The 72,089-nt window shown below is 37.7% G+C and overlaps 1 pseudogene across 1 annotated transcript; it reads right to left on the bottom strand.

The window, feature by feature from the left end:
• Positions 1-36,347: 36,347 nt before the first annotated feature.
• LOC308659140 lies at positions 36,348-37,088 on the bottom strand (annotated as a pseudogene). The gene has a single exon. The product of its transcript is annotated as an uncharacterized misc_RNA (transcript).
• Positions 37,089-72,089: the final 35,001 nt, after the last annotated feature.

The raw sequence follows: 72,089 nt of genomic DNA, 5'->3' as shown, positions 1-72,089 counted from the left end.
GCTAAACTATATAGACAATGAATGACATTGCCAAAGAAGATAGCTTGGTGAAGAACATTTTTCCACATACCCCTACAAATTATCCTTTTGAACTGTTCTTAGAGAAAGGCAAACAGATGCATGAAAGGATGCACAGGCCAATGAGCACAGGCAGGGAGATGATATAAGTGGATGGATCTGGATTTCCCTTACTATTTAAGGGATTAGGAGAGAGGGGACTAGAATCTTGAAGTCCTTCAAATCTATAGGAACTAAATGTGGGCTGCAATCAGAGTTGCAATATTTCAGAAGTTTACTTTCTTGCAAAAATGGCTTTTTACCTTAGCATGTTTAGAATTTCTTTCAAATTTCTTTTGTATTTTTTGATCTTATTTTATAGTAAGAGATGCTGCTGCTACTTCAAGTGCTGTTTTCATCCCCTACTTATTTTTTTTGGTAAACTTGAAGACTCTCTGAATAACCAGAATCTCAATATGAAAAAAAAAATCTCATTAAACGAGAATTGGGAGAATATTTGCAGGATATATGTTTCTGCAGTGAAGTAGTTTAAACATTAACCATTAAAACGGAATCCATAGACTAATATATGGAAGATCTTCTCCCACCTTCTGCAGGAGTTTTAAACCTTGGGAAGAACATTCATTGATAGAAGTCACAAACACTGAAGAACTGGCTGGTTTTGATTTGAGCCTTTGATTAAATGGCTCTTTGTTGTGATTATATAGAGGGAAAGGGTGTCTTCCCTCTTTGGCACTGCCACTTTGAAATAGCCATTTCACTGGACTTCATTAGTCTCCTGCATTTGCTTATACTGAGAAGACATTTCCAACAAAACACAGTTGCTAGCTGAGCCCACTTTGCCATTTTGATTGGCGGTGTTGAATAGGAATGCTTTATATATGTCTCATGTCAGATAAAGGTTTCCATGCCACCCGTGTCTGATTCTAGGGCATGGTACTCATCTCTGTTTCTTGATGGAGGGAGCCAGCATTGTCTGAAGACAATTTCCATCCAAAGACAATTTCTGTGGTCATGTAGCCAACATGGTTATATGCCAAAGGTGCACAGGATGCTTTTACCTTTTCACCAAAGTGGTACCTATTAATCTAATTGCATTTGTATGCTTTTGAACTATTAGGGGGAAAGGAGCTCAGGCAAGTAATGGGAGCTCACACTGTTGCATAGAGCTTGGGTCTGTCAGCTCTCCAGCTGACAAGCACAATGTCTTTAACTGCTGAGTCATCATGCTCCCCCACACACATATCCTTGCATACCTGTTATTTTGGAGAAGTAGATATTTTGCTAATGAGTTTGAATTGTTAACATGTTAAAGCAGGCATGTCAAACTCGCAACGTCACGTGACATCGCGCGACGTATCGGAACTTTTTCCCATTGTCGAAAATGGGATGGGCATAGTTTCTCCGTGACGCTCCGGCCCGTGGGCCGGCAGTTTGACATCCCTGTGTTAAAGCAATATATTGGTCAGAGTTTACTTCTTAGTGTAATTTATCTCACTGAGTTGTTAAGAAAAAAAATAGATGTGAGAAGGAACTTATAAAATCCCTGTTGAATTCCTTGAAAGGAATAAATATTAATGACGTGTGTAATAAATATAAGAAAATTAAATACAGCAGCTATGTTTGCTACTTCATAAATAAGTTTAGAGACACTCCTCCTTATATTTTATACTGTATTTTTTTTTTCAAATCAAAAACTATGCTGGGTTGACACTGTGGAGTTTGAAATTCAGCACATCAAAGATCATTAAGTCAGGACAATATACTTGAACACACACATACATAAACTAGGAATTAAAACAAAAGACATATCCAAAGACAATTAATGATAATGGCAATGATATTTCAGTGACTAGAAATGAGAAAGTTTGGGTGCATATAGTATGGATCAGCTAGCCATTCCAACAAAGCACATCAAATAATTCCCCAGTTTCTTGATTTATATTAATGTTTGATTTGTTCATTCTCTCCACAATTCATTAGATCCCATGTTTAGGCTCAAGTGTTTCTTCCTAGATTTTCCTTTCACCTTGTTGATGCCAAGCAATAAACAGCCGTGATTTTCTCCTCCTGAGAGTTTTGTGAACTTAAAAGCTTTCCTTCCTTTCCCTCCTTGTTAACATGGCACAATATCCTGTTAAAGAGTCCTGAAGGTGTCAATATGAGGGTGTTAGCGGTGTGGACTTAAATATTATCCTGTTCAGTCTGGGGCTTTTCTTAAGAACATTATGTGATCAGAAAAGACTGCCAATGTTTTTAAAACTTGAGTGTTGTGTAATCAAGGAATTAAACAGCCAGTGGCAGGCAAAAATCCCGCGAAAGGGCTTGTAACCTAAGCAACGACTTATCCACAAATCATTTGTGAGCCTGACTGGGGGCCACTTGTTGCCTAAAATGAAATCAATTGTGAAGAGGATTTTAGTGGGTGGATGAGGTGAGAATTAAGGCTTACTTGGCGCACAATCAAGGTTAATGCACAAAGCAGATCTGTTCTGTTGTCAAAAAAGTCTGTCTGTTGCTCTTTCTGTTACCCACAAGTAATGTGAAAAGAGAGGCAGAGCAGAATGGCATTGCCTGGTGGGTTCTGTTTTCATTCTGAGGGCTTTTAGCCTCCAGGGCTTTGGCATGGAGAAGGTTAGAAACCAGATTTTTATGTAGTTGGGATAACGGTTAAATGTTTTTCTATGGGTAGAGAATAAAATGGCACATAGTGTGATAAACAGAATCCATTGATATCACATTGATAAATGTATGGTTAAAATATTGTGCCTACCGGGATTCTGCCATACTGGTAGAAGGAGGGGGGGATTGTTTATTCAGTCTATCTGTAGCTGCTTTCAAAGAACCTTTGATCTGGGGGAACAAAGGGGGGGAAGTGATCTGTCTGTTGGGGCTGTAGGAAGAAGGCAATCAACAAAGGAATGCACAAGTTCCTTTCTTCCCACAGAAGGACCTGACAACCAAATTGATGGGATCCTAACCAAATGGAGTTTTGAGGGGAGTGGGTTGAACTGGGAATGCTTATATAGATTTGAAATGTGACTCAAGACCAGATCCTGTCTCATATCTCCACAACCAATCTTATTCTTAGTAAAAAATTTCCTTTTGGACAACTCGGCTCCAAGAGTCCTTATTTCCTAAGATGTGAATTGGGGTGGGTCCTGACAATCTGGAGGCAATCCTTACAGGAACTGTTGGCAAAAACAAAGAGATCAAACACCCTTACTTTTCAGTTACCAACTCCTGCATTGCCATTAAGTAGTACTATAATATTTCCCTTGAAACTCATAACGTGCAAATTGACCCTGGGCTTCTGTAGCAATAATTCATAAGAATTACAAAGCTGGAAACAACCAGAAGATCATAAGGTCTACCTATTGAAGATAATCTTCAATACATAAAGCTAACTGTTGCATCTAAAGAATTAATCCTTTTCCAGTCCTGTGCCTGATATATGATGGGCTGCATTTGCTATAATCTCCAGCCACCATGCTTTCTGGGAAAATGTCTGGCAGTATACCTGAAGAACATCATGCTGCAGATGCCTACAATTCTATTGTGCCAAGAGTTTAAAAATTGTGAGTGGCTACAAGATAAAGAAGTAAGGTAAAAAAATCAAGGCCAAGAGTAATTTTCACTTATTAATACAGTACAGGGTCTCTTTTAGCTAAAGAAAAATGTGGTAGCCCTTAACAAAGTGAGAAATTTAATTTTACTGATACACTGATAAAGAGTCAATTGGGCAGAGTTATCTTGTGGCTAGAGGGCATGGTTCTCTCATGAGCAAAAACCTCTCATTAGATAGCAAAAGGTTATTCTTCTCCAGCTTAGATTTCATTGTTAGATAGAAAAATGAAGTTTCCTTTAAGTACATGATTCCTGTTCATCTGCATCATTTAAACCTTTTTTTCTATTTCTGTTTTTGAAAGCTCTTCCTAATGAGTGGAGCTGGACAAAACAAAGTCGGGCTTCAAAGTGTGTTATAGAGCAGGTGTATTATTTGGAAGATTCAGCACCATGGCTGTGAGGGGTGCTCCGTCACTCCCTATTTGCACATCACTGTGCATACCTGGTCACTTAACTTACACTGTGCCATGTTTTCCCCCACCCCCCAGTGGCTTGCAGTCTTCTTGGCAAAGTGCCAAGCACAAATAGGTAAGGGTAGGCAGTTTTAATCAATGGGACACCTGTCTTCCCCAAAGCCTTAAAGAAAGGGCTGCAAAATCTCGACAACTGCTAGATAGCAGCAAGGCTGGGTTTTTGTAATTTAGATATGGTAGTCAGACAGGCATCTATCTCCCAGTCCTAAACTTTTGAGCAGTTGGGGAAAACACAAATGATCTGACTACTCAGTAGAGATACCATAATGGAATGACAGGGGAATGGTACTTTTGTGGTATGTACTTAATTCCAACAGAGGATATGATGAAGAGACATCCATGGAACTTTTTCAGACCAGGAAGTAAAGCAGGCAGGGAAGCTACAAAGTGATAGAGAGATGTGTAATAGAAAAACCACTATCAGCATCTTCTGTCATTTCATAACAAACAATAGATATGGGAACATTGCTATCATGTTAATCTAATCCTTCTTTTTATCTCACTAGACATACCCAATACCTGCAGCCGTTCTTTGTATGTGTTAGCCTCCAGTCCCCTAATCATCTTTGTTGCTCTTCTCTGCACTCTTTTTTATATTGCAGTGAGATGCATGGAAAAAACACATAATAGTATGATACACATAAGATGAAGACATGTGGTCAATTTTGTAAGGTATAAGAGATTCAAGAAGTTATATATTATATATATATATATTATATTGTTGCAAATTACATTTTTAAATACATTGGTTCATAAAAATGAAAGTTTTGTATATGTTAATATCTAGGCCATTTATCCAATTAAGTGCATGGTTTGTTAATTGGAGGAAGTCTGCTTTTCCTCCTTTGTAACATCTCAGATGACAGCTAGTCACTGTATGATCCGGGGTTTTACCCCACTGCCATACTACGCTGCAGATTCAGATTGAGTTGCCATTTTGCTATAATGATTGAAGCACGAGTTCCCAAATGAGGCTTAATCTCACTGCTAGGGATGTGCAAAAAAGTCTGTTGATTTGGAAACAGATCATTCCAGGATTGTTATGTGTCTGAGATATCATAAACTACTTGCAATTCAGAGGATTTACTTCTACTGAACCACTGGATTGTCTCAGGAATGGCATAGTGGGGAGGGGAACCAAATCTTCACAACCTCTGGAACCTTCTGTGTATAACTACTCAATGAGGATCTTTGGGCCAGCCTAATCCTTACCTCTTTTCTTTGGTTGATTTTTTTTAGATGAATTGATTTTATAGGTTGTTAGTAACATTCAGTGGATGTGATGACCGTTGTCTCCATTGCCATGCAATATAAATTAGCAACTATCTGCCTAGACATTAAGCTTAGTAGGAGAGGCCTCCTTAAACTTACCCTTAATTTTTGTTGGGCAACTGGAACAACGTATTTTCTGGTATGCCTCTCAACTTTGAAATTTATTTCCTTGGAAGGTGACTATGACCCCAGTCTTCCTGTTTTTAGGAAATGAGTCAAGAGTTTCTTCCTAGTTAAGGTTTTCTAAGCAAGGTGAATTGCGATTTAAAGGTCTTTATGAATTTTTGGCTGTGTCTGTGTATATTGCTTTTTTATTGTTAGCTGTCTTTGGTATTCTCTTAGCAGTAAGGTGGGCTTTGGTATTCTCTTAGCAGTAAAATATGCAGGAATGAAAAAAAAATCCTTAGGAGAATTATCACTGGGCAGTGGCTTCACAGCCAATTAATATTTCCCAAAACATACAAGATATTATTTTATGCTTGAACTCTTAAGCCTTTATTTAGCAAATTCCATTTTGTTAATGTTTCCCATCTCTGTCAATTTACAGGTTTCATATTAATCTCAAGCCTCAAACTGAATACCTTTCCATCTATATTCAAACCATGCCCTGGGAATCATAGCTAGTTAATCATGTTGATTCAATACTTAATAAAACCAAAATGACAAACTCTGCATTTTGGAAAGGAAGGCTGTGTTATAAGGTTAATTTAATCTGCTGTTGTCTACTTCTTTTGTCCTTCTTCCTGATTCATGCTGCCAAAAATGCATCTGTGTGCAAAAAGGGAGCTAATTGACAAACCTAGAGAATCTGGAGATACGATGATATGACCTGGAATGAGGGCTGCTCATATAATGAGAGGCAGCTGGAAAATTATGCACATCAACTCACAGATAGTCTCTGCTCTTTTTCATAAACCAGCAGATGGTAGCAGAGTCTGTGGATATCAGGGAAGGCAACTGTCCATTAAATGTTGTAACTGCCCTTATTCCTTCCTCATCCATCTACTCTTGTCAGCCTCCTCGTAAGTGCTTTCCATAGTGCTGGCCCCCAAATTTTGTCATTTAATCTGTAATCACATATTTGTCAAAATTCTTTTGTTTTGTCGCTTTGCCACTGCATACATTTCCATGCATTTCAAGGTCCCCCAACTTGTTTTAGGAAACTCTTTGTGGGAAAGAGATATTAAAAGTAGACACCCACAGAAAGGGAAGCGGTTCTCATAGCTGAGGTAAAATAAGATATCTTAAAGGAAGAGTACATGATATTCCCTGTAAACCGCCCTGAGTCCTCAGGGAATAGGGCGGTATATAAATATAACTAAATAAATAAATAAAAATAAATAAATAAAGGGAAGGAAGAAGAGCAAAACTCTTCATGTTCTTTCATGTTCACCCCTCCTTTGCTCTGACCTGTTGTGTTTTGAATTCTAAAAGGCTCATTAGGCTACTGTTATTTGTAAGAGATGCCTGTAAGTGTTGTACCTAGAAAATGCAAGAGGAAAGGATCCTCATAGAGAGGCTTGGCATCTCAGGTAAAACACCACCCACTGGACATGTTTATCCAATGGGGAGGGTGGCAAAAATGAACCAAAGAATAAAACATGGATTTAAATGCAGTTTAGGATTTATTGGAATGAAAACATAAGCAATAACATATAGTTTTCCTGGGAAAGGATGAGAAAAAAAGAGTCAAAATTATTTGTAGGGCTAAATAGTATAGCACAGGGGTGTCAAACTGCCGGCCCACGGGCCGTATGCATCACATGGAAGCCACGCCCACCCCATTGCTGGCAATGGCAAAACCGTCCCGATACATTGCACGACGTCATGTGACATTGTGAGTTTGACATGTTTGGTATAGCATCATTAGCAGGGTAGGAATGCCAAGCTGTACATGGGAATCACATACCATAAATTAACACATGTTAATTTAAGGCAGCATGGAATCTTTTCTGAAATTCTGACTGGTGGATAATCGGAAAATAAACGTTCAGTCAGGAATTGACCTATTGGAATGACTTTTCTGAGTTATTGAGCTTCAGGAAATCCTAGGTGGTCCAAAATAACACCAAGGATCTGACAACACACGACCACTTTGTCTAGTAATAAAGGCTATATTCTTTGGCATTTGTATTAGGAGCAGAAGAATGAACAAATAAGAGTTACTTACACCTTGTGCTCCATATATTTTCCTTTGTTATTATGTTGTAGTTGTTGTGGAGTGACAGTACTGATTAATACAAATGTTGCCATTAAATCACATTAATTAAAATTCCTGTGAAGCCTACTTAATGTGAATATTAGCTTATGGTTTTTCTCCATCCTATTCTTTAAATTCAACAATTATAGTGTCCGTGAAACGCTAGTGTTTTATATTATCTTTAGGTTATGTAGGTATATTGACATAATATGCAATTTTAGTTGACTTGTAAAGTTCAAAATTGCTACATATCATATGGAGAGCAATACAAAATTTATATTGGTATTGAACCTGTATTACCTGGATCCTTTTTAGTTTGTCTTTTCTTAAAATCTGCTAATATTAATAATAACATTGCTATTACTTAAGAATACTAACTACTTCTTCTAAGAGCATGCAGTGGTTAAAGAGAACATTTCTCTAAAGTACTGTCTAATTTATCAGTTGTGGCCTATAATAGCAATATAAGCTGGAGAAGAAAGAATGAAAAAGCTGCAGAAGTAAACCTAAACTTAGCAAAAGCATTCATAGTTTGTGGATGAGTTGAATAAAATAAGTGGCAATAAAATTGTCAGACACTGGAGTTTGGAATAATGTCAACTTCTGAATTTCATCTTGTAAGTTCTCTGTTGTTTTCATTTATTCCTTCTTAGTCTAGATATTCCTGATATTTTGGCAAAACAATATTACCATACCTATGTGGCATCGCTGATTTTTTTGGCATTAGGCATTTTAATCTATTATAGTAACTATAAAATCTGCCTAAGTTTGCCTATAAAAAAACTTATATTGGCTACTTCTGCGCAATGTCATAGTTGTCTTGCTCTCTAAATATTGAGTACAGTTGAAGGTCACATGGAGTTTTAAATAAGCAAATAGAACCATTTCTAGAATGGATTATGCATATAATTGATCTGAAACAGTATTTGTACTTGCTGTGAAAAAATAGAGTTGACATTTGTATTGTACAATTTGAGGGAGAGATAATTGGAGAAATAACTAAAATTATGGCAGGAAAAAAATCCATTCATGTTATTGCAAGCAACTTTTGGCTAGCTGAGAAGCCCCCCCCTCCTCAAATCACCAAAATTTCTTGAAAACAATGAACAGAAATGTGCCTGCTGATCCAGAATGTCATCAGCAAATGTCTCTCATTAATCTATCAGAATCACTCATTCAAAATGCATGCATTATGTTAGGGAGCAGTATACAGATTAATTCAAATCAACACAGACTATTGAAATGGAATGGGAAAATGTTGTTTTTCTCCCTGTGAACTAACTCTTTAAAAGATTCTAGTTTTATGTCATCATTCCTTCTATTCTCTAGATGGTGGTATGGAGCTGCTCTGTATGGTTGTGTTGGTCTGTGTGGCTTAAAGCCTAGGTAGCACATAGTGACATAATAAAATCAACAGAAAATTTATTTTCGAAAGTAAAGACTATAGATTTTATTTTTCAGATCCCATGTTTATTTTATTTCATATTTTATTTAATGTTATTTGGACTGCGTACTTTATAATACGAACATAATGGGATCACATTTGAAGACTGTGGAAGACATGGGCTTTCAGACAAAGATGAAACAACAAGGATTCCTGAGGCATTTTTTTTAATATGACATGCACTCTGCATCATCTACATACAGTATGAGATCATAGATTGTGAAAATGATGCGAATACACAAGAAAAGAAATTTGTTCATAAAGTAAAAGTAAGAGAACAGGTTACTACTGAAGAAGTTGTTTCTAATTTCCATCCATCAATCAATCAGAATAGAGTTGGAAGGGACCTTGGAGGTCTTCTAGTCCAATGGTATAGGAGACCCTATACCATTTCAAACAGGTGGCTGTCCAGTCTTTTCTTAAAAACCTCCAGTGATGAAGCACCACAAGTTCTGAAGGCAAGCTGTTCTACTGGTTAATTGTCCTCATCATTAGGAAGTGTCTCCTTAATTCCAGGTTGCTTCTCTCCTTGATTAGTTTCCACCCATTGTTTCTTGTCCTGCCTTCTGGTACTTTGGAAAATAAGTTGTCCCCCTCTTCTTTCCCCTCAAATACTGGAATACTGCTATCATTTTTAAATTTAATATGGATATAGCTGCATTTTGTGTTACTGAATATGAGGCAAGCTTTATTAAAATTCTAATACTTAAATTAGGTTCTTGATGTCATTAGATATTAGTAAGTTAATAAATGCTAAAAAAAAATCACAGACTATTGTTGAGGGAAGAGAAACAAAACTTAGAATTTCAGTCTAAGAAGAAAGAATGAAGATCACAGGGCATGAATCTTAAGAGTCAGAAGGGACCTCTAAGGCCATCAGGTTCAACCACTGAATACTGCAGAATTCCCACATGGTACTACACCATCCCCAATGGATGACTACCCAATCTGTGTTTAAAAACCTCCAGTGAAGGAGAAGAAAACACTCCATGTGGGTGATTTGACAGCTTTTACTCTTAATAGGTTCTTCCTAATATCTAGTCTATATTTATATTTTTGAAGTTTCTAGTCTTTCTGTCTGGAGAAACTAAATATGAGCCCTCTACAAGGTACACGCCTTCAAATATTTGAAGGCAGCTATATTCTCAACTTCTCTTCCGCAAGCTAAACATATCTAGGTCTTTTAATTGCTCCTTGTAGGACTTGGTTTCCAGTCCTTTTCGTCATCTTGGTTGCCTTTCTCAGGATTTGCTCCAGTTATCAATGCCTTTTTTAAACATTAGTCCAAGTGAAGAACTTAGTCAAATGAAGACGTTCATATTTTTAAAAGAATAATATGAAAGAACATGTTAATTTGTGTTCAAAATCACCCTCACCATTAAAACTAGTGCTTGTTGCAACTGAAACCAGTGTTTATGAAATTATAAACATTTGCAAGTTAAATCCATATTTGTTGGATACAATCCAAAAAAAGGCTCAGCCACTTAAATCTCCATCTTTCTCTTAACCAATTCTCCCTTGCAAATCAAACATAAAATGTCCAACCCTCCACTCATATTTTGGTGACCATGTATCTATGGTAGTAGCAACTCTAATTATATGTATGCCAGCAAATTCCTAACTCCTTCACACAGCAATAAAATAAAGCACTCATACATTCTTTCAGAAAGTACAGCTAGGATATTCCACTTCTGTCTCTTCTTGAATGCAGCAAGTGGTTTTATCCCCCCCCCCCAAAAAAAAAAAGTCTTGTATTGTTGTTATTATGGGATATTTTGGATGAAGCATTTCTAGGACAAAAAATATTTATGGAAACTTATTTCTCTGTGTTGCATGGATTTGATAAAATTTGTTGGCTCAAACTCGGCTTTGAGTGAATAGCGAATTGCTCATCCAGCTCCTTTTCTACATACACTGAACATGTAGCTTGAGAAATTTGTGCCAGTTCTCTTTGCAATTGAAATTTATAGTTTCAAAATGAAGGATTCTTTGAACCTATCTACAAAGTTAAGTCAAAATATGATATCTGAGACAGTAGATCTGTCTGGATCTGTGATGCTGTGTGTATGTGAAGAAAAATGCATGAAACAGAATAATAATAGTAATATGAACGAAGAGTCTTGAAAGAAACAAAAACACACCACATCAAACTTCTTTGGTTTTAACTCAGGTAATACATTTGCTAAGGAAGCAGAGGAACCAAAACAAGATGAAAGTAATTTCTGTATAGAGACTCAGTGTGGCAACTAACAATGAAGAAAAGCTATGAGGTATATTGTGAGACCACAAGTAGACAGATAATATCTTTGTAAGCCTTCAGCCAATTCAAAAGGAGTCCAAAAATCAGGAGTTATGCTACAGTGATTAATTTTCTCTCTCTCCTGGTTCAGACCTATGATCTGAAAACATGATAGGTCATGATTTTATGATGAAAAATAGTCTGAAAAATAGAGTATCCAGTAAAATGTTTGCAGCTATATTGATGTATTAGCATAAAAAAGTAATCAAGATACTGGCAGACTATTACTTTTAACACAAAAATGTATTTACAAGGATCAGCCTAAAAGTTACAGAATAATCAAATAATGTTGCGGGACCTTGTTGAGACTGGAAGTTAACCTAAATAAATGTGTAAAAGGAGATCAATGTACCTTTATACCGAGAGAAAATATTTCACCATGTACAGATTTCACAGGGTGAGTAGAGCATGGGTAGAAGGGCAACTGTATGAGCGTCCTTAGGAGGGTGAACATTGGGACCAATAATGATACACTTCATAATACCATCAGGAAAATGATGCAATGTATATACTGATTTCATTACATAATATACCCCTATTCACCCCTATATCATTATGTAATTTTACCACTTGCCTGATGGTAGGATACGTGTGCCCACATTTTGATGTTATCAGGGCTTGCTATGGATGTTGGGTCCAAAGCATTGAACCTGGAGACTTATTGCTGCTGGTCATAGAAAAATATTGTTGGCTGGATGATCCAATTGAAGTTCATGAAATAAGGACAGTTACATATTTCAAACTGGAACAAAAATAAATCCAAGACACTTAAAGCTATCTATTTCTATGTGCATATAATCATGCATTTTTTAAAAACAAATGTCAGCTCTTCAAAGGTTCATAAAGAGTAGTCCAGTGGATCTTTTTTTCTTCCAATACTTGTAGTGTTTACAGTGTTGAATTCTCTCCCTCTCTCCCTCCTTCTCTCTCTCTCTTTCTTTCTGTCTCCCACTTCCTCTCCCTCTATACCAAACCTGGCGCAATACTCTCTTAACTTTTCCAGATATTTGGTGGCTTTAAAGGAGAGATGAGTTTTACAAATTAAGGAGGGAAAAGAGAGCCATCTTTCTATATGTTGCAAACTTTTCTTTGGTTTTTGCTGTAACTAACATAGATGCTCCTCTGAAAACTCTCAGGATAATCACCAGGGATATTAGGAATGAGGAAAAACCTCTTGCCTGTTATTATTAAGTATTAAAAAATTTCTCATTACTCCATCTGACATTTGCTTTGTTAAAAAAAAAGAGAAGTGAAAAGCAGTTGCCATCTTGCTGTCTAAACAATTAAATGCAAATATAATGAAGGCAACATCCGATCATGGTGTTAGTCTTCCTCCATGTTTTTCCACTTCATAGCTTCAGCAAGGAGCTTAATTAAGTTAATGAGCCTTCAACCACAAATATCCATAACCTTTGCCACCCTAAGTTAAACTAAATTGTCTAAACAATTTAGACAAAAGAATTAGACAGAATGAGGAGGTACTTATTCAACGACCTGTTCATCATATCGGCAATAGTAATTTTATTTACTTAGTCATTTTAGTTATATCGTGGCTTTATTTTTACAAACATTATACTGTTTGCGAAATGTATTCTGGAGTCCTTCCACATCTGGCAATGCGAGTATGCACCAGGACTTCCTGATGGGTCCTAGGAAGTATGCCTTCTCTGTCATTGTTTCTGTCTTATCAAACAGCCTCCTTCCAGAGGTACAGTGGCTCTGTTGACCTTCTGAAATGTAGCAAAGATGTGGCTTAGGAAGTAGGTCAGGAGAGTTAATGGAACTCTGGCATTTGTGCATGTGACTTGTTGGCAATGAGATTCTTTATAGTATTTGCATTGATTTGGATTACATATTGAGATTTTATGTTTGTGATCCAGAATTTCACTAATTAGAAGGATGGTCATATAAATTTGAGAAAGAGATAAACATTCTTATTTTACCTGGGGGAAAATTGAAATGGAATGATTTCTTCCCAAAATGAGGCTCCTGTGGCACGTTTTGAACCTAGAGCCCAAACCCCTACATTACTGTTTGAAAGAGTCCAGTTGTAAGATTCCTGCAAACTAGTATAATAAGATGAAGACTTCTTAAAGATTTGAACACAGTTAACTAGGAAGTAAATCTTTATTACAATGTTCAAGTAGATCCATTACAGATAGTTGACACTACTCACAGAAAGGGTGGGAGGCTGATAAAGAATTTACATTCACTCCTACTTCAAATCTAGCACATTCTTTTCTCATGCTTCACCCTATATGAAGAGCAATTACCTGCATTCTTTCTCTAGTAATTGCTTGCCAATAATGGAATTCCAGTAGATGTTATAGGAGTTCTAAAAGGCATAGCCACAATACATCTCTAAAAATAGAACAGTTACCAGTTGGAAGCATCTGTATTGGTTCAAATTAGGCTTCTGCAAATTTCCTAATTTTTCTCATTAGGTAACACCGTAACTGCCTGAAACATGGTCTCTGGGGATCAGCTGTGAAATACATTCACTTTCTTTATATCTGAGGAAAAACAAAGCAAACTATACTTGGTATTTGCACACACATACACAGAAACTGTACTGACATACCACTGCATAAATCATGGATAAATTTAAGCCTAATTCTGGTTTCTGAGATTCTACTTTCCTGCTGTTTTTTTTTTAGTATTCTTTTGTTGACGTTCATAGCTAGAAATCTGTTGTAAAAATCTTTTATGTCACTAATACCAAAGAACCTGTAATATACCATTTCTTAGATAATTCATATCACTACCACGTTTTGATTACCACAATGTAAAAAAGATGAAGCTCTAGAAAGAGTGCTAAAACATATAAAGAAAGGTTGCTGGAATTGGGTATGTCTAGTTTAATGAAGAGAAGGACAAGGGGTGACATGATAGCAGTGTTTCAATATCTTAGGGGTTACCACAAAGAAGAGGCAGTCAAGCTATTTTCCAAAGCACCTGAAGACAAGACAAGAAGCATCAGATGGAAACTAACCAAAGAGAGAAGCAACTTAGAACTAAAGAGAAATTTCCTGACAGTTAGAACAATTAATCAGTGGAACAACCTGCCTCCAGAAGTTGTGAATGCTCAACACTGGAAGTTTTTAAGGAGAGATTGGACAACCATTTGTCTGCAATGGTATAGGGTTTTCTGCCTGAGCAGGGGTGGGGGTTGGACTAGTAGATCTCTGTTATTCTATTATAATTTCAGAATGACTATATCACTAGTTCCCAAAGAAAAATCTGTAGGCCCCTTGGAGCTAAGCACAAGACAGTTTTTAATTGGACTGTTGCTGATTCCTTTTCTGGAGAGAATTAACTGGTCAAATACGAAGAAGTCCTATTACATTACATTACATTACACTACGTTAAAAAGAGTGGGTAAGGAGAAAAATAACAGTGAGTAAGTTGTTGCAGGTGAAGAAGGAGAGTGCAAAACTTGGGTTGAAACTTAACATTAAGAAAACCAAGATCATGGCATCTGGCCCTCTCAATTCCTGGCAAATAGATGGGGAAGAAATGGAGGTAGTGACAGATTTTATTTTCCTGGGCTCCAAGATCACTGCAGATGGGGACTGTAGCCAAGAAATTAAAAGACGCTTGCTCCTGGGGAGGAAAGCCATGGCAAATCTAGACAGCACACTAAAAAGCAGAGACATCACCCTGTCAACAAAAGTGCGTATAGTCAAGGCTATGGTCTTCCCAGTTGCAATGTATGGCAGTGAAAGTTGGACCATAAGAAAGGCTGAGCGCCAAAGAATTGAGGCCTTTGAACTGTGGTGCTGGAGAAGACTCCTGCGAGTCCCTTGGACTGCAAGGCGATCAAACCGGTCAGTCCTAGAGGAGATCAATCCTGACTGCTCTTTAGAAGGCCAGATCCTGAAGCTAAAACTCAAATACTTTGGCCACCTAATGAGAAGGAAGGACTCACTGGAGAAGAGCCTAATGCTGGGAAAGATCGAGGGCAATAGAAGAAGGGGACGACAGAGAATGAGGTGGCTGGATGGAGTCACTGAAGCAGTAGGCGTGAGCTTAAATGGACTCCAGAAGATGGTAGAGGACAGGAAGGCCTGGAGGAATGTTGTCCATAGGGTCGCGATGGGTCGGACATGACTTCGCAGCTAACAACAACAACAAAGTGCCAAAATGATGTCTAAGAACCTGCAGAAAACAAATAAAACTTGTTATTTGGTGTTTGCCTTAAGAGGGAGCATTATCTGGCAAACTTGCCAAGGTCAAGACTTGAATCAAAAACCAGTTGGGAATATAAGAGTTGTAGGCTGGATTGGGAGGTTGAAAAAGGTTCTTGAAAGAGGCAATGACAAGCTACTTCCATATGGATGTGCCTGTGTATTCACTAGGAGTTGACCTCTATTTGAAGGGGAATTGACTCACTTTTTATTCATCACATCACATAAAACAAGCACAAATGAAAAGGCTGACCTTTTCATTGGCACTTGCGAAGCTCTGACAGTAGTCAATAGTTAACTCATTGTGGTGCCATTTAAAGTCTGTCTAAGGATGAGATAGACAACAAGAGATTTAGAGGGTCTCTGTGAGAGATCCTTTATCCTTATAGTCAGTGATGCTGTTCTACAAGATAAAGAATGGCATGAAAATAAAATCATTAGCATTATCACTTCTGTCACCACTGTGCAGAAACAATTCACCCTTCCCTTAATTTTCTTTATCCACCACTATTGAGGGAGTCAAATGAGTTGATTTTGGGGGGTGGGTGTACTGTGGGACTCTTGATGTCTTTCTACGTGAGGAGAAAACCTCTCACATCTAACAGCCTGACTTATCAATTGTCTTTACTATATTTTTTTTCAGCAGCATATATTGATATTTTACATTAAAGTACGTAACATATTTATTGAAACAAGATTTTAAGTGGGGCAAAATGCCCTCAAATATTTCATTTTTAATGTCTTTGTATAACATTTATTTAGTATATGGCATATCATAAATGGACTAATAATATATATTAACATTTCAGCTAGGTTAGGAGAATCCAATTAAATATAAATGTTAAAAATATCTATGTTCAAATAACAATGTCTAGACCATCTAACTATTGAAACGCAGCATCGTTTATATTTAAAAAAACTGATATTGGACCTCAGCTTTCTATAATATTTGATCATACAATTAAGAATATGCAGTTGGTGTTTAGAAGGTGTACAGAAAAATGCTTTTAAAATTACCTGAGACTCACTGTACTGAAATTTTTAGAGCTAACCAGCAATGGGCAGAAATGACAACAAAAAGTATAAAAGCCTAGCAGGAAATAGCAATAGCACTTAGACCTCATAGTGCTTTTACAACTCTCTCTAAAGGAGGAGGGAGGGAGGGAGGGAGGGAGGAAGGAAGGAAGGAAGGACATTAAAATGATTGCAGTATTCAGTTAGCTTCAGACAGGAAGTATATGCATTCATTTTTGCTCAGGAAATTTAACAGGTAAAGTCTTTCAATATACAGGTCTTACTGATGGATATGTTTACTACAATCTCAGTTTTTCCTGAGGCCAGGGAAGTATATGTTTCTTGAAATCCAGTTTATTTTACTGTTACAGTATATTTGTAATACAATATTTAATACAATTTTGTTCATTCCCTAATGAGAAATGTTTTTGGAACTTAATAAATGCACCCTTGTTTTAGCAATTTCCTCAAAAAAACCTCTTTCTTTAACACAAATTTCTGCTCTATCTTTTTAATGTACATTTTCCTGTGGCAGTTTTTCCCCCCCCCCAAAAGCATATGTTTTTGTTCCATAAATGTTTTCTTTTTGTATGGAGCTTTCAGAAATATATACACTGTTTTGGGTGCATCTTTCATGCACAAATATCTTTTATGTGAGAATATTTCACTAGAGAAAGATATGCATTGCATTTAGTTGTGCCATCTGTTCTACCTTAAAGTCTGTTTTTACATTTTTCCCATTTCAGCTTCAGTACAAACCCATGGTAGATTCATTTCCTTTTGTAGGAGAGAATGCACTTCATACATACCAAGGGAATATTTGTTATCCTGTTAAATGCAAACCAAATTTTGCTTCAAATAATGACAAGTTTATCATTAATTTAGGAGACTATACAATATATATTAATACATAATGGATACATTGGGTAAATTAATCCAATGAAGCTTGGCCCAGCAGTGTCATGTCATGATAAATGTTGTGATTATTTGTGGTCTACTTATCTTTGAAATGGATATGGAAAAGGAGAAGCAAAGGCTGGAAATTTGCAGTTAAAGAAAGAATGAAAAAGAAATGTATACTAGCTATCTCATTGAGGTGGTGGTATGCACTCAAAATATAAGTAATATGAGACTGAACAACAACACACAAAGCATCTATTCACAGAGTTTTGAAAAACAAAACAAAACAGGTAAATGGGGATTTTCATGATGCTGTATTATATGATATCAAATGGGAGAAAGTGGATTTTTTTTCCTCCCTTCTCCAATTATTGCAACTCAAAAGAAGTTGAATTTTGGGAAAGTCACTTTACTGTTCAAAGTGTTGGATTTGGAGCAAGAAGTCCTAGCTTTTAATCCATCTTCTACTATGGAAGCTGATTGGATGACTATGGAAAATTGGAACTGTTTCTCTGTCTAAATCCAATTGACATCACAAAGTTTCAAGAAGGAGGGCTATGAATGCCATTTTGAATTCCTCAAATGAAATGCAGGTTATAAATAAAAGAATGTGTGCCTCATGTGGCAAAGAATTTGTTCTTTGGAAAACAAATGACAAAACAAAAAGAATGACCTACAAATGTTTTCTTATTGCATGAACAAAAGAGGCTTGTTAAAGCCTTGAAGAAATCTGTGTGATGGAATAAATTAGAATTGAAGAGAAATCAAATTATACAATAATATTTCATTGGATTAAAGATCAAGTCTGTTAGAAGTAGAAGAAAGGAATATAAAGATAATTTATTTGATCAAGGTTAAAATAATACTTTCTTGCAAAGTTCTGCAAGTATTATGGACTTTTTGCTGATGCTAGGATTGAAAAAAATATGTTTTATGGATTTGTTTATAGAGAAGGGATGCGGTATGGGATGAACAGTTTGTCAAATTAGAGGAGTTGAAGACTTATTAAATTTATTTATATTGCTTAATGAAGGTTGGAAATTGCTACTTTATATATTTATTTCGTTTTTTTTTCATTTACCTCTTTCTTTTTCCTGCACATTTCTTTTTTTCTATGACCTTTCTCTATTTTATCTGTATTAGCTTTTACTGTTGTAATCAAAATTCTTAAGTAAAATTATATTTTAAAAATAACTTATTCTTATTGTTTACATTATTTAGCTGTTGAATTCAGTGCTTCTCTGAATGTCCATATTTGATACATTCAGAGATCAGAAGAAAAATGATCTACGTGCTCTGTTTCCTTTTGACATTTTTTAATGTTATATTATTTTAAAAAAACTGGTTTTACTCTAAATATTTTACTTTTGCTATCCTTATTTTTAAAAGTGTATACTACTTTAATGAAAATATGAAGAGAACTTGCATAACTGCCTATAGTACTGGATTTTTTAAGATGTTGGGATTAAAAAAATATATAATAATCAATATTCCTTCCAGTTTTGGGATGAAGATAGAATTAGATGGTGGTGTACAGTTCTATTCAGCATCCTTTAAATCCTTAAGCAGTCAAAGACTAGGTAGGTGACAAATACTAAATGCTCCATATAATAATTGCTCTATGTCTAATTTACGTCAATCAAAATAAGTATCCTTCTCTAAGACCCCGTGGGGTTGAAGCTTCCTGCATTCAGAGGATGAGTTGACAAGGCCCTGAAAATTACACATTTGCTAATTGCAGAGTGGCTTGCTGTACTCCCTCCACCATAAATGCAAATAGCAAAGATGGCAATAGATTGGCAACTTGTGATTGTTTATTGTTCCCCCAGAATTTGAACTGTGTAAAACTGTCCTTAAATGACTAGAATTAATGCAGGCAGTAATACAAAAATGAGAAAAGAAAAAAGCTACAAAAAGCCAACTTTCCGGTAGCCACCAGTATGAAAAAGCTGTGATGTCATCTGTGCCTTGCATTTCACTTGCTTTAAATGCTTCAGGGTTACAAAGAACACAGGACTAATCTTTTGGGTGATGTTATGATATTAGTGTGGTTTATAAAAGAAAAGAAACAAGAAAGAATTTTTAAATGCCTCATGTAGTGCTGATGTAACTAGATTTCTAACTCCTGGCAGATGGAGGGACAATACCTAGGGAAGCATAAAAAAAAACAAATTTCATAAAACATTTTTCCTCCCTTAAACCTTCTTTTGATTATTGTTTTTCTTAATGAGCACCTAGACATAATTATACCAGTTTTTTCCACAGCCTTGTTTCTTTTAAAAGCCCAAGTGCAAAGTGCCCATCATTTCCCCTGTAGGTAGAAGCTGATCATCGCTAATTCAGGACCTGAACATCTGGTGCCTCATAAAGGGATGTGCCAGAACCATCCAAGATGTTTAAAACAGTGTTTAGACCAAATACCCACAATTAATTCAGGTGTTGAAAGAGAGAGGACCCAATTAAAATTAACAGTGGGGTCAAATTCCAGCAGATGTTCAATTGCCAATCTTGCCTGCATGGATGTAGTCAGAGGGCTTGTTCCAGTTTTAGATACATGCAAAGTTCGGCTGGAAATGTTTAGTCTATAGCTCCCAGATCTTGGCTGCAAGATGCCTTACGACCATGAACTTTCTGTATCTGCACACTGCCCTCTACTGATGATCTGGTTTTTTGACAGATGCAGCTTTGAGCACAGCCAAGAAAGCTGCATTGGAATACTTTCTTCTAACAGGAAAATTATGCTTATGCACATTGTACTGCTTTGGTTACCCATCCCTATTCTGTCTCAGTAATTAGACCAGGGATTGGTGGATCCCCTGGCCTTTTTTCTCCTCCTATTATGTATGTTCTCCTATTGGGGAACATCTCCCCCTTCACTTTTTAAAAACAGGTATTGCTTTCTTTCAAACAGCACTAAATCTGCACACGTGAAGAATGTTTACAAGGTTTGACAAGCACTTTTCATAACTATGTGCCTTTTTTCCAAAGGAAACCAAGCCAGGATGCCCATGATTGACTTAGATACTGTAAATCTTTCAAAAGCATTTTTTTTAAAAAGAAATTATAGTATCTAATACTCCTACCAAAAGCTAAATTCATTCCAATTGACTAAAATAATAAAAGGTTTTATGAATGTTATATCCTGTTAAGCTGACTGTGTAATCACAAAATTAATATGCTTCTACTTACAGGCTTGTAAATTAATTGCTTTACAAGATCCATCAGAACTACATGGAAGCAGGAAGGAACTAAGACATCCATTTAGGATAACTGAAGTGCCTTCAGCGTGTAGTTCCTCTTTTATACCTTCCTAAACAAATGTATACTTAATAGGTTATAGCTTGAATTTGACAAATATTCATAGACAGAAATCTAAGGTAACACCATTCGTTTTTCCCAAATCATATTTATTTTTATATCAAATATCTTTATCAACTCCTACTGTAAATAAAATTCAATAACTGGAATATCTATGCAGTAACTTCTTTAACATTTTCGCTTTCCAAAGGTTTACCTATCTAACAGTCTTACAAGGAATTTAAGGAGTGAATACTCCACTAACATGAATTTGCAGTTTTATATTTTTCTAAGATACAGAGTCAGTTTGGGTAGGGAATGTAGGTTGCTTTCTATCCTTTTATCTTGTCATTCTCCACTCACTCCTAAATCCCTACCCTGAATCCTTTGGCCAGAAATTTTTCCTTGGAGATTTCCTACAGTATATTTAATTTACCAATACTCAAATTTGAATTAAACTCTGCAGGTAGCACTTTCTCTGCCAAACATGGTTTGATTCAAGGGTATTCAGACTCATCCACTAGGATTGTGCTTACTTAGCAAATAAAGGTAATGTTGCTGTGTATACCTTTAAATCAAATATTCATACTGCATTGCATTGAATTACGTCAGGTGCCTTCAAACTGATTGGGCAATTCAGCCAACTTTTGCATACACTGTGTGCCCAGACCTAGACTTAGTCATATTGAATTTTTGAATCAAAACAAAAGTTTGAATACAAGATGTAACAGGCTTGACCCTTTGAACTGAACTGACTTTTCAAATCAGACCAAAAATTCAAATTGTGACCTGGCTCACTCCCAATGTGGAAACTTAACTATAGTTTACCCATCTCACCTTGGATTATCAATTAATGCAAAGGTTATGTTTGTTTAATATGCTAGGACAAAATGTGATTGGGTGGGCAATAGTTCAGTAAGTCGTGTGAATATAGTTTGTGTTTATATAATATATTCTGGAGCTTGGCTACCCTGAATTCAGCAAATAGTTGGTTATTGGTAAATATTTAATTAGCTATAAATATAAGAATATTTAAATCAATGTCTGCTGTCTTTCCTAGTTACTCCTAGGGAGATGTGAAGCTATAGAAAAAGATAAATACTATCTAAAAACACTTAGGCATTAGATGTAAAGGGGTTCATTGATTTTAAGTTGAGCTGTAATGTGGAATCTGTCTAACTTATTTCCGTTTCTTAGTACGGTATTAACATTCTTTTAATACAATTTGAGAAAGTGAAAAGTTTGCAGTGAGAAATGTTCTGAGTGACCTCTAGCACTTTGACAGTTGTGGTTAATGTTGATTCTTCAGTACATTATTTTTACACAAAATTTCTATAATTCTTGGCAAAATGTACCTCTACTTAGCATCGATTGTTTGTTGTGCCATTCTTTATCTAGAACAACTTTTCAGTGCTCAAAAACTGTAGAACAACTTTTCAGTGCTCAAAAACTGTGACTCCTGCCATCACATACTATAGCACTTAATCTTTAACTTCATCAAGTCAAAGTCAAAACTTTAGTTGTATATTTTGCCCTTCTAGAATACTTTTAAAAGAGAATAAAGACTTTTCTCTTTTTTGTTTACAGTTGCAGTTGATATGTAAACCATATTGTTCATAAAAGTGAAGCTGGAAGTGTGACAAAAACTCTAGGTAGCAATAATGCTTCTTTTTATTTATGTGATTGAACAGGAAATGTATAACATTTGCTTAGTTAACAAATTCTTTCTCATATAGTGCTGACTATAAATATTAAATGAGAGTCACCTTAATAATAATAATAAAGTTGGAAGGGACCTTGGAGGTCATCTAGTCCAACCCCCTGCTCAGGCAGGAAACCCTATACCATTTCGGATAAATGGCTGTCCAGTCTCTTCTTAAAAACGTCCAGTGTTGGAGCATTCACAGCTTCTGGAGGCAGGTTGTTCCACTGATTAATTGTTCTCCTTAGTTCTAGGTTGCTTCTCTCCTTGATTAATTTCCATCCATTGCCTCTTGTCCTGCCTTTGGGTGCTTTGGAGAATAGCTTGAGTCCCTCCTCTTTGTGGCAGCCCCTGAGATATTGGAACACTGCTATCATGTCACCCCTAGTTCTTCTCTTCATTAAACTAGACATACCCAATTCCAGCAGCCTTTCCTTATATGTTTTAGTCTCCAGTCCCCCAATCATCTTTGTTGCCCTTCTCTGTACCCTTTCTAGAGTCTCAACATCTTTTTTACATCGTGGTGACCAAAACTGGATGCAGTATTCCAAGTGTGGCCTTACCAAGACATTGTAAAGTGGTATTAATACTTCATGTGATCTTGATTCTATTCCTCTGTTAATGCAGCCTAGCACTGTGTTGGGTTTTTTGGCAGCTGCAGCACACTGCTGGCTCATATTTAAGTGATTGTCCACTAGGACTCCAAGATCCCTCTCACTGTTACTACTATTGAGCAAGGTACCCTCTATACTATACCTGTACATTTGGTTTTTCTTGCCTAAATGTAGAACCTTACTTTTTTCACCATTGAATTTCATTTTGTTAGATAGCGCCCAGTGTTCAAGTCTGTCCAGATCCTCCTGTATCTTAAGCCTGTCTTCTGGAGTGTTGGCTATTCCTGCCAGCTTGGTGTAGTCTGCAAATTTGATGAGTTACCCATTTATCCCTTCGTCCAAATCGTTGACGAAGATGTTGAAGAGCACTGGGCCCAGAACAGAACCCTGGGGCACCCCACTACATACTTCCCTCCATGTAGATGCAGTTCCTTTGAGGACCACATGCTGAGTACAGCCAGTCAGCCAGCTATGAATCCATCTTGTGGTGATTCTGTCTAACCCGCATTTTTCTATCTTATGAAGTAGAAGGTTGTGATCTACTTTATCAAATGCCTTACTGAAGTCCAAGGAAATTATATCCACAGCATTCCTCTGATCCACTAATTTTGTCACTTGGTCAAAGAATGCAATAAGATTTGTCTGGCATGACCTGTTTTTGACAAACCCATGTTGGCTTTTAGTAATGACTGTTTGCCTCTAGGTGCTCGCTGATTCGTTGTTTGATTATCTTTTCCAGAATCTTCCCAGGTATTGAGGTCAGGCTGATAGGTCTGTAATTTCCTGGATCCATTTTTTCCCCTTTTTTGAAGATGGGAACTAGATCAGCTCTTTTCCAGTCTTCTGGTAATTCCCCAGTGCTCCAGGATCTTTGAAAAATATAGTTCAGTGGTTCTGAGATCACATCTGCCAGTTCCTTGAGAACCTTGGGGTGTAATCCATCTGGTCCTGGTTATTTGAACTCGTCTAGACTAGACAGGTGCTCACTTACTATTTTCTTGCCTATCTTAACGTGTTTCTATTCTGTTTTTTATGGTACTGTTTTTGATAGGTTGGTCTGTTTTTTCCCTTTGTGTAAAGACAGATGCAAAAAATGAGTTAAATAGTTCCACTTTCTCCCTGTTGCTTGTCACCTTCTTGCCACTTTCACCCACTAATGGACCAATCATTTCCTTTACTTTTTCCTTGTTTTTTACATGTTGAAAGAAGCTTTTTTTGTTATTTTTGACTTTGGTCGCAAGCCTTAGTTCATTTTGAGCCTTAGCTTTCCTCACTTCATCTTTGCAGGCATGGGCTATTTGCTGATATTCTGACTTAGTTATGTGCCCCTCTTTCCACTTTCTATACTTGTCCTTTTTAACTTTCAATTTGTCAGAGAGTTCTTTATGCAGCCATGCTGGTTTCTTTTGAGAGCTGTTATTTTTCCTCTTTATTGGTATTGTGCTATACTGGGCTTTTATTATCTCATTTTTTTAAAAATTTCCCAAGCTTCTTGAGTTGTTTTCCCCTTGAGGATTCTCATCCATGGAATCCTTCCCAAGCCCTCTTTACGTTTATTGAAATTATCTCTCTTAAAGTCCAAGACTCTAGTTTGACTGTATTCTATTGCTTGTGCTTCCATAATGTTGAATTCCAATATTGCATGATCATTTCCTCCCAAGGTTTCTGTGGCTTCAACACCTTCTATCATTTCATCTCTGTTAGTGAGAATTAGATCCAAAATGACTAATCCCCTAGTTCCCTTCTCTACTTTTGGGGTAACAAAGTTGTCTGCTAGGTTTGTCAGGAATCTGTTTGATCTTCCACTTGGTGCAGAGTTTGTCTCCCAGTTTATGTCAGGGTAGTTAAAGTCCCCCATTACTATTGTGATGTGCTTCCTACATACCTTAGTTAGCTGACTAGCAAAAAGTTCATCTATTTTGTCTGTTTGGTTGGGTGGCCTATGGCAATGTCATTCCCCCCCCCTTTTATATTGACCCAAATGTATTCAAGTTTACAGTTTTCATTATTGTTGTGCTCTATTTCTGTAGAGATGTAGTTATTCCTTATATAGAGGGCAACTCCACCTCCTCTTTTATTTGGCCTGTTTCTTAAAAATAATTTAAATCCCTCTAGCTGTGTGTTCCATTTGTGGGTTTCATTCCACCATGTTTCCATAATGGCAACAATATCATATCTGCCCTCATTAACCTGAATTTCTAGTTCACCCTGTTTGCTGTTCATACTCTGTGCACTGGTGTATAGACATTTGAGTCCTTTATGTCTGACCCTGTGTTTACTTTCTACATAACCTGTGTGGTGCCTGAGTTCCCCTATTGTCTTACCACCTATTTGGCTAGTGCACTTTGTGTGGCACTCGCTATTAAAAGCTTGATTTTGCTTGACAGCAAGGTTGATATTCTTGTCCACACACACATCTATGTTACATGCATTGATAGCCCTATAATTTTTAGATTGGTGGGGACAGGGATGTTCTATATCAAGTAACTCACTGTCCCCACTGTTTAGTTTAAATATTCCTCCTGAAAATCTATGAATTTATAGCCGAGTAACTCAGTCCCTTTCTTTGAAGGATGCAAACCATCTCTTTTGTACATTTTTTCATTGGACCAGCTACAGACATCGTGACTAATATACCCAAAGCCTTCCCCTTTACACCACTCCTTTAGCCACATATTGAATTGTGCTATACGCTGGCCTTTTCCATTTTGCTCCTTATACACTGGGAAAACCTCTGAAAAAGTAAGCCTACAGTCTATTCTGCTAAGTTCCTGCCCCAAGCTCTGGAAATCATTCTACACAGAGAGTACATCTTTTTGGGACAGATCGTTAGTGCCAAGATGTACAATAGCCTCCACATCACAGTCGTTGCTGGCATTCTTGATTATTTTAGAAATATGCTTCTTGTCCCTACTGGCAGTAGCACCTGGAAGACACCTGACCTCTTTCAAAACCTCTGTGTTCTTTCCTAAATTTACATCCCTTATAATTGAATCACCAACCAGAAGGTGGCTTCTCTTTTTGGATGCCTTTCTGTTCTTGCATGACTGGTGTGTAATACCAGATTCGCACTTCTCCCTGTCTAAAACAAGTTTTTCATCTTGGACCATGATCCCCTGCTTATTGAGTTATTATCACAGATACCTTTACCTGTCTCCTTAATGTCCCTATTAAGGTCAGAAAGGGCACTGTATCGGTTGTGCAGGGACACAGCAAAAGATTTGTGTTTATGGTTCACAGATCTCACCCTGCCAGATCCCACAGTTGTTCACACTGCCCTTCTCCTGCAGGATCTTTGTGGTAGAGGGGGCTGATAGTACGGAGGCTCAATAGAGTAGAAGGGCTGAACTGGACACCTAATTTCTACCTGAAGAGCACAGATTACAGACCCTAGATAAATAATCTGTCCTTGTAGATTAGTAATTTGTTTATAGATAGGACATTTTCCAAGTTTGTTGGAACCCAGATTGTTGGGGGCAATAAGCTGACTTTGTAATAATGCTGCTTGGGGGAGTGGGGTGAAAGCCCTAATAAGCAGGCATATACATAGAATGAAGGCTATTGCTAAGCACATTGGTTTGTGCTTAAAATTGTAAGCCGCCCTGAGTCTTCGGAGAAGGGCGGGATATAAATGGGATTAAAAAAATGTTTGAAAAGGGTACTGCGAAAGACAGCTGCAAAACAAGTGTTGCACTGAACTAAGCCAGACATTCTTAGATACAAGGAATCTCAGATGCACTTGCCCTGAATGTACCACTGCTGCTTTCGATTTTTAGTTATATAATTTGCACGCCTATTGGCATGTGGGCCGCTACTGTTCTGGTGCAGCCTTCCCAAAACTTACAGAATGTAGCACTTCCCAGCAGCTCTGAGCAGTTGAAATGCTGCTCAAAGGTGATGCAGATCCAATCAGGACCCCAAATGCAGTTCAAATACAATGCAATCCAATCAGGGCCCTAGCTACTTTCCTGGTGCAGCCTTCCCAACACTTACAGAATGTAGCACTTTCCAGCAGCTCTGAGCAGTTGAAATACTGCTCAAAGGCAGTGCAGATCCAGTCAGGGCCCCAAATGCAGTTCAAATACAATGCAATCCAATCAGGGCCCTAGCTACTTTTCTGGTGCAGCCTTCCCAAAACTTACAGAATGTAGCTACACTGGGGTGTTTTTTTTTAATATTTGTTTTTTTAATATTTTAATATTTTCATCTACCGTATATAACATCAGACTATAGACCATTTGCTGTGGTAGTGGCAGTGGCTGTGGCTGTTATTTTTGCCTCCCTCTCTTCCATTATTTGTTTTAGAAAAAAAATATATATATTTTATTCATGGTGTTCAATAGACTCTCTCTCTCTCTCTCTCTCTCTTCCTCTCCCTCTCTCTCTCACTCTGTCACACACACACACACACACACACACACACACACACACACACACACCATCTATCTATCCATACATACATAGGTTCAAATTTTCTGAAATGTGATAATCAAAAGTACCATCACTACTTTTTAGAACAGTTTTAGTTAAGAGGCACTACCAAGTCCAACCCTGGATAAAAAGAAACTGTATATAGAGTTAAAACTACTAGTAATGGGCTGCAAACATCTCTGTGACCACTAGCTCTCAGCTAGGAAACATGTTGGGCTCATGTGGATTTTTAAAAATAAGGCTGTTTCATGGATTAATTAGCTGTTAGAAATATTCTTGAGTTGACATCCTGACAGCTTTGCCTCCAACAAAATCTTCTGATAAGGAGGTAGATGCCTCTTTAGGACCAGAACCCATGGGAGATGAGAATCACTGGGTATCTGCTAGAGGAGAGCTGGAGGCAAGTGTCTAGAACAAAAACTGCTGGGGGAAAAAGAGTTGTCAGAATCCTTGCCTCCAACCCAGCTTCTCAACAGGGCATACAACTGAAGCTGAAGGCATTTAAGTGCAGTGAGCAGTTTACAGCTGGCAGAAGCAGAACTTCTATAGCTGTTTAGTCAAACGGTAAAAGGCTACCCAGCATGGTGAATGTAAGGAAACACTCATCAATAGTGATTCCCAGTGTAGCAAGCCTTGTTTGACCACACCAGAAACTCCTGATAACACTCCTCAGCTCTAGAACAGGGGTGTCAAACTGCTGACCCACGGGCCAGAGCATCACGGAGAAACCGCGCCCATCCCACTTTCAGCAATGGGAAAAAGTTCCGATACGTTGCGCGACATCACGTGACGTCGCGAGTTTGACATGCCTGCTCTAGAAGATTCGATTTCACAATTTGATTGCTGCTTGACTGTTATTTAAGGATCCAGTTGTACTATGAAAAACATGTATTCAGTAATTCTCTGACCTGGTCCCTACTTCTTTCTAGCCAGTAGAATTTGTAATTGTGTACCAATTTAAAGTATAGGGCAGAACCTCAGCCGAATATAAGGACTCCATTAAAATACAAAGATACCTTTTTATTATTAATTAAATGTTCCTTATATCACTGGACCTTCACAATACTTTTGTAGCTTGTGGGAGGGGTGTTTTGTTTTTGTAGGATTTTACTTTTTCTCTGTGTGATGATTTCTTTTACCTTAAGTGCTGCATTTATACCTGAACCTACAAAAAGTTGTAAGGGTGAAAGAGACAGTTGGCATTGTTGGGGAGAACTTCTAGAACAGTGATGGCAAACCTTTTAGAGACTGAGTGCCCAAACTGCAACCCAAAACCCACTTATGTATAATGTTGGGTGGGTGTGGCCCTTTGGGTGGGTGTGGCCAATTGGGTAGGCGTGGCTGCAGTGGTAACGGCAGACTGGGTGGACTAAAAAGTTCAATCAATCAATTTTAACTTTGTGAGAACTTTTTTTTCCCCATGAGAAGTTGAAATTGATTGATTGATTGAACCTTTTTTTTTGTACACGACAGTGGAGGCCTAAAAAAAGGAGGCCTGAAAAAGTTTTATAAAGCCCAGCTGAAGGCCTAGGATTGGGGTGACAGCGCGTGTGCCCACAGAGAGGGCTCGGCGTGCCACCTGTGGCACCCGTGCCATAGGTTTGCCACCACGAGCCTAGAATGATGTTTTGGTTTCAAACTATACCAGTTTTGACAACCAATATACCATTTAACCAATGAAAGAAATATCTAAGTTTGTATGTCAAGGGAAAAAGTCAGACGTTAAATGTGGCATTCTCCAAGATGCAAAGTAGCAGACATTATTACTGATATTGCTGGTATTATGCCTACTACTTTTTGATTCCATTCTTCAAAAATACCCTTAGATATTTTTATTGTCATAACATTTTTTGCCATCTTGAAGGCCTGTATATCTTTCCTCTGCCTAAAATATTTAGTCCTTTCTAGTGTTCACTTTTTGAAATTATGAAATTATGAAATTTCAGAGGGATAGAATCAAGATCAAGTGAAGTACTAATACCACTTTACAATGCTTTGGTAAGGCCACACCTGGAATACTGCATCCAGTTTTGGTCACCACGATGTAAAAAAGATGTTGAGACTCTATAAAGAGTACAGAGAAGAGCAACCAAGATGATTGGGGGACTGGAGACTAAAACATATAGGGAACGGTTGCTGGAATTGGGTATGTCTAGTTTAACGAAGAGAAGGGTGAGGGGTGACATGATAGCAGTGTTCCAATATCTCAGGGGCTGCCACAAAGAAGAGGGAGTCAAGCTATTCTCCAAAGCACCTGAAAGCAGAACAAGAAGCAATTGATGGAAACTAGTCAAGGAGAGAAGCAACCTAGAACTAAGGAGAAACTTCCTGACAGAACAATTAATCAGTGGAACAACCTGCCTCCAGAAGTGGTGAATGCTCCAACACTGGAAGTTTTTAAGAAGAGACTGGACAGCCATTTGCCTGAAATGGTATACATTTCCTGCCTGAGCAGGGGTTTGGACTAGATGACCTCCAAGGTCTCTTCCAAATTATTATTATTATTATTATTATTATTATTATTATTATTATTATTATTATTATTATCATTATCATTATTATTATTATTAATTTTATAAATAATTCAAGGCAGTGAGCATACCTAATACTCCTTCCCCAACCAGAGCTCAGAAATAGTGCTAAAAATATATTTCAGCATTATTCAAAATCTTCAGAAAAGGTGATGCTTTGATTTTCTCTATCAACCTTATACATAAAAATGTATTTCTCTAGACTAAATACTGTACTAGAGGTTGTTTTGATCTGCTTAATTTTTGAAAAGTGGCTTGCCAATACTGAAAATTTCAAAACTGTTCATATCTTTTTTAAAGGTAGGAAAGAAACTTAGAAAGCTTTAAGAACTTGAAAAGGGTTTGGCCTAGAGGAACTATTTTACTATGGAAACTGGTGCTACTGTGATGCATACATAATTTAATATATTAAAAGGAGCACAATCTTCAACAGACAAGCAGCACCTTATTTCAGAACCTAAGGGCCTTTTAAATGTATGAAGAAAATGATACTCTTAGTTTGTATTTTGTCAGATTTTATATATCACTTCATATTTAAACCTAGAACGTATTTTAGGTTAATTTTATAAATAAATTCTGAAAAACTTCCTTCCTTCCTTCCTTCCTTCCTTCCTTCCTTCCTTCCTTCCTTCCTTCCTTCCTTCCTTCCTTCCTTCCTTCCATCCACTCATTCCTCCATCTATTCATCCTAGGTGTACCCTCTAATTTCTCCAAATATTCTTAGGAGATTATACAAATTCATATTTTTGAAGATTTTTTTAAAGTAGTGCTATACTTAAGTCATAACAACAGCTTTCACATTCCATGAACAGGAAAGTATTCCTTCATGAGACCACTGGTCCACTGGTTGCTCTCATTGTCAGGAAATTCTTCCTAATGTTTAACCTGAATTTCACACCACTTGTTCGCTCTATGATGCAACAGGAAACAATCCACTTTATAAGGCAACTCTTTAGACAGATGGCAATGCCTGTCATAATTCACTTAGTTTTTTTCTTCTGCCAATAAACATACCCTGTTCCTTAGACTGTACCTCACAGGGCATCTCACTCTAAAAAGGGCATGTTCAAAGGACAGCCATCTATCTGAAGTGCTTCAGCATGCCCTGCCTGAAGTAGAGGCTTGGGTTAAATAATTCGAGATCCCTTCTGACTTAATGAATCATTTGAGGGGACTAATCCCTAGGAGAGATAACTCTTTCAGTACTTTTATAGAAGCCAAGGGCATCAGCATAGCTATGTTCTGCAACTAGGAAATGCTCACTATTTATTTACAGTAACACAGTGGATACAATGCTGCATTGTTCTAGCCTGTTGTGGAAATGTAAATGGTGAGGAGTTCTCAGCTTCAGCTTCAGGCATAACATCTAGAAATTGAGATAAGTGTGACAGCCTGGGGTACATTTGATATCTGCAGTGGGCCCCAACCAGGACCTGGACTCTAGTAGCTACTCTGAGGTACTGTGCCAACAGTGGCAGCAATTCACAAAAGGTTATTCAATATTAAATCTGTCAGATTTTAATCAACCGTAAAACACTTTTTTCATGATAATGTAGCCCAAGCTACATTTCTAAAAGTCAACAAACTGCTTCTCTGCTTTTATTCTAAGATACAGAGGGAAATCATTCACAGATTTGTAGTTAATCTATGACTCTTGTGGTAGTCTAGCTGACTTAAGTGCAGTTCCGCCCCAAGTCTCCCCCCCACTATTTCATTCCATCCAAACCTTCCTGTTTCTGTTATTGCTGTTGTGGTGCATTGCTCACTATGTGCAGTGTTAGCCTAAATCTCACACTGCCCTACTTAGGAAAAGAGAAAATAGGTTTTTTTTCTCCTTTTTTTGCTGATAACTTTCATGGGCTTTACTGCGTTTCATTATTATTTTAAAAGTAGACTCTCTTTATTTGGGTCCTAAATTAATAACTAACATGGCAATAGCTGCACCACTGCTGAGGTTTTCTCCAAGAATTCTTTTTCCCCTCTCTGTCTTCTTCTTGTCTCTTATATTAGGACTATTGTAAGGACAACCGGCAATTCAGTTAATCTTGTTCTCTGCTATCCACAGTGGTAACGTATTGACTTGATCTCAACCTCTACATTTTTTTGTACACATAGTTGTAAAAGTTTACACATGACCAATATACTGCCCTTCAGAGTAGGATGCATTGAAGATACTCACAACTGCACACAGATGCACACAAATACACACACTGGATGCTCTTTTGTGGAAACTTCTACCACATTGCTAGTCTTGCCATCACCAACTTCTACTCTGATCTCCCGCATTAGCCCACATACAGTACTTGAGTTTTCCTGCTTCCTGCTGTTGAGCTGCCCCTGCAGAACAAAGGCCGTAAATAATTCTCTAAGAGCAAAATTAAAGAGTATATCTTGGGTATCTCACAGGCTCTGTATTGGATCATATTTTTACACCAACATACATGCATGTCCACAAGCCCTAACTATAAAAATTAACACAACTTGTACATACTCCTTAAAATGATTCCTTCCAGATGAAGCAAATTTCCCAGTTTGCCACTGTGTTAGGATTATATACACTGTGGTGGTTGCCATGGAAACTCAATTTTTTGTTGATTTTTTTTAAGCAGTCAGTTTTGTCAATAAGTGCACATACTAGATTACTTGTCTCAGTTGTCAAGGTGAATTATGCCCCTTTTGCTTCAGCATAAATTCCCATATTTATTGGAAACAGCAAAGTCTGTTTATTGCTTGTATGAGCACCTCTGCTCTTTCTGGCACACGATGCTCTTCTGTACAATCAGGTGATGCAAATCTATTTACCCTCCCAGTAATGAAGAATGAGTTTACTTAATCCGAAGAGTATAAAGAGAGCTACAAGGGAAATTGCCATCTTTTCCTGACACCTAGGAAACGAACACGGCAAACGTAATTTCCCACCCTGATTTAGGAAAGAGGCTCTTGTTTTAGAGGAGATTTAAAAATCTGCCTAGCTAGCCTTTGCTGATAGGAGGAAATGAAAAGCAAACTGCTACAGTGACATTTTGCAATGGGAAGCAGAGATTCTCTCTCTCCAGCATGTGCCTTCCCTGAAGTGAAAATGGAGCAGGAATACACTCAGGGTAAATGTGCGACTAGCAAGTTTTTCAATGAAGTGACCTATTAGATGTCATGAGCTAGTATTATAACACCGGGAAGAGCCCAAAATGAGAAATTTCTAATATAATCAGAAGTCTTTGGGCCTTTTGATACGGGGAAAGGAAATTGGGTTTTACTGTTACATTGCAAAAGGCCATTAACATCGAAATCTATATTCAGAGCCTCTTCTGCAGCCTTATAGAAATCTAAACCATGTCCCGCTGAATTTGTCTGTCAATATAACAAGTACAGAGGATAATAACAGTAGCTTTAACATGGTATGTAATAACAGTGGAAACTGGCAATAGAGAAATGCCATAATACAGAGCTTTCTCTCATAATGATGAATTTCGATAGAAGAGAATGCTATGTTTGGGAAGATCAGATACTAAGATTGCCCAGTGAAGTGACTCAGATGGAGGTTCATACATGCTCATAAGACCAGAGAATGGCTTCAGTGGCCATGCTGAGCCTTCAAAACACGTGGCTGCCTCAAGATTCCAAGTGTCTCTATTAGTCCTATCAGATATTGCAACTAGAATGATCCCCTTTAAGGAAAATTGTCCACTGGCTCGCTCCAGATTCATGATACACCATTAAGATCTCTGCAACTGTCTATCACTCTTAATACCTAGACAGCAGGCGTGCAAGTCACTTGGTTACAATCTTTCCCTGTCGTGGTAAGATATATTTTATTTCTATTCAAGATGCAATAATTATTCATATACCTGTGTTCACATGTTTAAACTGACAGGTAACATTTTATGAATTAGGGCTTTTCTTCCTCTTTTTTCATGATACTGTTTGTTTCTGAAGGTAGGGTTATGCATCAGAATTCAGTTGCAAGGTTTTTGTTTTTGTTTTTTTAAAAAAACATAACAGTAAAACAGTAAAACATAAAAGTTACTTTGAAATTGGGTGAAGGGATCAAGAATTCTTTGGGAACATTGGGATTCCACAGACTTCCTGTGGAAAGATAGCAGTTATCTTTCCTATCGTACCTTTGCTTTTCCTGATTTGATTTCATAGAAAATAAAATGTCATTACTGTTTGTAGGAGAATATGAACATAAGAAGAAACTTCTATATAAAGCCAAAATACTATCTTGCCCAATATGTTGTTTCATTGGGGCACATCAGAAGCAAACAAAAGGTCCGTATGTAGGATATGAAGACAGTCACACCTTCCTATTTACCTTCCCAAACATACCGCATCTGCCAAGAGAGGTAACAACATATAGATATCATGACTAGCAGTCATCAATGGTGCTATCTCCCCTGAATTAGTTTAATTTTCCTTTAAAGCTATCACAGTTGGTTGCCATCATTTTATCTTGAGGTCATGGCTTAATTACGTGCTCTGTGAAAAAAAAAGAATGCTTCCTTTTGTCTGATTTAAATCTCTCAGATTTCGGATCTTAGTGCTACTATTATGGATTCTATCATTAGGCTTTAAATGCCTTTTGATAGCACTTATATGAATTACAGTATTATCTCTTAAATTACTGGTGCATCTTGGGTAATGTTACACTTTGTATCTTTAGAAAGGAGTTACATGGCTGCATATACAGTATAGCCTTGTGTAACTGGGAACTTTTCATGTCATTGTCATAATTTTGCTCTTAATGTACATTGTTGCTTTTCTATTTTGTTAAACTGAATTGAATTTACTTGGGCTTGCTTACTCATATAGATAATAGATGATATAGATGTAGATATAAATATATAGATATATAGGTACAGTACAAATAAGAGAGAGAGAGAAGATAGAGAGATAGAGAGAGACAGAGAGAGAGAGAGAGAGAGAGACAGAGAAAGAAAGAAAGAAAGATCATATTGGTAGATCTGTCACTCACATGTGACTGTAAGTATAACTTGATAGGTATAAACAGGGTTTTTTTTCTCATAGAATGCTTAGAATGGCGTTCCGGCACCTTTTTTTTGCACACACACAAAAAAAGCTTTTGCACAAGCTGTGCTACTCCCTCTATTGGCCTTCGAAAGCCTATTGGCTTTCGAAAGCCAATAGGAATTGCTGTTGAGCACACCAAAAGACCCAGCCGGCAAACGTTGCACAGGCAAGTTGGCAGGAACTTTGCACCCCTCCCTGCTGCCCAACTACACCATCTCGACTAGGTAAGTAAGAGAGGACAAGGAGTGGGAGGTGGGTTCTGCGGAATCCATGTGCACTCCTTCCTTGTGCTCACCTGTGTCAGCCAGGCTGGTGACCTACCTGGTGCTGGACCTGCACCCCCACTGCCGTCTCATCCTGCACACCTACATGACCACCCTGGAGTGCCTGGCCCTCAATGCGATGCACACTTCCACTGTGTTCTGTTCCCTCACCTTTGTATAAATGCATGACTGCTGATTCCCGAGTGCTGGGGTAAAAAAAGAGGATTCCCTAACCTCGCATGGCTAAATGTCAATTTCAACCTTAGCATCCAGCCCACAGCAATGTCAAACCACTGCGCTGTCAGGGTGTGGCCTCGGCACCATATCGTGGTCCGTGATGGCGGTGGCTGCCATGAATTCCAACAAGGAGGCCGTTGCTATAGCAACCCCAAGTGTGCCAGTTCTTTCCTGGAATCATTCACCTTTTCTGCACCCTCTCCTGTGAGGGACCTCGACTTGGAAAGGCAGCCCTGCTCTCGCATCAGGAGAAATGAGAAATAGATGCCTCTGCTTTCCCCCCAAAAAACAGGCATACCACTTGAAGCAGAAAAGGAGAAGAAAGGGAAATATTTGAATACCTTTTTCTTAATTGCCTTATAATCTTTTGTTGCACTGTGCCCTGTTTGCAACTCTGCTACTTACTGAAAGAAAGTTGGTGAAATTGCTTCCCGGGGGCACAAAAGGAGGAAAGATTGCCGAGAAGTGTGCTTACCTGTATAGTGGCATTGTGAAGATTCTGGATTTCCCTCTCAGCCTTCCTATCCTAGGAAGATCCAGCAGAGATTAATGTTTATAAAGCTTTATTTTTTTTAAAAAAAACATACTCCTTATAAAAATGGTTTAATATCTTCATGCTGGCAATCACCCCAGAAATACAGTTCGGGGCTGCCTTGTCTGATTCAGGCCACCATCTGGTGCTCCTCCTTTAGGTCCCAATTGGAAGGGGGGCTTAGCGTGCATCTCTGAACTATGTCCATGTTGGACTTTCCTGGCTGTGCCTTCCTTGTGTGATGAAACCCAAACACAGAACTGCAGCTGGCATCATTGCTAGAGGGGGGCCAAGTGGGCAGTGCAGCTGAACCCCAGGGACTGGGGAGGGGGCTCGGGGAGGCAGCCCGGGGTGGCTGCGTCAGACACTTCACAGCCCTGCAGCCCATAAATAGCCACAATGTCCAGGAAGTCCACCAGCGGGTGCTGAAGGTCAGTGTCCAGCTTCCTTGGCATGGTGGTGAAGGCAGGGGGGTTTGGTGTGCTGTAGACCAGGCTGCTTCAGGGTGCCACCACAGACCCATCACACAGCTGCTGCTGCCTGGGGCCATCACCACCCAGTCGGTGGTCCCACAGAGCACGTTGGGTGAGCTGGCGCAGGTGGACATTGATCCGAGGGGCACCGATGGCCCTGCAGGCAAACGGGGGAGAGTCTGCTGGGCTCAGCCAGTACTTGTAGTCCAGGTAGTTGACCATGTGGTGCTCCCGGAGCCGCTTGGCCTCGTCGATGAAGGGCCGCTTCTGGGCGGTGTCGAGGCACTGCCAGGCCGTGCCCAGCCACTTGGAGATCTCTGAGTTCTGCAGCCAGGGCTGCTTCTGCGTGATCTGCCACCACTGTGCGCATGACCAGACCATGAAGGCATTCATGTGCCGCTTCATCTTCTCTGGCCGGGCTGTCGAGAGCGAGGGTGGCAGCGGCAGCGGCAGGGCCGGGTCTGGTTGTGGGGGTGGGGTCAGCTGGAACAGGCCCGCTGCCCAGCTGCTGGCGGGCACCTCCGGGGTGTAGAAGCCCACAAACATCGTCCCGCCCGTCAGGGAGGGCCCGACTAGAAAGCCTTGAGAGGTCCCTTAGCTGCAGCAGCCAGCAGCAAGTGATCCACAGAGATTGACCAAAAACTTCATCTCTGGTCTGAATTCCCATGCAGTGAAAAGGAGAGGGCTTGCAACTTCTGGTTGTAGTTATCCACGTTTCTGCACACTGAGCTAATCGGCCACTTGTCCAAACACAGAGCCTATCATGCTTTTATTTATATAAATAAAAGATTAACAAGATGAGAGTTCTGGCAACTTTTTTTTAGAAAAAAAGCACTGGGTATAAAGGTATTATTTCTATCTCAGGCCAGTAAATGCTCAGGTCCATTCAGTCCACCTGACTCTACCCCTATGCAAGCAAATACAGGGTCATTAAAAAGGGAAAAAAGATATTTCTATCACTTGCTGTGTCCTAAAGAAGTTTTCTCTGGAAACATATAGAATTTAGATTTTGGAATGAAATATATTTACATTATATTTCCCTTTTTGCCAGAATAGAGAGTGGGGGGCGGGTTTGGGGGGGGAGTTGCTAGGATAGATTTTGTTGTTTGTTCTTTCTGATTAAAGTAGCAGAATGGCATTTTCTATAATTTAAACCAATTGCAAAATTAGGATTATGGAGGATATGCTAGCAGTTATTTACAAGGGTAGGAAATGCCAGTGTTTAAATCCTTCCCTTATCTATTTAAATCACATCATCTCAGGATTTGTTTGCTTGTTGGCCAATTCATGGCTTTTATCAGAAAGTTGCATTGTTCCATTGTAACTGTAGTTATCAGAACTTTGCTTGGTTATATGAAGCTTTCATCACATGACAATAAGAGGCCTTTCTGTTCCAATACCAGTAGAAAAGAACTCAGAAGTTGGTGGTAGTTATGTTCTGGGAAATGCCATTATAATATCTTTTCAGAATTTCCTCATTGATATGGAAAGTTTAGACTGGAGCTGCTCATTCTGGAACTTGCATCCTCAATTTCCATCCACCCTTAAAATCACTGAATGCCTGAAGAGAGTTTGAGTCCCATCTATAAGTATTTCCAGACTGGGGGAGGGGGAAACCAGTGGTCCCTTTTCGTCCTCTCTCAGGCTGTTAATAAAGCTCTTTTTGAGGAAATAGAAAATTCAAAATCATTTCATGTTGTCATTCAGTGGACAGAGAATATAGGTAGTCCACAAATAACAAACACAACTGAGGCCCACATTTTTGTTGCTAAGTGAGACAGTTTTGCCCCATTTTGTGACCTTTGTTGCCACAGTTGTGAAGTAAATCACTGCAGTTATTAAGTAAGTACCATGGTTGTTAAGTGAATCTGACTTCCCCATTGATTTGCTTGTGAGAAGCTGGCAAAACATGATCACATGATACCAGGAAACGTTAACCATCATAAATATGAGTCAGTTGCCAAGGGTCTGAATTTGATCACATGACCTGGGAGATGCTGCAACGGTTGTCAGCATGAAAAACTTAAGTCAATTTTTCAGTGCTGTTATAGCTTTGAGTGGTCACTAAACAAATTGTTGTAAATTGAGGACTGCCTATAATCTTAGTGAAAAAATGGGGTGCTTTAGAAGCCATGATTTGTTTGGATAGATAACCCAACATTCACATTATTCCCAATCAAATTTCCAGCTCTAAAGTAACTAAGATATTAAAGTTGGCCTCAAAAGTTTTTAAGCCTTCATTGCTAGATGCTGCCTTTCCATTGCTTTCATTTTTTTTCTGCCTGAATTAGAAATAAGTCATTTCAACAGAAGATTTATTATTTTAGGACAATCTTTATAGCATTAAAGACTTTCATTTAACCTCTATTACAACCCAGAATCAAATTAATCTCTGTCACATAAAAGCAACTGTTGTGCTTTTCATGTAAAATATATGAAATGCATCACATTTTGTCTCACTATCAGTGTTTACACACAACTAGTGCATAATATTTCAGAGCTTTGTGTTACAGCAAATATGTTTGTTTGTGTGTGTGTGTGTGTGTATGTCATTGTACCCTAACCTCCCCTGACTGATTTTTAATAGAAAATGAAAATGAAAAGAAATTGTTTTAATATTTGTTGGCTGTTCAAACTTGAGGAGATACAATAATGAATAATTTGCACCTGCTATTTATATATAAGGGACGCGGTGGCTCAGTGGGTTAGGATGCTGAGCTTGTCAATCAGAAGGTCGGCAGTTTGGTGGGTCGAATCCTGAGTGCCGCGTAACAGAGTGAGCGCCTGTTACTCATCCCAGCTTCTGCCAACCTAGCAGTTTGAAAGCACGTAAAAATGCAAGTAGAAAAATAGGGACCACTACGGTGGGAAGGTAACAGCGTTCCGTGCGTCTTTGGTGTCTAGTCATGCCGGCCACATGACCACGGAGACGTCCTCGGACAAGCGCTGACTCTTCGGCTTTGAAAGGGAGATGAGCACCGGCCCCTGGAGTTGGAAATGACTAGCACGCATGTGCGGGGGAACCTTTACCTTTACCTTTTATTTATATATAGCATCATAACATTTGAATAGGAATAACTTTGAACTTGCACTCTTCCATCAATACAAAGAATGAATAAAAAAACCTCTCTACATAACCTTGGATCAGAGCACATTAAACCTTCAGTGGTCTATAGTTCCTTTGAAATCATGCACCCATTAGATAAGTTTCAAATGGGGCAACACTTTTAAAACCTTCCTATGCATTTACTGGTTTGAGTCTTGCTTCCAAATGGAGTCCTGCAGTTCTTGGAGACCTACCTGTTCCCCAAAAGGGCTACACTTTTTTCTCCTATGAAATTCCTCTCAAGCTCTCAAGATGCACTTTTTTCAAGGTTTCTGTAGTGCTGGGATGATGAAGATGAGATCAGAGAGACCCAGGTTAAAGATCACCTTCCATGGAGATAGGTCACTCTCCATCTCTCTCTCTCTCTCTCTCTCTCTCTCTCTCTCTCTCTCTCTCTCTCTCTCTCTCTCTCTCTCTCTCTCTCTCTCTCTCTCTCTCTCTCTCTCTCTCTCTCCACACACACACACAATTTGTGATACATAAATTGACCCTAGAAGAACTCTCCATTTGTGTAAAGTTAATAACTCTATTTCTGGATCTTTTCAACAGTAGAATGACTATTCAATATCCTCTTTTTAAAAAATCTCCTTTTCAGCCTTTGTCCTCTTGTCATAGTCCTCCCACTCTTGGACTTACTGAACTTTCTGCTATCTGCTCTTAATCAATTCTTCTCCACCTGGACTTTCTTTTTCACCTCTATGGCTGACTTGCTCCAATCAATCTTGATCTTCCTACATAGCCTAAGAGTTCACTCTCCTTATCTGTACAGCCTCTGCCCCTCTCTTTCTCAGTCTTCTTTCTTCTTTTCTTCTTCTTGGCATTATACTGATAGGAACTTGGTAATATCTGCTAGTCATCCTTGACAGTTATATGATTGTTAGCAGTCAAGCTAGTGGTCAAACATTCTCATTCATAACTGGCCTGAATCAGCTCTGGTGGCAATAGGAAGAAGAGAAAGAGAGTCGTAATGGCTTATTACAACTTTTAGCATAATTACAGAATTAGAAGGGTCCTTGGAGGTCTTCTAGTCCAACCCCCTGCCCAAACAAGAGACCCTATATCATTTTAGACAAGTTGTTTGTCCAATCTTTTCTTTAAAAAGTGGTTGTCCAATCTCTTCTTAAAAACTTCCAGTTTTGGGGTCATCCACAACTTCTGGAGGTAAGCCGTACCACTGATTAATTGTTCTAACTGTCAGGAAATTTCTCCTTAGTTCTGGATTGGTTCTCTCCTTGATTAGTTTTCATCCATTACTTCTTGTCCTGCCTTCAGGTGATCTGGAGAATCACCTTCTTTGTTGCAGCAATGCCATTCACTTTTCAGAAGTAACGAAGAACAAACTTTTTCCAAAACTACATATAATCATGCTGTCGAGACTAAGAAAGATGGTGGAAATATACGAAAACTGTTATTTAGACAAAAGGGATTATTTGTTTGTTTATTATCTGATCAGCATGAACTAAACAAACTAGCAATTGCTGGCAGCCAGGCTATTCTGCAGACTTTCTGGCTTTCAAAATACATGGCAATGAACAGAAAAGGGATTGAAACTCTCTTCAAGTCCAAAACAATAGGTTAACGTTTGGAAACTACTCAGGCAGATACAGTGGTGGGATTCAAATACCTGAACAACTGGTTCTATGCATGGACACTGCTTCTGGAAGTCTGTTCTGAGCTGGGGAGGTCTCCCAGGCCCAGAATGGCGCACCGGAAGTGTGTGGACGTGGCATCCATGCACTTCTGGTGGGCCGTTCTGAGCCTGGGAGTCCTCCCCAGCTCAGAATGGACTTTCAGAAGTGGCATCCATGCACTTCCAGGAGTCCGTTCTGGGCCTTGCAAGAACAAAAGTCAACATTAGGTACCGGTTCTACTGAACGGGCGCGAACCAGCTGAATCCTACCACTGGGCAGATACTTTCCTAATTTGCTGATATATTTGCATTTGCAGGAAATAAGCAGCCTGGGAGTGAAACTGAAAGAAGCACAGATTACACAGATCCTTATGCTGGTGATGTGAAGAATAAAGGAGATTTAAATGGACTAAACAGGCAGGAGAGAAGCTGCAGCTGGATTGAGAGAAAAAGAGACAAAGAAGGTGGTTGTAGACAACATTGCTGAAGAATAATAGCTGGTTCTGAGGTGAACCAAAGAAGATCTGCAGGTTTTCAAATGAACAAGTATCAAAGCTGGAGAAGGTTCAGCTCTGATGATCAGACTACCTTGTGCAGAATTTCCTAAGGAAGAAGAGTCCAAAAACTCTGGTAGTATGTTTCAGTCTAACAAATGTTATTAAATGACATAAGCAGGTTTGTAGTTGATTACAACAATCAAGAAACTTCCAGAGCTATAAACTGGGGGAAATCCCAAAATATCTTAACAAAGAAGCAATGTGAATACTTTCACACTTTCCCTAGAAATAATATGGCTGTGCCTATGATGTTCCCAGCAGCCCAGCTGAGACTATGATTTTTATCTTTAGCAACCCAGCTGCAAGAAAGCAACACTGGTTTGGGATCAAAAGCATAAATCCAATATGTCCAAGCTTGCAATCCAAACATATCAAACTGGAAGCAAAATTATGATCAGGCAACTATATAAACAGATCACACCTGCAGTTGTTAGTAAAAAGGATCAATATTTTAAAAAGTGATCAAGGCACATATCCAATGGGAAAGGGGGCGATTCCCAAATTATTTATTTACTTATTCACCCAACTCATTAACAAAACTGTACATTACAAAACTCAAGCAAATGATCTGAATAAATTCAATGTAGAATTTTTTAAATGTTCCTAATCTCATGTGTTTCCAAAGTGTGACATTTATTTTGCTAAATGACTGATCTGCAATTATAAAGGGAGGCTCAAATCTTTTCATACCTTGATATGTCCTGTTCCCATAAATTCTGGCAGTTCCAGAACCAGACAGACTATAAAAAGCTTTTATGAGAAAATATGGATGAGGACAGAGACAGCTGGCATTTAAATTAGCCAAGTGAGAGAAATTACTCTTATTCATTCACCAGATGCTTTTATTCATATATACATTTTTACATTAATAATTCCATTATACTATGCAAACCACTCTGTTCTGCTCACTGACCTTAACAAGTTTTGATACCCTTTTTCATTATTTCCAAAGAGTATGGCATATTTTGCCAATTTTTGATGAAACCATCTATTGTGGGGGAAGGGGAGAGGGATTCAGACACCAAACATTCCGGTTGCAAAATGTTAGGGTTGTTTTTTGCTGCAATTGCAGTATTATCATTTTCAAAAATATATAGTGCATTGCTCGCATTCTCCTATTTGTTAATGTTTGAATGCTTTGCATCAAAAACTTCTAAACTGCCAACCCATTTTACTGTAATCTTGGATTATTTTTGCACTCTTTAAGTGCTACAGATTCTGCAATGTGCCAACATATCAGTAGGTGATATATACCTCCAATGTTGTTAGTGGTCCTACTAGTCTTACATAACAATGTTGTCTTTTGCAGTGATTACAGGTAGTCCTAGACTTACAACAATTCATTTAGTGACAGTTCAAAGTTACAACAGCACTGTAAAAAGTGACTTATGACCATTTTTCACACTTGCAACCATTGCAGTATCCCCCCTTGGTAATCAAACTTCAATGCCTGGCAGCTGACTCCTATTTATGACCCCCCCCCCAGGGGGGGTCATGTGATCACATTTTGCAACCTTTTGACAAACAAAGTCAACAGGGAAGCCAGATCCACTTAACAGCTGTGTTACTAACTTAACTGCAGTACAGTGATTTACTTAACAACTGTGGCAAGAAAAGTTGTAATATGGGGGAAAGAATCACTTAACAATTGTCTCATTTAGCAACATAAATTGTGGTCTCAATTGCAGTCGTAAGTCAAGGACTACCTGTATTCAACCTGTTTCTCATTTAGGACACCATAACCAGCTGGGAGGTATTATTTTTATTTATTTGTTAAATTTATGGGCTGTCCATCTCCTCAGAGACAATTCTAGTCTGCTTACAAACATCGAAACAAGTGCACATTTGTTAAAAGATGGGTAGGGGGAACACAAAGAATACAGGGAGATGTGATAGATTATGTGACAGAGGGACATTTGTTTGGCTTGTATTTTTATATGAACCAACCTAATTTGCACTTCCCTGTCTAATACAAGAACTAGAGTACAATTTTTCTTCTGTTTTCATATTTGCCCAAATTTTGAAGTTTTGATTTTTTTTAAAAAAAAACTAAGCAGGATAAAATGTCCACACCTGAGAAACCATGCATGTTTTGGGGAAGGCATAACATAAGGAAAATCTCTTGTATAAAAATGGATATATTCTGGAAATTATATACAGTACCAAAGTAAGAGCTCAACTCTGTTTATATTAAACAGTAAGCTCTTGATTTTAAGATTGGTTGCTTTAATTATAGATGGTTATGGAAACAGACCATGAACTGGATAGATTTGCCATTCCTATCACAGTTTATCAGGTATCCATTCCTAGTTCTAATTGTTTTGAAGCAATGGAATTTGAAGGAATTTTGGAAACACTCAGAAAGTGGTTGCTATTAGGGTGCTGTGATGATTGAGATAACCAAAAATCTATTTAACAGGATGAATTAAAATAAAATTAACTTGCCTCAAATCCTATTCAAGCCAAATTGGGTTTGAGCCTGCATTTGCCTATCTGTGCCCATAAAACTTTATGCACACAAACACACACACACACACACACACACACACACACACACACACACACAACATATACATAAAAGCAAAGGATGCATGCTATACTCTTTCTCCTTTCACATATGAACATCCAATACAAACAAATACATCATGCACATATGCATCCAATTCAGATATTCTTTGGCACAAATGCAAAACTCCAATTGAACAAACAGGTGTAGCTGTAATGGGCTATAGGAAAGATTTTAGGAAATGGAAAGAAAAGCTGCAACCTGTACAACTGTTATGCAAAAGCTCACAAAAGGAAAAGCAGCACATGAAGCATATCAGAAAGGACATTACCTAGTTTTCTGGAAAGTATAAATCAGGGGTCTTCAAACCTGGCCCTTTTATGACTTGTGGACTTCAACTCCCAGAATTCCTTGGCCAGCATGCCTGGCTAAACTTTCTTGCATAATAAGGGTCTTTTAGAAGAACAAATTCTGGAAACAAAAAAATCAATAAAACTGACTTCAACTTTCTGAACCATAGAAAGCCTAGAAAATAGATGAACCTTGCAACATCTCTTTGCCTAGTCAGCATAATTTATGCCAGTCAATTAACAGCATCTTGCTTAAGCATTTCCTAGCTGTGAAACCAGCTGTGGGAGAAGATACCAAATATCACCACTGAAGCAACTATATATCAATTTTATGTTTCTTTGGTTTAAATATCTTTGGCAGCTAACGGGCTTGGTATGGCTCACTAGCTCCAGTTTAAATAATTATATGGTCTTAATAAGTATTAGCTCCTCATTTCTTATTATCTCAAATGATCATCTCTTTTCTCTCTATCCCCAAATGGAGTAACAAACCTCCTATATTTGAAAATGCTGAATTTAAGGGTCTTATTCTAGGAACCCTTTGGTATTTGAGAGAAATAAGGAGATAGGCATGAGCTGGGTATTCAGTGGAAACCTTCTCTCCAGTACAGATGAGCCAAAAGATGGCATGGTACCTGTGGATTAAGGAGGCTTTGGATCCACAATCTCTGGCCCTAGAATCTATCACTGGAGCTGTTATCATTCTTTTTCCTTTCAGCAATGGGAAAACCAGCTTAGCTGTCAAAGTCACTAAATTCATACCTTTGCTGGTTCGTGCTGAGCAAATTAAGCAGTCTTCCTTCCTTCCTTGCCTTTGCTGCCCTTCTATGGAATAAATCTTTTAATTCTTTCTGTATTCTAACAGTTACCTTTTGTTTATTTCCATGGTTGTCTACTATTAACTGTTACCATGTTTTCATGAATCGTTCTGCTAAGGCAGGGGTGTCAAACTGCTGGCCCACAGGCCGGATGCGTCATACCAAAACCACGCCCACCCCATTGCCGGCAATGGAAAAAAAGTCATGATACATCGCACCATGACACGTGACGTTGCGAGTTTGAGACCCCTGTGCTAATGTGTTTATGTTCCTAGCTGCATGTGTGAATTTGTGTATGGGTTTCAAATGTTTGCTGGAAGTACTGTACAATCAGAACAACAGAATAACAGAATTGGAGGTGTTGTAGTCCAAGTCCCTGCAGAAGCAGGAAACTCATTTCAGGCAAGTGGTTGTCCAGTCTCTTCTTAAAAAGCACCAGTGTTAGAGCCCCCACACCAGCTGCCTGCAATTAGTGCAGGTTCGAGTCCCACCAGGCTCAAGGTTGACTCAGCCTTCCATCCTTCCGAGGTAAGTAAAATGAGGACCCAGATTGTTGGGGGCAATTAAGCTGACTTTGTAATAATGCCGCTTGGGGGGGGCAAAAGCTCTAATAAGCAGGCATATACATAGAATGAAGGCTACTGCTAAGCACATTGGTTTGTGCTTAAATTGTAAGCCGCCCTGAGTCTTCGGAGAAGGGCGGGATATAAATGGGATTAAAATAAAAATAAAAATAAAAAATAAAAAAAAACTTCTGGCAGCAAACCGTTCCTCTGATTAATTGTTCTAGCTGCCAGGAAATTTTTCCTTAGTTCTAGGTTGGTTCTCTCCTTGATTAGTTTCCATTCATTATTTCTTGTTTTGCCTTCTGGTTCTTTGGAAAATAAGTTGACCTCCCCCCCCTTTCTTGTGGCAGCCCCTCAAATATTTAAATCTACAACTTCTTATTAAGAATTAAGTCTGTTTTAATATTATTGCCCTTGTTAATTATTTTACTACAGATTCATTTTACATTGTACAAATGGACCGTAAAGAAGTGTGTGTATTTTAGTAAGGTCTCAGTTTTTTTCCTCATCATACATTTGTTCTGGTTCACTTCCAGTGCCACTAAATTTTGACACTGACAAAGCAAGTCGTCTTCACAAAAATCCATAAGAACAGTAATTTCTCATATAGCTTTTTGTGAACACATGTACTTTGGTGTGTACTCCTTTTCATGTGCATGCACTTTGCCAAGAGAATTGCACTGAAAGCTTGGTGCAAAACAAATATAAAATGCTGACTGCACAATTTCTGCTGCAACGTATATGAAACAACGAATAAAATCTAGCTGCAAAAGCCATATTTGTAGTAGGAGAGATATTTGACTTCATCTGTATAAAGATATAGAAAGAGATATACAGTAGGTACAAATATTGCTAGTAGTACTCTGGTGCATCTCTGCATTGCAGCAGTGTGAATAAATCATAATTTCTTCACAATCAGCAGGTTCTAATGAACATTAATTCTATGTTAGAACAGGATTCTAATGTGGTAATATAAATCATGCACAGATAAATGCTGCAAGGACTCCAACTGATGGTGAAGCAGCTAAAAATTGCAAGAAAATAATAATGGCTTGTCACTGTTGTATGAAAAATCATATCAAGAATCAGTGGAGTTGTCTGTATTAGCTTTCTATATTCCTTTTCTTAACAGTGGCAATTTCCTAGTTCAGCTAGACCTTAGTGAATCAGCCATTTATCAGTAAGCATTCACACAATACATAATAATATACTGTACTGAAACAAACTGAACAGTGTGGATGAAGATTCTTCTGTAATGCTCCTGATGTACTATCTGAAACGTTTAGTGTCAGAAATTGGAGCTAAAAGGTTGTCCCTGTTTTGTAAGTAGAGAGTTCTTCTTCCTTATCCATCCATATTTGTTTATATACTGAGAATATATTTTTCCTTTGATAGTCAGAGCTAATTGTTGAATAAACTTAATTCTTTCTCTTTTTTTTACTTGCACCTCACGTACCTGCTTTGCAGACATTTAAGGGAAGTCAGTGATGAATGTGGGTAAAAGATATGGAAGCTTTCATTATTTTTCTGTGCCTGCTTCGATGAAAGAAAACAAGCCACTGCAAAAAGCAAACAAGAGATTTTATCTTTGGATTGAAAAAGCAACACCTCAGGAGGATTAGTCAATTGCCATCCAAGTGACTTCTTGTACAATGATTAAAAAAGCAGCCATTTATCTTTTCAAACCGTGATCTCATTTACTTCTATGTGGAATTGCTCAAAACTGTGCAGAAAGGACAGGATTCTCAACACTTAAATCGATCACTTGCCCCCAAAAGAAATTTGGAAACCACCAAAAACAAAAGACCACCAAAAAACAAAAAACAAAAACCTGAGCTATCTGCCAAGGAGAACATAGTATGCTTATGCTTCATAAGATTCTAGACCAGCATGGCTGGCTGGGGAATTCTGGGATCTGAAGTCCACAGGTCTTAAAGTTTCCAAGGTTGGACACTCCTGGTCTAGATAATTTCCTATTCATGAACAAAGTGGAGAGAATGGAGCAGCACTATGGCCCCCCTGATTACGTTGCTCAAGGAACTCCAAATTCCTGTTTTAATGTAAGAGGGATTTCCATTACACAAAATGTCAATAATTTAGAAGTAAATAAATGAGAAATAATGTCCGTTTATTTTAGTTTCAAAAACTTTAAAAGTTCAGTATTATAGCTTGGGTGCTAAGACGGAACGATTAAAAACTTTCTCATAGTAAAAAGAATGGAGGAGCCATTTGAAGACAATAAGAATGGTAGCACTCCAAGATGTTTTGGGATTTATTATTTTATTTATTTCAATTTTATTCCACTTTTTGTTCAAAGATATATAGTCTTCCCTCCATTATTATTCCTCCAGCCCTAGGAAAGATGACACTGAGAGCTGGAGAATAGCCCAAGAAGTCACTCAGCTAAAAGGGGATTGGAATCTGGTTCCCTCCAACTTTGGTTGTCAAATGACAAGTAAGGGATGGCAGATCTGAAAACTAAAAAGATTGGTGTTTAGCATGATAGCATGAAGTAGACTTCATTCCATATTGTATAGCTGCTATGAGGGTAATTACAGTGTTACCCCAAACCAGTTGTGTTTTGTTTTCATGATACTAACTTAATTTGTATTTACTTCTTTTAAACAATGAAGGTCAGCTTCCGCACAGTGGAATAATAATTAAAGGAGGAAGAAACAATATTTATTGTAATCTGTCCCACCATAATCTACCGCATTCTGGACCAGTGTTTTTCGAGGGCAGCCCCATGTAGAGTGGTTGGTTTGTTTATTTGTTTAATTTATAAGCTGCCATTTTACTATCCAAAGCTCTACAGCAGTCTAGTTATTTATTTATTTGATTTCCATAGCTGCCCAGCTCATCAACTGACTCTGGACAGCATACATCATAAAACATAAAAACAATTGTAAATTGTTAAAACAATAGAGCTGTGATGGCACAATGATTAGAATGAGGTATTGCAGGCTGATTCTGCTCACTGCCAGGAGTTCAATACTGACAGGCTCAGTGTTGACTCAGGCTTCCATCATTCTGAGGTCAGTAAAATGAGGACCCAAATTGCTGGGACTTAATATGCTGACTCTGTAAACCTGCTTAGAGAGGACTGTAAAGCACTATGAAGTGGTATATAAATCTAACGGCTGTTGCTGCTAATTAAAATAGTATAAAATATATGTGACACCATGTATGTCTCTAAAGTAAGTGTGTGTGTGAGTGTAAAATTTCTGTATTCAGCATATGGTATTCAGTTATGTTTATGAAGCAGTTTTCAATAAGATGTAACAGAATTTAGCTTCTTTTTGCCATCTGCTTGTTAAAGATAGAGTTCTTCATTCATGTTAATTCAGCAATTTTATAAAACAATTGTGATACTTCTGTAATGACATCAAATTACCAATTTTAATACAACTGGGAAAATTATTTTCAGTAATACCGAGTAGATTATATACCACTATCACTGATACAGAAAATCATAATGTAGTGAAAATTAACCAAATTCTGTTATATAGTAAAGAATTACTTAGTACTTATTTTTAGTATAGGGATTATACTGTGTATTTATAAGGAAAAATGCCCAATGATTGTGAGCCTTTATAGTAACTTTCATAGGAAAAATGCCTGCCACATATGCACGGTTGTTGTAATTATAATCATTCACTTGAGTAAAATGTAAACATTATAGGATATTTAATTTTAGTAATAGCACAGTAAAAGCATGGAGCAGTTGCTGCAGATAGTAGCCTAATAAAAAAGCCATCTTGAGGTTATAGGGTCATGCAATATGGAATCTGAGATAATAAATTGGAAATTCTCTCTCTCTCTCTCTCTCTCTCTCTCTCTCTCTCTCTCTCTCTCTCTCTCTCTCTCACACACACACACACACACACACACACAGAGAGAGAGAGAGAGAGAGAGAGAGAGAGAGAGAGAGAGAGAGTATAGTCACCTTGCTTAACTCTCAGATGTATAGGGCTTGTTTGATGCTTGCAAAGCTGCTGCAAGGGAGAGGGGCTTAATTTGAAGCTGGATTGAAATGAAACATATCTTCATTGCTTCAAATATCTGTTTTGTTTATATTTAAATGAAAGATCCAAACTATATGCGTAGTTGAGAAGAATTGTGGAATGTGCTCCTGATGGTTACTAAAACCCTCTGCAAGTCTGGAGGTTTGGGTGCACCTGTCTCTGTAATGCCTACCACCATTACAAGGTAAGAAACATCTCCATGGTCAGAGCTTTTGACAAACACTGCAGGTCTCAGAATTATTTCAGGCTAAGCTGATCCACTATGGTCCTGAACCCATCCTGCACCATATGCCAGATGGCTTGGCTAGATATCCATATGCATTGATGGTCTTCCAGCATGGGCAATGCTGTCAACCACTTCAAATAATCTTGCAGGTTCTCAGCTTGCACACACTTTGGCCACTGGTGGCAGAAAAGGATAAGAGAAGTCTTCTACCATTGCACAGTCTGGAAGCAAGTGAAGCCACCTGAATTGTTTCATGAAGGCAAAGCAGATGGTCTTTTCCATGCATTGAATCATGCTGTCCCCATTGCCCAAACCACATTGCTAAAGGAAATCTACCTTTTTACAGACCTCATAAAAAGCACCCTTATAGAAATAGAGAGTGATTTGGTCAGTTTGAATATATATATATATATATATATATATATATATATATATATATATATATATATATATATATATATATATATATATATATATATATATATATATATATATATATATATATATATATATATATATATATATATATATATATATATATATATATATATATATGTGTGTGTGTGTGTGTGTGTGTGTGTGTGTGTGTGTGTATGTATATGTATATGTATATGTATATGTATATGTATATGTATATGTATATGTATATGTATATGTATATGTATATGTATATGTATATGGGACGCGGTGGCTCAGTGGGTTAGGACGCTGAGCTTGTCGATCTGAAGGTCAGCAGTTTGGCGGGTGCCGCGTGACAGAGTGAGCACCTGTTACTCGTCCCAGCTTCTGCCAACCTAGCAGTTCGAAAGCACGTAAAAATGCAAGTAGAAAAATAGGGACCACTCCGGTGGGAAGGTAACAGTGTTCCGTGCGCCTTTGGCGTCTAGTCATGCCGGCCACATGACCACGGAGACGTCCTCGGACAAGCGCTGGCTCTTCGGCTTTGAAACGGAGATGAGCACCGGCCCCTAGAGTCGGAAACGACTAGCACGCATGTGCGGGGGAACCTTTACCTTTACCTTTACGTATACGTATATGTATATGTATATGTATATGTATATGTATATGTATATGTATATGTATATGTATATGTATATGTATATGTATATGTATATGTATATGTATATGTATATGTATATGTATATGTATATGTATATGTATATGTATATGTATATGTATATGTATATGTATATGTAGGTCTTGGCATATTGGGGTCTTTTCCCATGAAGGATTGAGGGTGTCTTGGCGATGTTTCGACGAGGTCCCACTCGTCATCTTCAGGCTGGTGTCTTCGGTTTTGTGCTTGCGCACATATATATGTCACAAAGGTAGTGTTACAGCACTATCCATACTTTTATGAATGTTGTAATATAATTATTTTTAAAATAAAGTCTCCGAATTTAATTCATCAGATGACTCACACATATACCCGTGAACTTTTATTTCCAATGATATAAGCCAAGGACTCTTAGGTTCTGCTATTTTCTATAATACTAAAAAAATATGGCTCAAAATATGTGTAAAAGAAAATTGTTTGTACAGCTAGTGGAAATTTCCATCGACCAACTTCCAAAATAATCTAATTTCAGATCAACGCTTTGCCATGGAGGTACTGAGAGAAGTGGAATGTGTGTAAACAATACATGGTAGCATAAGGCCTTGGAACTGAAAATGGTAGCTAAATTTAAGCCCTGGCTTAAATTAAACCCTTATTTGTCAACAAGACAAAATGGCCTAATTTAAAGGTATTTAAGATGTGTCGGATGGCAGTAGTGGCACCTTGGCACTAGGAGCATTTGGGACAATGAACATGGACATTTACTGAGATACCAAAGCTTACATCTGCCTTTCTCTCTTCATATAGTCATAAAACCATAGTATCAACATTTTGGAAGTGTTAGACTTTTGAAGCAGAACAAATTGAATTGTGCAGGTGATAAATTCAGAATTAGAGGTCCTGTTTAGACTTATATGCAGTGTGAATCTGTGTGTAAGAGGAATCCTGTCCTTTGATATCATATTAACAAATGTTGATTATGCTTACATAATTTATTGTGCTGAATCATCCCCATAATACAGACAACAGAAAGCCCATCACTCTGTAATATATTATGTTGATTGGTTTTGTTGGCGGGTGTGAGGGAATATCATTTGTCATTATAGAGTAGGCTTAATTGGCTTTCCTCTGAATTACATAGACAATATTCTCTTAATCTGTTCACACAGAGGGTACTTAAATCCAAAATCTCTGAATTATTGTTTAATTGTTAACATTTTTCAGGCCACAGTTTTGCTCTGACATTGAAATATAAGCCCCTTAAAAATCCTTCAAGAGAAATACTGTAAGAGATAAAGGTCGTAGCAGATACAGTCAAAGCAATCCAAAACTTTCTTTTGACATCTAATCTAGAGCCAACTACAAAAGCTATTTGCAATTTTACACTTTTATGGTACAGTAACTTCCTAAGTATTTAAATTGCAAAAGGAGGTGATTTCTCACACACAAACACACACACACACACACCACTGAGTTCTTAAGTTTGTTTAAAAACCAATCTCTGCAGTGAAATCTCTCTGTGTCAGATAGATTGCATGGGATCCAGATACAGCAGCACAGAAAATATAATCCACCATTCACTGAGCAGCTATTTATACCATGATGTGCATATTACCAAACAGTGAACAGTGAGACTATTTTTACAACTCCAATACATGTTTGGATTTTTAATTTGATGTGGATGTCTAATCAGTTTCTCACTATATAGTGGAATGTTGAAAACGCCAAATTTCTGCACTGCTACTTGAAAACTATACATATATAGTAATTTCCTGGTAAACGGTTTATTTTTCCCCCCACTCATTGATAGGAGGCACACATTTGGGATTAATATTTTGTTCTGCTTGTTTGGGGATAATGAACAGACAAAAATATGCAAATTTATGTGCATGGAGTACTTCCTTAAGCCACTACTACTACCACTACTTATAATAATAATAATAAAAGCAACCTTACAGGGGATACAAAGGTTATATATTGCAAATTGAAAGAGTGAAGCAATCATATATAACATAAAAAAAGAAGGGGAAGAGAGAGCAGTAGTTGGTTATTTTAACCTTAAACTTACATTCTCAACAAGGATGGTTTCTTTTATTTCATAAGAGAGCATAACAAGCAGTCAGGGGGAAGCATTCATTCTTAACATTATAATTATAGTGAATGCTGGAGTAGTTAGAGAATGTGGGCATAGTAACCAGCCAGTTTGGAGTATCCCTAGATTAACACTGTGAAGTGAATCTTTACAAAAAAAAATGTAAAAACTATTGTGTGCAGACAAATGAAATACCTAAAGAATCTGTACTACAAATTAAAGATTTATCTAAAAGAAATAGAGTGGATAGAAACTTGCTACAACTGAAACCAGAACTTTCCTTTTTGGGACTGATGGTTAAACGGTGGTGGGGGGAGGAGGAAAGATACCTTTTGTTTTTATATATGATAACTACAGTGCGATTATTGTATGCACAAAGAGGGAAAGATTTGGCAGTGTTTACAGTGGAGGAATGGTTGGCGATAGTATTTCTTGAAATCACAAAATTGACCTGTTTGATTAGAGAAAAGACAATATCTATGTTTATTGGTGATTGGAAACACCTTATGGAATTCATTTACATATTTATTTATCATATTTATATAGCCAATTATCTCACAAATGCATAAAACAGGAAAAAATGAATTTATGATCTATTGTTTTGACAGATAGGATAGATTGTAGAAAGAGAATTGTGATGTAAATTTAGGAATGAGTGGCAAATGTACAATTGTCTTTATAAATGCTGTAAAGAAAATTGAAAGCCACTTCGTCATATATTTTCCTTTCTTTTCTATTTTTCTTCTATCTTTTTTCTTTTCTGTTTCTTTTTGCAGGTTAGCTTTCTCTTCTATGACTTCCTTTTTCTTTTCTCCTTATTTTAATTTGGTTTGTGGCAATTTTTTACTTTTGTTTTTAAAACTGTAAATAAAAATTAAATTAAAAAGAATCTAAGTATATGCAGCTTTTATATTTTGAAAAAAGAAAAAAGAAAAAAGAAAATTTCTTTTTTAGAGAAATTATTTCCCCTGGCATAAAGACAGAAACTTCTTTTATTTTTGAAATGCTATTTTTCTTGCTTTGTCCTCTACATTTTACATTAACTGCTGCAGCAATTGCCCTATTTCAGTTCACAAAGAAAACAGAACAACAACAAAAAATCTATCACTCTGAAAATCTGCCAACTTCTAGAAGTAGTTGCTAAGTCTTTATATATTTTCTCTCTTCATTCTAGTTACTTTGTGAAAGGAGGACCTATTTTCATAACCCATAATTCCCAAGTATACTCAAGAACATTTGGTGAAAGGCTTTGTCAAAAAGCTTTCTGAAAAGTTGAAATACACAGTGCTAGCGAGATCAGATCTACCGTCCCATCTGTCCCCACTCTCAAGTGACAACTATTCTCTCTCATTTTTCTCACTCTCTCCAGAGATGGCAGGTAAAAAAACATGATGGGATGAGGGTTGGAATCACTATCAGCATCCACTCCTTTCCCCCCACCTCCAGAATCTATGGAGGGCCAGGGTAACAAGCTTCTCAATTCCTCTTGCAACCCCTCTTTAACAGGTAGGAGGAAATCATCTGGCCTGAGCAATAAGGCAGTAAGTAGCACATTTGGTTATATTTATGAGCCATAGAGCCCATGGCAGGGGTCTTCAAACTTGGCCCATTTATGACTGGTGGACTTCAACTCCCAGAATTCCACAGCCAGTGTGCCTGGCTGAGGAATTCTGGGAGTTGAAGTCCACCAGTCATAAAAGGGCCAAGTTTGAAGACCCCTGGCCATGGTCACTGCTAGTTAGTCATACACAATCCATCAGCTAGGCAGGACAGCATGCCTCTTCCGTGTTTTTCAGTGAAGCCTGCAGAGAAGATGACTTGTTCTTTCTTTCCTTAGTTTTAGCAGCAGCTATTGTTATCGCCTGCATTGTTCTGCTCTCCCTCCTTTGACTTCCTGGCCCTATGAATTCAGACTTTCAGAGAAAGAAGAGAGACTGGCTCAGTCATAGCAAGTGGACCAGACAGACACAAAAGATTGTTAGTGTAATGTATTGGCCTTATATGTTTAAATCACTTGCTTTATGTCTGACTGTTTGCTTAATGGCTGACCTAATTTTGTATGTTATGTAACGGTTGCTGGGCTGAGCTAGACTTGCTGTCTCCAGTCTGTTAAGTAGGTTTTTGGTGGGAAACTGCTACTTTAAATCTATTGGTCACTGACTAGAGGCCAACCGTATAAATAGCTGCGCAGCAGCTATTAGTTTGCTTCTGTTATGTTCTGACTCTGAATAAACTTGTTGCTGTTTGAACACTTCATCTCGCTCAATGCCTGCAAGAACCGAATACTTAACAGTTAGAAACAGTAGGTTGAGGGTTACTATGTTTGGCAGAGCACAGGGAAGGAAGGACATGTAGGAAAGAGCCCTGTTTAGGGGAACTTCACATTTCTACAACCTCCTTGTAAGGCTTGTTTGACTTTGATTTCATTGGAATTGCTTTAATTTTGGCATGTGTCTGCTCTTATTATTATTTGCCATATTTTGTGCATTTCTCTCTTTTGCAGTTCTGCTTCGTTTCATGCATCAGAATGAACTTTGATTTTGTAATGCTTTTGCAAGTCATTCAGTTGTTTTATTATTTTGCAAATGGAATTTAAATAAACTTGCAAGTTCAGGTGAACAATATATTCTGCTTGGCTGGCAGTTGAGTTGATGCACTAATCCACAGTTTCTAATTTTCAGGCTCTATCAGCTCATGCGATCCATACCATAATATATTCAAAACAGATCAACTGAAAGAGAATAAGAAACACACACACCAAATAGATTGAAATGACTCATGAAATCAAATGATCCTGGCAAGAATGAGTTTATTGGAAGAGCATATAGGGGGAAAAAGTAAGGAGCTTAAATTAGGCATTATTATTATATTATACCAGTGTTTTATCATTTTGTACTGACACCCAATGCATTTCTGATTGCAATTTCATCTATTATTAACCTATAAAAGCACATCACAGTTTGATGCTATAATATCTGCAGAAACACTTCTTCCCATTTATTCCCAAATCCCAAAGTTATCTTCTGGGACCCCTCCATGATGATCTCAGTGTTGCCTCCTAACTCCAGAATGGTCTCTCTGAATCAAGCCTAGCCCTCTTTTCCACTTTCCCTTCCCCTCCCCTCCCCCTTCTTTTCTCCAGACAAATCTTAGAGGAAGAAGGTTATTCTAAAGCAGGTTCCTCAATTGGACAGTTTATCTCTCTCTTTTTCTCTCTCTGGGTAATAACAAAATAGTTCCCTCAGATTAATGCATTACATGTCCTACTACAATGAACCAAAGCTAAATACAATGAGATTTCTACAACATTTAATCAAAATGCCAAACAATTTTTTGTGTGTGCAGAGCTACCATAATAGTCTATTCTTTCAAATTAGAGCCATTGCTTAGAATATGCCTTCTCAGTCATGGTGTCTGTCTCATGGAAGAGTTTCCACTCTGGAGATATGGATGATCTTGACCCCACTGGCTTTCAAGAGAGCAGTGCAGGCCTGGGTTTACTCTCAGACACTGAGGCCAGCCTGATAATGGTGTGGTTAACAGATGAATTAGGTTTTATTGGAGTCTCAGTGTGTTTGCTTCTTGTTTCAAATGATGTTTTCTTCTAATTGCTCTAATGATAGTATGATTTTTATTCTTGTATGACACCCAAAGCTCGTTCTGGTAGATGAGTGGCCATATATGGTTATTTAAAAGCAAAGATTGTTTTTTGAACATGAAACAACCTACCCAGATCTCCCTGTAGAACTTTTGTTTCAAGATATACAGAAAATCTTTGGGTTCTCAAGAAGCCTACATCCTAGCCTGAAGCAAAGGGTTTTGATTTTTTTTAAAAAAAATATTTTGGAGAAACAAAGGGTACCTTCAGTGCTAATATAAGACAGGCCTCTTCATGATCTGAATCAATACAACCTAAGGATTGCATCTTTTTAATTTAATGTAATTTAATGTAATTTAATTTAATTTATTAGATTGTTGTGGCTGGCCACGTGAGAAGAATAATAGAATAACAGAGTTGCAAGGGACCTTGGGGGCCTTCTAATCCAATTCCCTACTCAAGCAGGAGACCCTATACCATTTCAGACAAATGGCTGTCCAATCTCTTCTTAAAAAATTACAGTGATGGAGCACCCACAACTTCTGAAGGCAAGCTGTTCTACTGGTTAATTGTCGGGAAATTTATCCTTATTTCTAGGTTGGATCTCTCTTTGATAAATTTCCATCTGTTACTTCTTGTCTTTCTTCGGATACTTTTGGAGACTGGGTTCACCTGTTATATTGGAACACTGCTATCAATTTTCCCCTTGTCCTTCTCTTCATTAGACTAGACATACCCAATTCCCGCAACCATTCTTCATATGTTTTAACCTCTGATCCTAATCATCTTTGTTGCTCTTTTCTACACTCTTTCTAGAGTCTCCACATCTTTGTTATATAATGGCAACCAAAACCGAATGCAGTATTCCAAGTTCTGAATGCAATATTTCCCAAGACTCTGGGGAACCTTTTATAGTACAGGATGATGACCTATACAGGACAAAATTTAGACCTATTCAGTCTGACTATGACAATGACGGAGAGTGAGGATTACATAAGCCCCACATGGAAAAACTAAAAGCACTTTATAAATGCCTTTTACAAGGGACATTTATGTTAGGATACAAAATCTCAATTTTTACCAAATTGTCTTAGAAGCAATCTAGAGGTGTGTTGTAAGCAATGGAAGCTACGAACCCATTTCCTCCTGAATGTCAAAATTCAAAATCCTGTTTTTGGGGTTTGAATTGCTGTACAGCAACTGTTTGTCACTAACTGGAGACCTGTCAGCTAAGAGAGTTTTTCCCCCTATGTATTTGGGGATAAGTCAGCGGGGAATAGAGTTCAAAACAGAACTCAAGCAGCACACATAATATTTCTCACCATGTCCTTTTCAGCATCCTGGATAAGGGAACTATGATTTCAGTGAATGGCAAATGGGGAAAAAAGTATCAGTTTAGGTTGAAGGGCATTAATACCCTGGAATTATTTGAAATAGCCATGGTAACAAGCTCCGCAGGAATGGCATACTCATATTTCCATAGAAACAGAATTTTAAAAGTGGAATTTACCTTTAATTTAGTTCTGTTACTTTTCAACGACAATAACATAATGGCATTTTCCTCAGCTAAATACACCCATACTGTATTTTGGCTTCAGAACTGTCTCTAGAACCTGTTCAGAAATAGTGAGCATGCTTCCAATATGCTGACTGTGCTATTACTTTTAAGGATAAGTTGAGCAAATAGCCTACAAGATGGTAATAGATATGACCAGCAAATAAGAAAAGAATCTTATTTTGTTGTCTTTATATTGCAAACATATTGGGACTGGCAATTATTTCCCTCTCAAACTTCCTAATAAGAGCAGGGATTGAGAAAGTGAAGACTATTGAGATGAGAAGATTCCCCCATCCCCAAATCTCAGTGTAATAAGTAGCAGGGCTGTGTGAACTTTTGAAAGGATATTTCATTTTGATAAGGTTCCACTTTGGTTTGCAAAGCAACACATCCACCCACTTTTATTTAATCAAAGCACTCAAACCACTCAGTCTTGTTAGGATTGAGCTGAAGTCTATTCCTTTCCATGCAATCTCAAATAGTAATAGCAAACCAGATATACTATTGCTGTGACTGAAAGCTTGCCATTGGGTTGATGTGCGTGACCAAAGAGAATGGCTATCCTTTTAGGAAAGTCATCGGGATCGAATAAATCTGGTAAGTTGAATGTGGTCTCCAAACAAATGTGGGGAAGGGGAGACTTCTTGGCAGTGATAGTGAGCACTTGCAAGAGGCAATGATCCAAGTGATACTTGGAAAGACATTAAGAGTCTTGTGGTTTTTGATGTAAATGATGGACTTTTAGAATTGGGGAGAGTCAGGAAATATTTAGCGGCAAGTATGGGTAGAAACCAAACGTAACTTAAAATGGTGACAGCAATAGCAAAAGATCAAGCTAACTGTTATAGCAATAGCACTTAGACTTATATACCACTTCACAGTGCTTTATAGCCCTCTCTAAGTGGTTTACAGAGTCAGCATATTGCCCCCCAACAACCTGGGTCCTCATTTTAATGACCTAAGAAGGATGGAAGGCTGAATCAACCTTGAGCCGGTGAGACTTGAACTGCCAAATTGCTAGCAGTTGGCAGTTAGCAGAATTAGGCTGCAATACTGCATTTTAAGCACTGTGCACCATGGCTCTTCATAATGTAGACAGTTATGTTCATAATGTAGCCACTACTGCTCTAAGGTGACATCTGTCCTCTCCCTTTCAGCATATAACTGTAGGTGACTGTAGGCAGTGAACATGTACAGCACTGTGTCAAAGATCAGCTGGATGATGTTAATGGCCTTCAGTCCCACAAGATGGCAACATTTTACATATATTGTCCACCTGGTATATTCAGAAGAATGGGTGCACTCCAGATCCCTTCTGTTAAATGTTGCCATCTTGTGGGACTGAGGAAGTCTGTTTTCTATGTCACTGGGCCCACTTTTGAATCAGCATCCCTCCACAGATGCACATATGCCCATTCTCCTAGGATTCTGGAAAGGTGACTCATTTCCCAGGCCTAGAATTAATGCATTTGTGCTGCCTCAGTTATATTTGTATTCTTTCTTGTTCTGGATGTTTTAGTCTGGATTGCCTATTTGTGTGTTTTTAGCTGTTTTCATTGTTGTTGTTGTTGGATTTTGTAAGCCAAATTAAGTTAAATTAAATTATTTCTTCTTATGTTCCTTGCTTTTTGTGGGCCTTTGTACCATACCTCCTTCTCGTCTTCATGGAACTTAATTTTGGGATTTGAGCACTGGTGGGGCAGCCTGGAATATTTGATTCATTGGAATTGCTGCATGGATTTGGAACACTTTTGGCAGCAACTGATGATATGTGTGCCTCTTCTCTCATTAAACAGTTCCATTGGCAATAACCTTAACTGACTGGCTGAATAATCAGTCTTCAACAATCACTCCAACTTTTAGAGGGAAGAGAACTTTTTTGCATAGATGAAGTGCATTAATTGTACCATTGGGAGACTCCCTGAATACTTTGTACTACCCACTGGTATGTACAGGAGCTTGGATCTTTTTCAGGGCTGAACTCAGATTTCCTCCCTGTTCTCACAGATGGTACTTTGAATAGACAATAACTTTTATTGTCATTTTTTTTACTGTGGGCACAACGGCACACATCAAAAATGAAATGGCTAGACAAAGGAATTAGAGAGAAAGGAATGTGATACTTATTTTTTGACCTTCTTTTACTAAGAAAAATATTATAGATTGAAAATTTAACATTGTTTACTATGATTTGCTATATCTATTATTTTTTTATCACTCATTATTCTTACAACTTTTATTGATGTATATCAACCCAGACAATATGCTATTGAATGTAATTGGGGGAAAACCCAACCCCTCCCTTAACTTTCCCACTATCCCAACCCCACACCCCATCCCCTCATTTTCCTCCCCACCCTTATAAAAACCAATAAAATTTACATTAAAAATGAAATTTAGTTGCCCGCTCTCAAAGTGGAACACATATATGACACACACCTAACCATACTATGTACATATATGTATAGACCCACACCCCTACATATACATAACAAATAAATATTAAATACTATCCATCTTGACTATATAACGGAAGGAGGAAGCTTGAGAGTTCACAAGGTTAATGCTGTATCGAATGAAACTATGGCTGAATCTGGATGTTCTGCTCCAGATACCATGCAGCCTCCTCCCAGAAGGTAACAAGGAAAACAGGTCATGAAGAGGATGTGTAGTGTCCCAGATAATCTTACGGACCCTACTCAAGCAATGCTTCTGTGCTATGTCCTGGATGGAGGGGAGGGAACTGCCAATGATCTTTTCGGCCATCCTCACCACTCTCTGCACTGCCTTTCTGTCTGAAGCAGTGATGCTTCCAAACCAGACTGTGATGCTGTATGACAGGATGCTCTCAATTGTCCCCCTGTAGAAAGTGGCCAGGACAGTGGATGGAAGATGAGCTTTTCTCATTTGATGCAGAAAATGCAGGCACTGCTGTTTAAGCCTAAAAGGCCCAATTTGTCTACTAGATGCTGGGGAATGATTGTGTTAAATGCTGAACTGAAGTCGACAAACAACAAACGCACATGAGTATTTCTTTCCTCTAAGTGGTTCAAGCTCAGATGGAGAACGGAAGAAATAGCATCCTTTGTAGAGTGATTTGCTCAGTAGGCAAACTGAAGCGAGTCAAATGGTGGTGGTAGGCTAGATAAAATAATGTCCTTTATCAGCTTCTCAAAGCATTTCATAATGGTGGATGTCAGTGCAACCAGACGGTAATCATTGAAGCCTGTAATTGTGGACTTTTTTGGCACTGGCAAGATAATGGCCATCTTAAAGCACAATGGGACAGCTTTATAAAGCTTTATTATTTTAGGGAATCATTCCATATTAAGGTTTTTAAACATGATTTTATGTAACCATAGGGTGCTCTATATGTACGAGATCAATTGTAAGTGAATGCAGGTATATAGGTATGTATCATTATTATCACCCTGAATCAATCCATTGAAGAATGAAGACCTTTTCATGGAATGTTGTGGGTCATAATCTACTATGCTTGTTGTAGGACAGATGTTTTTCAAGTTGCCAGCCTAAGGCTGAGAAAGAGTGACTGGCCCAGCCAGTTTCCACGCCTAAGGAAAAAATTAGAAACTCAGCTCCTGGGTGGACTGAGAGTAAACTTGATCAGCTGCTCCTTCCAATCAAAAAGTGAAGGACCAGATAGGGATATGGGACTCAGGTTTCATCTATCTCTCAGGGACATAGAGAAAAAAATGTTTATTTTAGAGTTTCCCCCTCCCACCCCCCAAAAAAAGGATTCTTCTCATCTTTGCAGTTTCCACCATTCAATGGTGAGAAGTATATTCAGTTATCCAGTGATAACTGATGTGTGCCAGGATTCACAGTCTCTGACAAATAATTGGAGCTTATAGGACGGTCCTTGAAGAATGAGAATTATATGAAATATCGAGGGAAAACCAGCATCACTTTCCAACTGATTTGTCAGTCTCATTGATATTATTAAGGTAAAGCCACAGAAACTGTAAAGAAAAGAATTTTTCAGAGAGTGTTTGGAAAACTTTAAAATGGAAATGGAACAAAATCTGATTCTCAAAGAAAGCTGCTTTAGATGGTGGGAATTTGAATGGAGAGGCAATGGAAAAGGGATACAGGATTTGTGCTATCCTACTGAGTTCAGAAAATGGATGCTAATTTACTTCAAACATCTTAAACAGAGAAGCCCTATGAGGGAAGAATTTGATTATAGGGTTTAAGTGCTGATCTTAACTTTAGATGCTGTTGTCTGTTTCTAAAAGATCTTAAAACTGTTTTTCAATAAAACTATCAGGAGAAGTTTGAGAAAATAGGAAATCTATCCAACATACAACAGAAATGAAAGAACAGTAAAACAGAAAGAAACCTTGTGAGCAGAGGAAGAATAACTATGAAGATTTCAGCAAGGCATTTAAACTTAAATAGCCAGGTCAATTTCCATGCTGAAATTGCCAATTAAATATTTGTACTTGGTGGCAACAAAAAAAATCATATGATTAAAGCCAAGCAATTCTCCTTGAGAAGACCATTTTATTTAGAGGAAGTTATATTAATCAAGGCTAATGGTAATTCAGTGGTAATTCAGTGATTGCATTTGGGGCTAAGTAAAATCTTTGATAAATCTTCAAATGGGAAGAACAAATTGCAGTAGGTTAATTTAGACATTAATAAAGCATGGATAAAGTAGTACTTGCATTCGTGTCTTCCCTTCAGCAAACATTCATGCTTGTGTTCCTGTAAGTGCTTACATTGTACTTAACAGCAAGGATGGTTAACTTTCCTAACAACTTGATTACAATACTAGAAATGGAATAGGAGGAAAGTCTGCCACCAACAGATACTTGAGACAACTTTAAACAATAAAGGGTAGTTAAAAAGGTCTAGGTGAAACAACCATGTTTCACTGTCATTGTTCACCTCTTGCTTACCTGTGCCTTGGGGACTATAGACCATCTGGCTTTATATGCTGATGGCTGCAAGCTTTCTTTTCTCATAAAGGTTGTGTGCATAGGACAGCAGTACACTGTGCTATTGTGCTCATGAGAGGTACGTATTACTGGAATTTAGCATTTATACTATGGATATTCCTGATCAGATGCTATTTCTTTCATACATTAGCATCAACATGTGCAAGGCTTCTCAGGATCTTTTGACATGGCTAATTACAGCAAAGCAAGCCTTTGTTGCAATAATATAGTCATCCAGGTACATGTTAAAACACAGAATTTTATTCTGTCCAGATATTTGAACCATGTTCCATGGTTAAGCAAATGACTGACTGTAACCTGGGTTTTTAAAAATCACCACACAGTTATATATTTGAATAAGTATCCTAGATAAATATTTCTGCAAAGCACTGGGATAGCATTTCTGACCTGAGTCCCTTTTGATTCATGCTTGGAAAGAGAGTTATGCTCTGGATAAATTATTCCAGCATTTTAGAGTATAGTTATGTAGCAATGCAAAATAATAGTAATAAGGAGAATATAACATGCACATATTTCATTGTAAGGGAAACAAACGAAGCCAAGTCTGGGGAAGCATGTATTTAATCATGAAATGTGCAACATTTGGCTGTGGTGAATTAGTCATTTGTCTTCCTAATGCAGCGTCCCCAGAGATGGAGGAAACAGTGGACACATTCACTGCTTTTTTGTCCACAGGCACTCAAGAGACCTTGGGATAAATTCAGAAGGGGGAATACAAAACCCAGTTTCATTGGTCTTGGCACGAATCTTTATCAGTGTGCTCTTGATGGAAACAATTACCATGTCAGTGTGGAATGACACACCTTTGGGTTTGCCAGGCAAAGGAATGAAGCACAGAAAGCATGATTTGTCATATGGCTTCAACAGATAAGTAATCTGTTGTAATTCTCACTTTAGTTACAGCCATTATCATACAAGCTGTAGCTTCTCCTCTGTGTACTTGACAGGGTTTGCCATGCCAGAGTAGCTCACATGCCAGGTAAGAATGAGGAAATAATTGCCATATTTCAATAGCTAAATGTTTCTAAAGAAGCTTGAGTTAAATCAAAGTGAATCATTTAATGAACTCTTTTCTCTTATTAACAAAAGCCTGTATCAATCAAAGCAGGCCATTGCTAAAAATATCATTAATATTTAAAGCTCTTTAGATAAGAAATCATCAGCCACATTAATCTTTTTCATCTGTCGAGCACAAAGTTGGATTATCTCTATTCTATTTTATTCTATTCTCTGCTAAACTATAATTAAATTCCATCCATTCATCATGACATTACCAACTAATTCTGGCTTAAATTAAGCAAATATAGCCTCATATTTCTTAGGGATCTTTTGCAGTTAAGGACTGGCACCTATCTGCAATTTTGTTTCATTTTCTCACATTTTATTCTTAGTTAAATCCTTGGATAAAATGATCTTTGCTTACTTATGCTTGCATGCTCATTATTTAGCATACTGAAAAATTACTTTGCACGTTAACTATGAGAATTCTCTTACATTTATATCATTTTTTTCTTTTTTGAATACAATAGGTGATTGTAAATTTTATATTAAATAATAGTTCCCTTCTTCCTCCAACATGTTTGGTTTTTTTTCCTTGCCCACCAAATGACAACTGTCATCTTGAATCTGTGGTCCCTGCATATTGCAGTGTCTTTCTCTGTTGGGTTAGGAAGACATATTGAGAAGCTGTAGAGCTAACATCATGGTCCTGGGATGGGCTCAGCATCAGATATGAAGGTGTATTAAACAGGCATGTTGAAGAAGGTAATTTGATTTGTATTAAGCAAGCTGAACTAATTTCCACTTTCTGAGCTATTACACAAATAGATACTATACATCCTTGCTTTTTGCCATTCAGTTCTTCCTTGAAATACTTGCACAGAATGTACATGTTAGCAACAGTTCCCTACAGTGATGCGAGCAGTAAGAAAAGAGGTGTACAAAATATGTACATTAAGGTTAATTGTGTACAAATATTATTTTTCTTGCACTTTTTTAAATTCAAAGACTGAAATTTGATACAAATGACTTTTGACAGTGTACAGTACATACAGAATGGAAATGGACTGAATGTAGAAAGATCACCAATTACATTATAGCAGTGGGGCCATCAGAATTGGGCTGCATTAATTCAGATTATCGCTAGTTGGTGGCAAAATTTAGGTTCAGAAAAGTTTATCCCTTTGCTGCCATGAAGTGACTGTCCCAATTTGTTCTATTAATATTTATTTATTTAGATGTATACAGATTTCTTATTCCAGTTTGCTTAACTTCACCTATTATTATTTACTTATGTTTGTTGTTGTTTTAAAAACAGTAATGTGACTTAAAAGAAATACATCAATATTACTTTCCTCTCTACAACCCAATGCACTGCACTTACAAAAGATATGCGAATAGTGCTGCCCATTTGTCCCACTGGCCAGATGTTCAGATGCTTGGCAAGAAAGAAAAATGCTAGTCTTCTTATTACCATTAATATCAAGAAGCCGTGCAATGTAATCTCTGCTAAGTACCAAATTAACTCACTGGCATAGATCAAAACCCTGATTCTGCACTGCTAAAAGCACAGGTCAACCTAGAGGTCTCACTGGAGGTAAAAAATAGAGCTAAAGATTTCCCCTGTCCAGTTGTGACTGATTTAAGGGGCAGTGCTCATCTCTGATTCTCAACCAAAAGACCTTGCATTGTTTGAGAGACATTTCCATCATCATGTGGCCAGCATGAAACTACAGAATGCAGTAACTTTCCCACTGAAGTGGTACCTATTTATCTACTCATATTTGCATGCTTTTGAACTGTTAGGTTGACAGGAGATGGGGCGAGTAACAGGAGTTCACCCCATCATGTGGTGCTCACATCTTGAACCTGGGCTATCCAGCTGACAAGCCCAGCGTCTTAACAGCTGAGCCATCACACTGCCCAGTATAAATGACCAGGGTCAAATTGTACCACTTTGACCACATTGTACAAAGACCCAACCCTTTGGACAAGGCTCTCTGGAGAAGGCTGGGAAAGATGAAAAGAAGAAGAGTATAATTAACAGCAAGTGGATAGAGTCAGATAAAGTAGCAATGAGTGCACTATTAGAAGAGATGAAGGACCAGGCTAGGGACAGATCTTCATGGAAAAAATGTATATATGTGGTTGCAAAAACTCGACATTGATTTGATGGCAAGTAATGATAAATCAGAAGCAGCTAGAAAGTACAGAATTGTGCAGTGGATTGCTGGGAAGACATAAATAAAAATAGGGAATATATTGCTGTATGATTAGTATTGTACGGAAAATATGTGTGTAAGGGAATAAATGGTTTCATACTAATTTTCATCTCCTGATCTCTGACTTGGCAACCTGTTCAGCTTAATTGCCCACCCTTGCTGTAAATTGGTGGCCTTGGCTATAATTTTCTGAACAAGAAAATGAAGAAATCAGCAGTGCCACTGCAATTATTTCAATAAACACAAAAGAACAAATAGTACCTCCATCTAATAAGTTCTTTTGTAAACTCTCTTATCTGTTCTATTTTTTCAAGAGTTTGCTGTTTTTCTTACTTGTTACTGGCTTTTCTGTATGAAATCCATAAATGAACAAGGCTCTGTTAGATAAAAGTTATTGAACTGTAAAGAAGAAAAGACAAAACTTTCCAATAAATATTACTGTTCTGAATTTGAAAAGAAAGCAGCACATTGATGTTGAATGCCAGCAGTGAAAGCAAAAGCTATTTCTTATTCCATCTTTTACTCAAGGGATGACATTAGCAATCACTTCCAAAGCGTAATAGTAATTTTAGTTAAAATAAATTTTGCCCATCTGATTAGGTAACTTTAATAATATTGGGAACATGTTCCCAAATGAGAATTATTGAATTAAGGATAGCACAGATTTAAAAACTATTTTTAAAAAACTAAAACAGGAGAACAATTAAATTAATAATTTAAATAACACTACTCCAAATGGAACCTGTTTTCTATTATGTTTTTAGAGGATTGAAACAAATTATGTCAGTAATTATATGCTAGACACTAGAAAAGGGAACATAAACTAATTCTCCTTTTCCAAATTCTGCTATGACCATTCAGCATCTTTAATTGGTTGCTGGAATTGGGTATGTCTAGTTTAATGAAGAGAAGGACAAGGGGGTGACATGATAGCAGTGTTCCAATATCTCAGGAGCTGCCACAAAGAAGAGGGAGTCAAGCTATTCTCCAAAGCGCCTGAAGACAGGATGAGAAACAACAGATGGAAACTAATTAAGGAGAGAAGCAACCTGGAACTAAGGAGAAACTTCCTGACTGTTAGAACAATTAACCGCTGCCTCCAGAAGCGGTGAATGCTCCAACACTGGAAGTTTTTAAGAAGAGACAGGCCAGCCATTTGTCTGAAATGGTATAGGGTTTCCTGCCTGAGCAGGTGGTTGGACTAGATGACCTCCAAGGTCCCTTCCAACTTTATTATTATTATTATAAAGCTTTTATTCATAAAACATGAAACTCAGTCAACTGAACACTCAAACTGACTGGCACTAATGGTTGACACGGGTTGCTGCCAGCGTCCTAGGTATCAACCAGGTATCTCCTTAAAATGTAAGATGTACCGAGTAGCACAGTTTTTTGTAGCTTTGCTGGAGTTATTGCAGGAAGCTGCAATTTCTTGATGTATTTTGCAAAGTTTTTGGACCTAGTTCCCAGCGCCCCGATGACAATGGGTATCACTGTTACACATTTCATCCATAATTCCACAGTTTTGATGGCCAGATCACGGTACTTTGTAATTTTTTCCAGTTCTTTTTCTTCGACTCTGGCATCTCCTAGTACAGCAATATCAATCAACTGTACGCTTCAGTTCTCTATGACTACGATATCTGGCGTGTTGTGTTCCAAATGGCGATTTGTCTGTATTTGGAAGTCCCACCAGATCTTCACCCTCTCATTCTTGACAACTTTTTCCACCCTATGTTCCCATGACGTTTCAGACACAGGCAAGTCGTATTTCTTACACAATGCCCAGTGGATAGTTTAGCAACTCGGTCATGTCTAGCTTTGTACTCAGAGTGCAGATTTTGCTGCACTCACATATTAAATGTGAAACAGTTTCAATTTTGTCGTTGCAAAGTCAGCAATTTGGATTGTCAGTAGATTTTTGTATCTTCACTTTCATGGCATTAGTTTGTAGTGCTTGTTCTTGAGCAGCCAGTATTAAGCCTTCTGTTTCTTTCTTGATGGTTCCCATCTTAAGCCATGCCCATAACAAGTTGTTATCACATTTTCCTTCAATGTTTTTCAAATGCTGTCCATGCAAAGCTTTGGTTTTCCATCTATTTAATCTGTCGTCCAGCCATTTTTCCTTATATTCTGCTTTTGCTTCTTTTTATTTTTATAATGCTCTCTGTTTTCACAGCCTGCAGCAATTTTTCTGTACTTTGATTCACCTAGTCATTCAAACTTTGTTTTTCTTCTTCTACAGTTTGGTGGATTTGCAGTAGCCCTCTGCCCCCTGTTCTTCTTAGCAGGTACAACCTGTCGATGTCACTTTGTGGATGTAGAGCATGGTGCATATTCAAAAGTTTACATGTTTTTCCGGTCTAGGTGTTCCAATTCAGCCAAAGTCCAGTTGATAATTCCAGCTGGGTAGCGTATCACTGGGACTGCCCTTGTATTAATGGCTTTAATTATATTTCCAGCATTCAGCTTTGATTTTAGTATTTTATGGACTCTCCTGATGTATTCCTTTTGTGTTGACTCTTTGACTTTTACATTCAAGATGTTATCTGTTTCCAATATGCCTAGGTATTTGTAACCATCATCCTTTGCTAGTGCTTTCATAATACTTCCGTTTCCCAGTTCTATTCCTTCTATTTTTCACATTTTTCCTCACTGCATGGATAATATAGCACATTTTCCAAGTCCAAAATCCATTCTGATGTCACTGCTAAACAGTTGAACTGTGTTGAGTATTGATTCAAGTTCAGTGTGGCTTTTCACATACAATTTAAAGTCATCCATGTATAGTAGATGGCTTATCTTGCCATGCTGGCTTGAGATGTGGTATCCCAGTTTTGTGTTTCGTAATATTATTGTCAATGGAATTAATGCGATGTTGAATAGTAGTGGTGAAAGTGAGTCCCCTTGCATTTTTAAGTACCATTTTCTCATTGAGCAACTGATCTTTTGTTCCTCTTGATTTTTTATAATTTCCTTTTTGTTCTGCCGGATACAAATTGTTTTCTATTTTATTATTATTATTATTATTATTATTATTATTATTATTATTATTATTATTATTATTATTATTATTGTTGTTGTTATTATTATTGTTATTGTTATTATTGTTATTATTTTATTCGCATAGTCAGCCAGATGTTCAGACTGGATTTGGCATTTTTGTCTACCTATCAAGTCCTTACCAAGGACCTGGGATAAGCAGATGTGGATGTTTGATGGTATTAGAGATATTGTCGCAGGATGGAAGCAGTTCCTAGTAAGGCCACCTTTTGCAATTGACTAATGGTGAATTTGTCAATGCCAATGGTGTTCAATTGGTGCTCCAGTTGTTTTGGGATTGCACCCAAGGCGCCTATTACTATTGGTACTACCCTTGCTTGCCTTTGCCACAGTCTTTCTATTTCTATTTGTAGGTCTTTGTATTTTGTTATCTTCTCCAGTTCTTTCTCGTCTATTCTGCTGTCTCCAGGCACTGCCACGTCAACTATCCAGACTTTTTTGTCTTTCTTATCGACAATTGTTAAGTCCGGGGTATTATTATTGTTATTGTTGTTGTTGTTGTTGTTGTTGTTGTTGTTATTATTATTATTATTATTATTATTATTATTATTATTATTATTATTATTATTATTATTACCATTTAGCAGCAGGGAATGTTGTTGGAATTAATGGTGTATTAACACTCAATCTAGTGCTGAATTTACCAGGTGAACAAGTTTGTTGATGGTGCCCCAGGCAGTAATGCAAAGAGCCATTCTTTCCATCATGACAGAAGACCGGGGAGTGAGGAAAACAAGAAACCAGCCAGTTGCCTAGACCCTCAAGACTAGGGGAAAGTTTCATTGTGGGTTGTCCTAGAAAGTAAGACGAGATACTTCCATGCAGTCTATTCAATCAAAATTTTACTGGTAAAAGTTTGAAAATCTAAATGACAATAGTATGACAGTGCTGAATTAACATCTTTGTGTGGGAATAGCTGACATCACAGATTTTCTTTTTTTTTTTTATTAAAGAGTTTTACAAAAACAAAATTTTACAATATATTCCCAAATCCCTCCCACCCCAAACCCACCCACTTCCCCCCCCCCACTTCCCAGAGCTAAATACAGGATTATAGTTACAATAATCATATTCTAAATAAAAATTATGCAGAATATACAATTAACCAAATTCATAATGTGCTTTAACTCCCCTTTAATATAACTACAAACGTACCAATAACAATATCCCACTAAAATCTACTCATAAGCTAAATGGAACTTTTTAGTCCCATATTTGTTCTGAATATAATTTATCCATCTCCTCCAAACTGAAATATATCTTTCCTGTGAATGATCTTTCAAATAAGCAGAAATCTTAGACATTTCTGCAAGATTCGAAACTTTAAACACCCATTCTTCTATAGTGGGCAAACTATCCTTCTTCCAATATTGTCCCACCAGTAACCGTGCTGCTGTTATCATGTTCAACATCAAGTTAGTTTCTTTAACATCACAATCTACAACAATACCCAATAAAAACAATTGTGGAGAAAACTTTATCTTTCTCTTAAAAATCTTTTGAATGTTCCACCAAATTTTAATCCAAAAAGCTTTTATATTTATTTCTACAAGTCCACCACATGTGAAAATAGGTAGCTTCTAAACTACCACACCTCCAACATTTAGACTGTAAATTAGGATACATGTTGGACAACTTCTTGGGATCCAGATGCCATCTATAAAACATTTTATAAAAATTTTCTCTTAAATTTTGAGCCTGAGTAAATTTAACATTTCTGACCCAAATTATCTCCCAGGTGTCCAATGAAATTGGTTCCTGAATATTTTGTGCCCACTTTATCATGCAGTCTTTAACCAGTTCCGTTTCCGAATCCAATTCAATTAAAGCATTATATATCCTCTTTATATGTGCACAATTTAAATCTCTAATTTGCTTTACTAAATTTTGATCTGTAATTGTGATGCCAACCTTTTGATCTGATTTCCACCTAGCTTTCAATTGGGTATATTGAAACCAAGAGTAACTTATGTTTTCTTGTCTTAACTCCTCTAATGGTTTAAGTTGCCAATCATTCCCTTGCAATCTAAGTAATTCCTCATAAGAAACCATATCCATACTCACTCCCATAGATACGCCCTCTATCGCGTGTCCAGGAATTCCCCAAATCGGTATTTTATAATTTAACTTATAATAATACTTTTTCCAGACACGCAATAAAGCACTTCTAAGAATATGGGATTTAAAAGCCC

The sequence above is a fragment of the Vipera berus genome, assembly GCF_964194415.1.
Source record: "Vipera berus genome assembly, chromosome: 1".
In the NCBI taxonomy this organism is placed as follows: domain Eukaryota; kingdom Metazoa; phylum Chordata; class Lepidosauria; order Squamata; family Viperidae; genus Vipera; species Vipera berus.
The sequence above is the reverse complement of the archived record's forward strand: the minus strand, read 5'-3'. Positions and strand labels throughout refer to the sequence as shown.